Source organism: Styela clava, chromosome 5, assembly GCF_964204865.1.
Source record: "Styela clava chromosome 5, kaStyClav1.hap1.2, whole genome shotgun sequence".
Lineage (NCBI taxonomy): Eukaryota > Metazoa > Chordata > Ascidiacea > Stolidobranchia > Styelidae > Styela > Styela clava.
This window is the reverse complement of record NC_135254.1, coordinates 9,390,956-9,462,841: the sequence shown is the minus strand read 5'-3', so window position 1 is coordinate 9,462,841 and position 71,886 is coordinate 9,390,956. Positions and strand designations below refer to the sequence as shown.

Here is a 71,886-nt window from a genome sequence, read left to right as displayed (position 1 = left end):
TCTTACCTAAATTACGCTTTAACTGAGTCAAATTGACAATTTCTTATATTTTTTTTCTTCAATTGAGGGGAATTTCCCTACTTTCCGCACGGTGGATTTTTTTTAAATTTTAATATGTATTTTATATTTGTCCACCAAATACACCGTATTAATGAATTGGATGAGAAAATATTCTTTCTTGGATAAATTACGCTTTAACTGAGTTAAATAGACAATTTCTCAAATATTTTCATCAAATTGGGGGGAATTTCCCTACTTTCCGCACCGTGGATTTTTTTTATATTTTGATATGTATTTTATATCCGTCCACCAAATACACTGTATTAATGAATTGGATGAAAAAAAATTCCTTCTTACCTAAATTACGCTTTAATTGAGTTAAATTAACGATTTCTTATATTTTTTTCTTCAATTGGGGGGAATTTCCCTACTTTCCGCACGGTGGATTTTTTTTAAATTTTAATATGTATTTTATATTTGTCCACCAAATACACTGTATCAATGAATTGGATGAGAAAATATTCTTTCTTAAATGAATTGCGCTTTAACTGAAGTAAATAAACGATTTCTCAAATATTTTCATCAAATTGGGGAGAATTTCCCTACTTTCCGCAAGGTGGATTTTTTTTAAATTTTGATATGTATTTTATATTTGTCCACCAAATACACTGTATCAATGAATTGGAGGAGAAAATATTCTTTCTTGCATAAATTATGCTTTAACTGAGTTAAATTGACGATTTCTTATATTTTTTTCTCCAATTGGGGGGAATTTCCCTACTTTCCGCACGGTGTATTTTTTTTAAATTTTAATATGTATTTATATTTGTCCAACAAAAACACTGCATTAATGAATTGGATGAGAAAAAACTCCTTCTTACCTAAATTACGCTTTAACTGAGTCAAATCAACGATTTCTTATATTTTTTTCTTCAATTGAGGGAAATTTCCCTACTTTCCGCACGGTGGATTTTTTTTAAATTTTTATATATATTTTATATATATCCATCAAATACACTGTATTAATAAATTGGATGAGAAAAAATTATTTTTTGCATAAATGGGTTATTCCCTGCGCTCCCAAAAGCGTACAATCTAGATTCTAAATCTGAACCTATCCTGGTACACCTTTTATATTCAGGTTGTGCGTCATCTTTGTGTCCATATTTCGAGAGTACCGAATTTCCCTACTTTCCGCATGGTGGATTTTTTTTAAATTTTAATATGTATTTTATATCTGTCCACCAAATACATTGTATTAATGAATTGGATGAGAAAATATTCTTTCTTGCATAAATTATGCTTTAACTGAGTTGGATAGACGATTTCTTAAATATTTTCATTAAATTGAGGGGACTTTCCCTACTTTCCGCACGGTGGATTTTTTTTAAATTTTGATATCTATTTTATATTTGTCCACCAAACACATTGCATTAATGAATTGGATGAGAAAAAATTCCTTCTTACCTAAATTACGCTTAAACTGAGTTAAATTGGAGATTTCCTATATTTTTTTCTTAAACAGGGGGGAATTTTTCTACTTTCCGCACGGTGGATTTTTTTTAAATTTCAATATGTATTTTATATTTGTCCACCAAATACACTGTATTAATGAATTGGATGAGAAAATATTATTTCCTGCATAAATTACGCTTTAACTGAGTTATATTGACAATTTCTTAAAAATTTTCCTTTAATTGGGGGGTATTTCCCAACTTTCCGCATAGTGGAATTGTTTTAAAATTTAATATATGTTTTATATATCTTCATCAAATTCACTGTATTAATGAATTGGATGAGAAAAAATTATTTCTTGCATAAATTACGCTTCAACTCAGTTAAATTTTAGATTTTGTCGATAAATGAGCTTCTGAGCAATAATTCATTTTATCGAGGAAAAAATGTGTTGTTTCAATCATTTTTGTTTTTTATTATGTTTCAGGTCTGTCGTCAGTTTCTAAAAGGGAGAATCGCCTAATTTTTTGCATCCATGTAGGCGCAATTAAGTGAATTCGCGACAACTGTCGTTGAACATGGCGGGTTCAAATTTGGAAAAATTGGTAACTGTCCGCTGTAAGTGGCCGCTAGCTTTACCTAGGTCTAAATATACACTGAAACAAATAGGCCAACTAAATTCATAGCTTTCTACAGTAAAGTAACTCCTAGAGGACCGGCACCGTAGGCCTATAGGGTAGGGTACGGTACAGGTACCGTAAAAGTCTGAAAGTGAAATTCAATCAATCAAAATTCATTTCGATTATGATTAGAAATACAGGTACGGTATACTGTAAAAAATATTACCGAAGTATGTCTTACTATTTGATTAGTACGGCAGCAATAAAGCATGCAATTATTCCTAATAAACCTCAAGTTTTATGCCATTGATTGTAAAAAAGTTCCACAAGTTCGTCTTGGATTGGAATCATCAGTTGCGAGAACTGCGCCGCATGTGTTGTCGCTCGTCTTCGGTTCATTTCAGTTGCACATTTCATACGAAAAGATTCGTTCACTGGTGATCCCTTGCTGACGACCCAGTCCTAACGTGTGGATCGCTTTGTTAAATTCAAGTCGTTTGTATTCTCGTTGCTTATTATTATGATTTGTTAAAAAAAAAAACTTTTCGATGTAACTAACTGACCAACTTATGTCCATTTTTAGTATCTAAATATGGAAGAAATTGCGAGAAAGCGTATTTTTATCTATTCTTTTGCATATTTCACTAAAAAAATTAGCGTTGTCCATCCGTATATTTCACATATTCGCCTCGTTGTTTTACGTCCGTAACTCAATTCACTCGTCCGCTTGCTGCAGCGACTTTTTCACCTTGATGATATTATTACCACAGAGAATGATAACATTACCAACATATAATTTTTCAAAACTTTTTGGTTCGAGATTCACAGACACAAGTCTGGTCAAGCTTTATTTTGCTAGAGCATAATCTAGCTTGATCAGGTAGGTGTAAGTTAGAATAAGCTTAAATGAAGTATAACCAAATATTTTCAGTTAACCCCATTTTATTGTCGACTTACTAACAGGAAACACAACACAGATTTATAAGAAATATAGAATTTATTACTCTTGATATATTAAGTATATATACAACAATAATTGTAAATTATTCTACAGTAATTTTATTTAGTTAACTTTCCAACATATATAATTCTGTTGATATGAAGAAATAAAGTATAAGAAAACAAATCTACAATTCCTACATGATACACCATTTTTTCACAAAATGTGGAGAATTCCGAATGATAATGTTCTACTTGTGAGAATATTGTTGTGTGTTCCAACTGAAGTCTGTAAATTTCGTCGATTAGGATTAGGGGTTAGGAAAACTTAAAAATAATAGAGTATGACCAAAACTGAAGGAAAATTAAATATGTTAGGCTAGCTGTAACTTGACACATAATCATCTGCACAAACGCCATCAAGTCACGTATGTTGAGTGTCAATATCTATGATTTCCAGCATGAATTGATTCATTTATAATATCAACTACTTTGTAATGATGATTTCAATATTAATTGGAACAAAATCATTCATGCCAAACAGCTCAATTTTTAAACATCAGACCGAGTCTTTCACCCAAAAACAGAAGTTTGTCAAGGTACACCCCGCCTTTTCCTTTTATCCTTTTCACTGAGTGAACGAGCCATATATTCTTCTTGTACTTTCTGAATTTCCATGTCATGAATAAACTGTTTATGTGAAGCTGACTGTGACTTCAATCTCTGTTTCAAATTTGAAATCTCATTTTCTTTCAATGTTATATCATCTTTTTGCCTTTGAATGATTTCTTCATTTTTCGTACATTTGTCGTATAAAAGATCACTTCTTTGAGTTTCTCTGTTGGCTCTGCCAGCAAAAATATATTTCAATGCTTAAATCCCCACAAACAAATAGCTAATTACATAAGAAGTTCAAAAACAAGTGCAATGAATTGTCCATTACCACAAGAGTTCAAAGCACCTTCCAGAATAAATATTCAAACATTGAAGGGCAATAAATATTGGCTATTGTGGCCATATGACATTAAGCTCCATTTTTATAACAACAGATATAAGTATGGTTTCACAAAAAAGAGTAAAAATTTGAATCATGTGCAAATTTTGAAATAAAAACAATCAAGCATAAATCTAATTAATGAAAGTGTTGTAAATATTGAATACCACCTTTTAATGTAAATCAAATATATTAAACATACTCTCATTTATAAAGCGTATATCCGAGTTTTAGCCAAATCAAGCTATGGCTAGGGATGGGCATTTCCAAATACCTCAAAATTTTGGAATCAAATTGGATATTTTTTCAAACCAAATCTTAAAAAATATACAAATGTATGTGTGTTTTTTTATTGTGATGGATCCTCCAGACACATAAATTACTGAAAACATAGAATTCATCACACAGTCAGATCACAGAGTGGTTTCACATAAAAGAAATCTGTTTCATCAACATCTCATTAGAAAGAAAACAGTTGTATGTCAGAAGTGAATTTTAAATATGGTTTCAACAAAAATTTTGAAAAATTTTTTTCAACCTTTGACGGCAAAAAAAAACAAGATGTCGGTGATTCAAAATTTTTTTCTGAATCGATTCGCATAATTTCCCTATCAATATCCAATAGAAATATTCAATTCGATATGCCCAGCCCTAGCTAAAAGTATTAACCCAGACATTCACTCAATGACATGCATATAATATCAACAACTCACTTTTGTTTGACAGATTTGATTAAATTCTCATGATCTGATTTTTCTCTCTCAAGATGTTTTGTAAGTATTTCAATTTCTCCTAATGCAAACCTCAACTTTTCTTGCTCTTTCTCCAGTAGTAACTTTGTTTTCCGATGTTCAAGTTGTTCATCCTCAAATTGCTTGATAGCCTGTAAGTTTAGAAAAACTGTGTACGAAAGACTTCATAACTAAAGAAAACTTTGAAATCAAACATTAGCTGGAACTAACAAGTCATACACATTGCCAAAATTTTAATCAATGCCACATAATTACATATACGGTACTACTTGAATCGTTTCAATGTGATGGCATGCTTACGATAAAATTCGAAGGACTGGGCTTCATAATAACCATGTGGAGGAGTTTGAAAAACGCATTCTTTTTTATAGCAATTAAATTAATTATGTGCTTACATGCTTGCCATCAAGAAGGATCAGAAAAAAATCATGAAATATTAGGATATCCTAATGCATTTTACACTGTACATCAGGGGCCTCGAACTAATTTACCTAGGGGCCACTGGACGCAGAGTCTGGGTGGGTCTGGGCCAAATCAGGTTTTCCCACAATAAAAGCTTAAAACATTCAAATCTTCTCAAATTTTTCCAAACACAAAACAAGTTAAAATGAACAAATTAAGACTACGATAAATAAAAAAAATAACTGAATATTAAAAATAAATAATTAGTGATTGGGACCTGAATTTTGGTGGTATTTAGGTAATCTACTATTTGATGCTACTCGCACTAATTTTACCTCGTCATAAGTTGTTTTCATAACATAGTTAAGTTTATGTCTCTCTTTTGTTTCTAACATTTGTTCTATTGCATTGTGTTGAAGTCCAATCACATCTTGCAATGTCGCTCTTACTAGATCATGAGTCGATGAACAACTTGCTGTCGATGAATCTGTTAATTCAGTCTTGCCAATTGAAGATGAGAATGATGATGAAAGAGTAGTATTTATATTCCCGGAAAATTTTAATGTATGATCTGATAATTCATCCATACTAATAGATCATGATATAACCATAGAAATAAAGAGAAAAAAGTGTAAATGGCAGTTCATTTTGTGCAGTAGCCAGAATCATATCCATTGACCCTGCATATTTTGATACTACGAGATCTCTCATGTCTCAATGTAAAACCTCACCATCTCAGGTTTTTGATGTTCAGAGTGATAGTGTCACAATATATAACATATTACAAAATAGGTAGAATATAAAAAAATAACTCAACCTTAGACATACTAGATTCGTTTCGTTCAAGTGGTGCTAATACATTATATGCACAACTAAGATAATCTTACTAATAAATGGTATAACAATTATGTTGTGCAAAAAAATTCAATTTTGCTTTAACAGAAGTAACTTTAAACTTTCTTCAAATAGATACAAGAAATACCAAATCAAAAAAATATCTAATGAACAAAAGCTCAAGGAAAAACTAGAATGTTTGGGATGTCTAATTAGATGCAGTAGTACAATTTCCAAGTTAATTTTCCCAAATTATAAGCAAGGATGACAAATGCAAGCTTATATCAGTAAATACACAGTAAAACCAGATATGTAATGTGCCTATCACATATTCCACACTTTCATGACATATTGAGCAGTTTAGGCAAAATCCAAATGAGGAACACTTCTTATTAGAGTACAAAATAAAGTATTGCATTCCAATATGATTGCTAAAATCATATCAGTCCAATGTTCCCTCTAAAAATGCCAGTTCGTCATTAATTTCCAGCACCATATCCAAATCTTTCTTCTGAATTGTTTTTCTTTTATTTCCTTGTGTTACTCTATAAACATCTCTCGATAATTGTTCGATAAAAAGTTCGGTTGCTTTGGCTATTAAGAAAACAGATTCTTGACTAGCAATGTTAACATCTTGATCTGCTTTTATCAAAGTTTTTATACGAGCAATAGGAAGTCTGCAAAGTTTTTCACTTTTTTCTCCGTCTTGATCTGTGTGATCATTTGTGTTCTCAATGTCATCATTGGATTCGTTGACTTCAACAGTTTCCTCACTCATCTTTTGTAACTACAGTACAGATAGTAATTATACCTAGACTATCAGACTATACGGTATGAAATTGAAACTGGAAAAACTCATCAATTTTATATTATAATACTATTGATGTGTAAAGTATAAGGCAGTAAAGTATTCATACAAACCATATATGGATAGGCTGAATAAAAATTCCATGAATACATGACGAATAAACCAGTCAAAAATACACTTCTCAATATATCGGTACATAATTCACTCTGTCACTAGTTGCATAGATACCGAATCAATTCCATAGTGACCATTCAATTCAGCAATTGCATCATACCAGCATAAAGACTTTAAAGCAATTTTTATGAACGAACTTGTCACTTCTCTATGAAAAATATCAACTCAATTAAATCTGTATGTTGACAGATTGTGCGGAGCTTAATGCAGTGATGCCATAACACCTAAATAGCCTACCGGTACTCGTACTGTTATATTGTGACATTGTACCAGTAGACTAGCCTAACTCACTTATTGATATATTTTGTTTTTTCTCAGACGATTTTGATATAAACCTAGTGCTATTAAATTCAAATTTATTTTGACATAAACTGAACTTTTATAATAATATAATAAGTTTATTTCGATCTTCCCTGAAAAAAAAATTCACGAAACAAACAACAAACACACAAAACATAAGGATGAACACACAGAACAATGGGGAAAATCGGGACGGGACAACAGGCAAAACCTTTAGTAAGGTTTAAAACAGCAGAAATGCATGTGCCTGTTCACCCATGCAACATGCAACTCAAATAATCGAACAGCAATTTCCGCGTTTGATCAAATATACAGAATATAGGCTATAATATATATTAAAAAATAACAAATAGAATAATATCAAAAAAATTACCAACAGTACATTATTAATATGTTAAATATGTTTTTCATGGTTGTTCCAAGGAAGAATTCATCACCGTTCATTTTTTCCATAATTCCCTTTTTTCATAATCATCATTTACCGTATAAGATTACAAATATTTTTAAGATGAAGGATGTAAAAAAAGTTTTTCCAATTATTATTTATCTAATAATTACATACACTTGTATAGACTTTTTTTTTTTTTTTGTATCATTTGTAGACATTTGTATCAAATATATCCATCCCCCTGACACCCAAAAGCTGAACAGTCTAAAAAACGTAAATTTGAAAATCTATACAGCACCGCGAACATCTACGCCGACCTTCGACCCCACTATGCCTTTTTTTCGGATACGATCTGATATTTTGTAGTTGGTATTCCTTCTTCTTGTTAGACACGAAATAAATCTGTGGATCGTTTTGGTATTGTGTTGTTAGAATTCTTCTTCTCTTGTTATGGAAAAAATCGCCTTTCTCCTCAATTACTGAACCTATCGCTTTAAAATTTACAGTGGTTGAAGATTGTTAGAAGCCTATTACCTTTATTCATTCCTGATTTTTGGACACGTCAGAGTACATAACGATCGTTTCAATATTATGTTGTTGTTGTCGTTGTTATTATTCTCTTTCGCCATGATGAAATCGCTTTTCTCTTCAAATACTGGACCAATTGCTTTGAAATTTTCAGTAGTTAAAGATTGATTTTTTGCCAGAAGGCTATTACTTTTACTTATTTCAAAAATTTCTGTGGACTTGGACTTCAAGAGATTCGTTTTTATGTGTCAGAATAAATAATAGCGACACCTTGTGACGTTTCCATATATTTGAGCACAGCTCTCTTGTTCTATAAATCCTATAAAATTAGATATCTTATCCAAAGTTTGGCTGTTCCATTTTATTCACGAGAACACGTTTTTATATTCCGCCAGCTTGACAGACTACGCCATGGCTGTTCTCGATTTTTATTTTACGAAGATACGAACTCGTGCTCCGCGAAAGTCGGGAGATTTTTGAGAAGGTGATGCCAGGCAACTAACGCACAGATTAGCAGGATAGGAATAACTGGAGGTTTGGTGTTGTGTACTTCTTACTCGTGTCCGGTTCATCTTTTACCTAATACGCTCAATTCCTGTTATCAAATCGCTCCAGTAACCGTTTACTCCCACATGGCACACTCTATGCAGTGGTGGGATTCAAATTTTTTGTCAGTCAGTTCCTTCACAAAAGTCATATAATTCAGCCGGTTCTGTTACAAACAGAACATTGACAATAAGCAGTAATGCTAACCGGTTCGCTGATCTCATAAAATTCCGTGAGACGGTTCTATAGAACCGATGCGAACCGGCTGAATCCCACAACTGACTCTATGGCATGAAATTGTCTTGTTAATACTAAGAGCATAAGTGAACAGAACTTTTATTGACTAAAATATTCAAGTTATACATCGTTATTTGCCTAACAATAAAAAACATCAAGAATGTACTGATGTCCGATGCTACATCCATAGAACAGCGACAATGATCTGTTCAACAAAGGTATAGTTTTCTTTGGAAGAGATAGTAGTGAAGCATGTTCCAAACCTCTTTTATATATAAACATTGGGATTAAAAATAATATGAGTAGGCTATAGCAGCCTGAGTTTCTATTTGTAGCAGAAGAAACGCCATCAAGATCCAGACATTCCAAATTACTACCATTGTTTGCTTTTACCCCAAAATCGAATAAACACGGATGAATGAATATCACTCATCGATACAACCGGGATATAAATTGTGAGGTGTTTCGAATTGTGAAGGGAAGTATAGCAATCGCCATCTTTGCTACTGGAATCATTCCCGTAGTAATCATCGTTACATTACGAATCACATCATAAAATTGGCACTTGACAGAGACTTTAGATTTATCGATCATCGCGCAACGATTTCTTACTTGGACTGTGCTTTCGCGCTAAAGTTGCCGGACCATTGAATAGCTTCTATAGAGTAGGGATCGTTACCAAAACAAAGATCGTACTGTACATGCAATATATCAAATATTATTCAATGGGGAGAACAATGCTATAAGTTTCAATTACTTTACTTGATTATAAATTTCCATACTGAAATCTTGTTTCCGAATTTATTGAAACAAATTTATCGTATGACTGTACACGTATCTAACCTTCAATTAAATTCAATTTTCAAAGTAGAAGTGTTTCGAAAAAATGTTTTGCCCAAACACTTAATCCCCAATCCGCCCGGAACATAAAATACTAAGTTTCGAATTCAAGAACTTAACTTAATTACAAAATATGACCGCTTGACCTTAAACATTGTTGACAATGTAATTGTATATATATACAACATATTATAAAGCGCTGCCATTACGGTAAGATTAGCTTGTTCAAACATTTGTTTAAATTGGCATCAAATTTGCAGTATCATTTTCTATATTTTTTAACAACTACTGGTAAATTGTGCGTTAAATTGTCGTTGTATTAAAAACAATTTACGATAGAAGAACTTGACGCGCACGTTTTGACAACTCAGACAATCTGGTTGCCAGAGTGGGATTAGAATCAAGCTGAAACCAGACCTTAATTTACAATGTGCTTCTCAAAGGATTTTCAAAATTCTGAAGTAGAATCAGAAATAGGAGAATCTCTAAACGTCCGGGTATCGAAATCGCCATTTTATATTTCATTCCTATTTTACCTTCTCACGTGTTCACAGCATCGACTATCCTCGTGACTTCGTGAATCATCATAATCAACAGTTTCGTTTTCATTGAAACAATATAACACCTAAATATGAAATCCTATATCATAAAATGCTGTAGAAAATTCTTAATATCGACCATTGGTGTGTTACCCGCATGTATGTGATTTGGATTCTGGAGTTCCGGTTACAGAACACTAATGTGTAAAAACATTATAATAAATCTGTATTATATTATTATGTTTTTAACACTAATAATAAATAATTATTCTTATACAATTTACTCTCTTTCTTTTATAATTGATATGCGTATTGCAATATATTAGTGAAGCGGTTTCCAAACTTTTTGTTCGTGCGGCGCCAAATTAGAAGGAAAACAACTCACGGCGCCTTAAAAGAAAAACATGACTGCCTTCAAATAAAACTAAATTTTGCGATCGTTAGCGTGTACTTTGGTGATTTAATATATTTATCTGGTATGGAAACAAGTAGATATCTTTCGTTGTGTGTAAAAAGTGGAATCTTCACTCCAAGTAAATTGAAGGTTGTAATCAACCCGAGTTTGAAGTTGACTAGATGATCTTGTCGATTCGCGACGGATGTGCTCTGCACATTTTTTCAAAAATTTCACAACTCTGCTTCCGTCTGTCTGGATTATCTCTATTGAGGGCATGGAATAAACATCAGCAACAGACTGTGGAAGCATGAGGTGAAAATGAAATCATGCTTGCAAAGTGAAAGCGTATGGTAACTATAGTAACCAGGCGTGAAAGAGAAGATTTTAAAACTGAGTGTACTGAACGTCAAATAGGATGCTATAGATTCCTATGTTAAGAGTTTAGTTGGAATCGATATCTGTGACGTGATTTGTTGCAATGACAAAATAATTTGCGTTTTTCTCAACTTTTTAGGATTAAATTTTGTGTTACTTTTTTAACACGCTGATATATGAAAGGATTTTAACATTATCATTGCCTGCGGCCGCATTCTTTTAATACTTGAATAATCTCATATAATCGTTCGATTAGCAGAAACGTTGCCGCCCAAAAATACAGCGAAGTTGTTTATACTTGTCATTTCATGATAAAATCGCCAGTCATTAAAGTACGCTTAACAGTGAATCTTCCGAAAATCAAGACCTGACCTAGTTTATTACTCAGCAATTAAAAGTAGGCAAGTATCAGAAATACTCAATTATGGAATTTATGATATATATTTGTGTTTTTCTTAACAGAAGCATATATACTTAGAGGAAAAAAAGAGAGATTTATCAAGATTTGAGCTTTCCGCCGAAATGTTCAAGATTACAACCTCAATGTCAATCCTTTTTTTTTATCAAGAGCAGAATTTGTGTAGTCAGAATTCAACATAAATTAATAGATGCTCCCGAAGTATGTGTACCAAGATGGCGCACAACCTGAACATAGTATGTGCACCAGGTTAGGTTTATCAGGTTGTGCGCCATATTTCTGGAACGCCAATTACTAATGCACAACTGCAATTTATTTCTACGCATAAGACTAGACTTCTTAGTATATATATTTTCATTTTTTTTTTATAAATTTTTTTCATAAACTGCTACATTAAGTTTAGTTGCAAAAAAATTGATTGTAGATCGAAGGGGTTGAATAATTCAAATTATTAGCAAATCGAATTATTCATTGACTGAGAAAATTCTTCGCGTTTGATCTATTTTAGTCAGAAGAAGCTCGTTTTCGTTAATTTTGGGACACGACATGGACAATGGATTGTATTCAGGGATGGCCATTTCCGAATACTAAACTAATCCGAATACATTCTAAAATAATGTTTTCGAATCTGGAATTCCGAATACATTCTAAAATCGAAAATAACACATTTTTGCTTAGTTTACTAAAACCCAGTAAATTAGGGAAATAAGCTTCAATAAAAATATCAGAATAAAGCCACAAACCAACAATATATGTACACAATGTAATTGATAGTTTATAGCTATCAATAAATCAATAAAAAATAATAGCAACTTGTGACACAGTCAGTTTATTATAATTATTCACTTTGTACAAATGACCATACGAAATGATAGCCAAAGAGTTGTCTGACGCTTTCTACCATTGGTACCAATACCATGATATTACGATAATAGTCAAGTCTATTGACAAAAATACTACTTGTATTCAGATAATTGTGTTTATTTTCTGAGAGTAATAAACTTTATTGGCAATACAGGCAACTGAAACAAGCAACAACAATAGAAAATCCATTATGCCTTTAAAAATTCTAATATTTAAGCACAGAGTATTCTACTACCTACCAGTATATTTGTATATTAATTTATGTGAACCATATTGTTATTATGTGTAACAAATTGTTGTGTTTGAAATTAGAAAAAAAATTAGTAGAGGATAGATGACCACCACTGCCAGCCGCGCAGCCAGGATTTTCGAAATCGGAAATTCCCATTGCCGCCTGTAACACCCACCGCGATTTCGCGCTCGCTAAAAGAGCCGTCTTTTCAGCGTATAGTGATCATTCTGTTACGTAAAATATTCAATCCATGACAACTACGAGATTTTAAAATATCTTTATATAATAATTTAATGTGTCCAACGTAACTCGCGGTTTCTTCTACTTACGTCAAAAAAAGAACATGCTATTCGGTCCACGGCGATCTGTGACCTAAACGTACGAGATAAACTGCCTGATGTATTTAATTTTAATACGTATTTTTGCAATCTTGCCAACTCGTTATCGCCGTTAGAAAAATCTCAAATAATGATATAAAATCCTGTTAAGTGTAGAGCATAATTCATTTCATACAATGAATATACAAGTTTAGCAGTAAATTAAAAATACATATTCTTCGCCGCGATTATGCCACCTGTTAAAAGAGTCGACTTTTACAACAAATAATATAACAACGAATATATATTTTTCTGTTGTGCAAAGTGATGAATTCGTGACCGATACGGGCATATTTAAAATGTCTTTCTTTATTAATTTAATTGTTTTCAATTTAACCTGCGGTTGCGTCGACAAAATAAAATCCTCATATACCATTGCAATCCGCGGTCATAAAAAAAAACGTGTGGTAAATTGCCCGAAAAAAAGTCTATATATCCTCTGTAACATCTTAGAGGGAAATTTATTTCATCAAAATAAAACTGATTGAATATACTTTCAAAATATTCGACGGCAATTTGAAGTAATGGATAATCAGGTATATCCCGCCCTCAGTTCGTGACGATATGTTTCTAAACGCCAACCAAACATAAGGTGTGCCAGAGGCACACAAAATTCTGCGATTTTCACTGCCTAGAAAAGCGTTTTTTAAATTTTCGCGGGACTCAATAAAACTTATATTGTTTACAGGTTTTATTTTCAGTATTTTAAATAGCCGCTTTTCAATCAAAAAGTTGCGTTGTCTTCTGAAACTCGCCGTCGATGAATGTATTTACCAGATTCACAATTCCGTGCACGTGCAAAAATAAAATAATTGTCATCGTTATCGTGGAACAAATTTGTAAAAAATTTCCGTTTCAGACAAAATAACACAAACGTAGAGGCATTTACGGCCTGAATAACACCTTACGCCGATGGGTGATGAAAACAATCACGCGCAAGTTTCTATCGGGAATGTTTTCATTCAACGGAAACGTCTTGAGAGCGGCGTCGAAAATGTGTGACGTCACACAAATATCCGATATTCTTATGAACGCTAATTCCGATATTGGAATAACGAGATATTCGAAAACTTTATTCGAATTGGCCATCCCTGATTGTATTGTTATTATATTGTTCTTGTTGGTATTGCTTGAGCTCCAATCAAGTAGGATATATCTAGGCGCCTTACTGTGCAAAATTCATGACATGCTTTTTATCATATTTTTATTTTGTATTTAGCTAAAATATATTTCATTCTCTTCCGTCTGTGGTACTTTCTGTAATAAAGAATGTCTGAAGAAAACGTTACTGATTGCAATTCAGAAAATATGGAGGCAGTGGTGATTGAAAACATAGCAGTGGTACCGGAAGAAGAAACAGACCCAAAGACATCGGGTTCTGTGATGAGTTTTCACAAAGTATCGTACACTGTAGAAGTGAAGAAACCTTGTGGATTTTGTCGTATGTCGGAAAAAATAGTGATTCTCAGCGACATTAGTGGCGTTATGCCCCCCGGTCTTAATGCAATTATGGGACCAACTGGGAGTGGTAAATCCTCTCTGCTTGATGTATTAGCAAACAGAAAAGACCCCGCTTGCTGCAGTGGCGTTGTGCTTTTAGATGGCCAACCAATACCGAAAAATTTTCGTTATCTGAGTGGTTATGTTGTTCAAAATGATCTTTTAGTTCCAACAGCATCTGTTAGAGAAACGTTATGGTTTTGCGCAAATCTTAGACTACCAACTTCGATTTCACAAGATGACAAACGAAATAGGATTGATAATTTATTGAAAAATTTGGGGTTGCTTGCTTGCGCTGATACCAAAGTAGGAAATGAAATCATTCGTGGTATTTCTGGAGGAGAAAAGAAAAGAACTTCTATCGGTATAGAGCTTCTATTGGAGCCAAAAATACTTTTCTTGGATGAGCCTACAACCGGGTTGGATTCGGCGACAGCATTGTCAGTCATGATTCTTCTCAAGCGGCTTGGAGAAGAAGGACATACAATCGTATGCTCTATTCATCAACCACGTTATAGCATTTATAAACTGTTTGATTCTCTAACTCTCCTTTCTGACGGAGAATTAGTTTATCACGGCGATGCTACTAACTCCATCCAATTTTTTGAAAATCTTGGATATATTTGTGAGACTCATGACAATCCGGCAGATTTCTTTCTTGACATTCTAAACGGTGATCACAAGAGGGCCATTACTTGTTCTTCCGCCGATGGAAAATCAGTAGAAGTAAATAAAGATATAACAAATATCCTGAAGACGGCTTATAAAGAGAATGAAAGCGCAGTGTCTTTGCAAGAAAAACTGAATAAAATAGAAGAGGCTGTCTACGTGGCGGAAAACAACCACGGTCAAATGTACGCTACAAGTTTCAGGCATCAAACAAAGATATTAATCAGACGTACCGCCAAGAACATGGTACGTCACCCGCAATCGCTACTAGCAAATACCGCGACCAACGTGGTAATAGGACTAGTAATAGGACTAATTTATTTTCAATTGGACAAGTCCCCAGTTATAGGAGTTCAAAATCGTTTAGGATCATAATTTTTTATCAGTGCCAACTTATTAATGCGATCTATGCTTGTTATTAACACATTCAGCAGAGACCAGGCCATATTTCGACACGAGCAAATTTCAGGGTACTACAGCGTTCCTCCTTATTTCATTTCAAAAATCATTGCGGATCTCATTCCACTTTGTACAATATCTCCCATAATATTGAGTGCCATATCCTATTGGATGGTTGGATTTAAAGCAGAACCCGGAGCATTTTTCACATTTCTACTGACTGTAATCCTGACCAGCTATGGTGCAGTTGCAACAGGAATATTTTATTTAGCGTCTTTGACACCAAATATTGGAAGTATTATGTTAATGTTAACATTCGTATTCAGCATCCTATTTTCTGGTGCTATGATAAATGTTGGGAGCGTGATGCCTTGGCTGTCTTGGTTACAGTATTTAAGTTTAGCTCGATATAGTCTTGTTGCATTGGCTGTCAACGAAATGCGAGGGCAAATATTTTCTTCTTGTACCAACTTCACGTCTCAGCCTTCTCCCCCGACAGGCTATTATGGTTCGGTAAACTACACCGGTAATATAAACGAGAACAAGACAATTTGCGTGTCTGTGGAGGGGGAAGAGTATCTTCACACCAGTCTTAACGTCGGAGAAAGTGCCCAAAATATTACGGATTGGGATATGTGGCAAAACCATGTTTCTATGTGCTGTATTATTGTCGGTTTACATATTCTAACTTACATTCAACTGGCACGTAGACGAACTTATTCTTAAAATGTCTGCATATTTTTTATTGCGTAACATAAAGTTTTCAGAATCTCACTATTCCGATTCACCTGAGTAAAGATTGTTCATTCATAACTAATAACTCTAACTTTTTCTCCTTGTACTTTCTGCGTCAGTCAGTTGTTGTTAGTCCTTGCTGTGAAAAAAATCGCTTTTCTCTTTAATTACCGGACAAATTGCTTTAAAATTTTCAGATTTCGATTTTTTGTGGGTAAAGATTGTTTTGGTCGCTAAAAGGATATTACTTTTATATATTTCCAAAGTTTCTGCGGGGTTCGTTTTTCACTTCGACGTTTTGTGTGGTGACGTCAACATAATAAAAATTACTTGTAGCGTTGCTTTGCTGGGTAATAGACAGTAATGTTTGTGTCCATTTGTGATTTGGTAATAATCAAAGACTGAGAAAGACAGTATGAAAACTTTTAAGACGGTTTTCTAATATAATATTGAAATACATTTTAAGCAAGAGAATGCAGTGCTTACACGTAACAGGGCTTACACGTAACAAATTGTACCAATTATCCACTAACAAAAGTTCAGTAGTAAGGTAAGTAGGCTATGGACCTTTTCTCGACATCAAAACATCCGTATTTTCAACCAATCACAAGCGAGCAGATGTAAACAAACATTCTCCGCTGAAAAGTCGCTCAGACAACTTTGGACGCGTTCCGCACAGGTTGCTGGCGGGCTTGGGCAGCCTTTTGCTTTTTTTCGCCTTTTGTTTTCTTCACGGGGCTGCGAGAATTAGAAAGCGGTAATACTGTATGTTACTTGTTGGCCCTGCACTTGGTAGTAACTGTGGTGTGTGATAAATATCATTATTTTGTTAGGTTGTTTTGCATTAATCACTGTCATATAAATTACAACTTGTTCATAATCACCTGATAACTTTAGAACCGAACCAAGTGGTTGGTATTTTCCCATCTGTCTATATAACAATGAGGTAGTGCTCAGTGAGCGCAATTCTTCCATATTATCAGGAGATGAAACCATGCAGCTCAATAAAATAACTCAGAAGTAAAATTATTGTGATACATTATGTCTGGGAATGGAATTGCGAAATGAATTTAATTCTAATATTTTGACTTTCCATTGCTTTCATGGTTTTTATTTGTTGTGCTTAAAAGCATATATCTGGTGTGTATTTTTATCCTATACAACACAATATCTGGAAAACTGTATATTTTGTAGTAATTTTCTTGGATTTACTTGCTTGTTCCTTCATCATATATTTTTTATAATCTGTTATATTCTATTTCTACACTGACTGAATAAACTATATTGTAAAACCCAGTGGCGGCGCGTGGTCATTTTGACAACCGGGGCAAGCTACTGCGGGACCAAGTCACCCCAATCTACGGGGACAGGATGAGCGCTGTAAGTTCTCCCATCATTTTATGAGTATAAAAACCATCGGTAACAACCAATCGGCAAAAGCGACAATTTTTAACGATAAGAAAGTGTCTTCAAAACCGGTCCAAGTCAAGGGATTAATAAATATAGACATAGTTTATTTTGAAACCTCTTTCAAAAGGAAAGGCAATATTTACCCAGATAAATACAATGACATATTAACAGAAACTTCGGGAAAGCAGACAAAACCTAAAATAAGGTTTAAAACGTTACTATGAAGAAAGGAAAGGTAATGCAAAGATAAGGACATGCGTCGCTCACTCATAGATATATATGCTGCTAGACTTCTACTGCTTGAACATATATGCAACACGCCGCGGTTTCTTGGAAGCAAAATGCTCAATAACGCGCTGATTAAAGTCTTGCATCCCAGAAATAACGTCTCTGTAAATGGATAAAACAGCCAAAGAATTTAATCTATCTTGCTTCATTGTGTTTCTGAGATACGTTTTAATACGCTTCAGCGTGCTGAATGTTCGCTCTGCGTCGGCGGAAGACATAGGCGTCGTCAAAATGATGTCCAGAAATTTTGCAGACGCCTCAAAGGTAGTTACTAGAGTGTTATCTATGAGGAACCCATAGAGCGCGCAAGTTGATGTGATGTTCAAAAAAGTTTGATTGGTGTATATACATCGCAATTCATTTTCCCACGTTTATCATGGGGTAAAATTTGGAGACAGTAGCCAACAAATGGATGGGAAATTGACGTGCAAATTTTGAAAAATTTTTGGGGTTCATCAAAGAGAACGCGGCAAGGTGTTCAGTGCGCAGACGATCGTCTATTTGATTCACCAGAATGTCACAGCATTCCTTTGCAGACAAAATCAAACGCTGCGTTGTTTGCCCGCGGCGTAAAGAAGCACTCCATGTGTCGTCGTATTTTATTGTTTCCCGGATACGAGATACAGCATAGCAGAAGTCTGAAATACACGACTGCACAGACGCTCCATCCATTAGCCTTGACTGCAATGCGCCGTATAATACATCCACGTGATAGAATATTGTGGAGGAAAAAGCGAGAAAAAATGAAAACTCACCATCTTCTAGCAGACGCTTTAGACCTGCCGCCTCCCTCACAGAGCGTTCGTCCCAAACCGGAGAGCTCTGAATGCCATTGAAACACTCAATGAGCTCAGACCTAATTTCGGACACGCCCTGCACCACGCGTGATTGGAAGTTCCAACGTGTTGGTGCACAAGCTGGGAGACGGCGGCTACATATCTGGCGAAGGAGGTCAGAGCGCTTCGGCGAAACGGAAAAAAATGAAGAAAACCACGAAACATTTGCAAAAAATATACGGACGAGAGGGGTATCAAGACACATATTTTTAATAACGAGGTTAAATTGGTGTGCATAACAATGTAAAAAATGCGCATGAGGAAAATCTTATTTTATATAAACTTGAACACCATGTTTCGACCCACTCATGACTGCCGCGCCGTCATAAGTTTGAGCTATCAGTTTTGACTTCGCGTTGTAAGGCTGTAACACTTCTTTCAGTACAGCCGATATCCCGCAAGCCGTGCGATCAACGATTGGTACAAAACTGTGAAATCTCTCGGTAGGTTTACCATCTTTCACAAACCGAAAAATCACAGCCAGTTGGGAAACGCACGTGATGTCAGTTGTCTCGTCAGACTGAATCGAAAGGAACTGGCAATTCTCAATTTCCAGAGCCAAATGTTGTAAATAAATTTTATACCCTGAGTCGAGCAAATCATTTTGGATATCCTTAGATGTCCCTTTCGACGAAACAGTTGCGGCATCAAGATGATCTCTCAATACTGTATCTAGGGATGCGGTGTATTCCACCATATCCAAAAATACCCATCTATTAGAAGAGCCAGCCCGTTCACCGTACCCACGGAGGGACAGCTCGTGACAACCAATGAACTTCAAAACATCTATCAATCGACCGAGAACATGGCGGTTTTTCTCGACGTTTTGGTTGTGCCGACGAATAGAAACCGCGCGTCTTTCATCCAACTGTGCTGCAATAATAACATTTCCGAATGTTCGGTATTTTACTGCATTGTCCAGATGCTCCATAGAAGATTGATGATCCCTGGCACGCTCGGAAAGATGTTTAAGATCTCTAAAACCAAATTTACACCAACGTGAGTCACGGGCGGTAGCAAAAAGTAGGCAATAAAAACAAAAAAGTGCATTTTTGTCCTCGCTGTAACACAACCATTCGTGTTTTTTATACCAAGTTTCTGCGCAGAATGTACGCCGACGCTTTCCTCCGTCATGGGATTGTTCCAGTGAACAATTTTTTGGTTGATAAGGCCCAAGACGTTGTACCTCTAATTTTTGTTCCAGCGGCAGCTGCGAAAACGGAGTGCGAAGTAGTGCATCAACCTTATTCATTATGAGGTTTAAGGCTAAGAAATGCCGAAGCCGGAAAGAAGTGAGGAGCTCAAAAGGAATGTGGAAAATCGAAAGCAAATGGACTAAAGGTCTCTAACTGATTCAAATAGCGAAACAAGCGACAAAAACGAAGGCGAGGAAACTATCAACTCTTCAAGCAACCAACGAACGAGAAGGAATGCGTGAATATGTCAACACGTTGTTGTAAGAAACGTCGGCATTGTGTCGTCATAATTTCGGGGCTAGCCCCGATGATTTAGTAAAAGAAACAGAAAACAAACGAGACAAACGCGGCGAGTGGAAGATAAAAGAGAGAATACGATATACAATGAGCAACTGGGGCAAAATCGGCGTCGCCCCGTCGACGTTCGGCGAAGGCTTTGCGAGCGAAAAATGAACCATGTCGGGAGAATATGGCTAGTGTAGACAGTCTGTGCAACCGATATTGAGGTATTTTTCGAATATTTTTTATTATACCGAAAAAACAACCGGGGCATTGCCCCGGTTGGCCCTATTGACGCGCCGCCACTAAAAACCTATCAGATACCCGACTGTTTTTGGTTAAACCTGTATGATTGGAACTCTGGCTCGATCTAACTTTGTGGGCTTAGCACCAACTACAGACGACAAAACTGTTGGATCTATTTTGTTTCATCCGTATAGGTTTTTACCAATGTCGGGAAAGGCCTGTACACGCTTGGCTCAGCAGAAAATCTTTTATTTCCATCAATTTCATCTGTTGGATAGTCTTGGTTAGTCCAACGATATGGCAACAAGCACCAGTAGTTCTGATGAATATGTAACAATTTTTAAACCATGTTTATCACTATAACATTATTCGTCCTGTAATTTTATGTGGTATGTAATCAATCATAATACCTCAATAAACCTGTTGAATCTAATCTTTCAATAGTATATTTGCACCCATCTTACTGAGCTAATAAATCTGTGTTTCTATGATACGACATAAACTTAAGTGCCTAGCATGTACAAATTGCATCAGAGACTTGGTGACTATCCAGCGACACCACTATTTGAAGATGATGTGGTGGCAGAGACTCCTGAACTTATCTATAGCACTTGGCTTTGAAATCTAGCGTTGAACCAAGATTGACGACTGAACCATCATAAATGAATCTGAAAAAAATATTCATCTGTTCATAATTACAGATTGCTGTAGTTTGTGCAATGTTTCCAAGAATGTATTCAAAAGACTTTTTAAACTGCCCCTGCATTTCATTTGCTTCTATACTAAACCCACCAATTCAGTCCCAACTTGGACGCTACCGTACCTATTAGCCTATGAACCATGGGATGCGGTCCCGTTAGTCACGCACGTCTCCCAGTCCTCTGTCATCTTCAACCATATAAGTTTAAATACCACCTTTCAAAGTTTCGTATCTCTCTCCAGCTCGGGCAAAGAAAAGAAGAACCAAGTCATAGAAAAGCCATCTCTGAGTGATTCCATTTTTGTATGTTAAATGGGCTTTTGGAACTAAGTTAGGTACGATAACGGCAATGTGAAGGCGGAATACCGTTAATAATAGATCACTTGACAATATGTTATAACTTTAGAAGCACGAATATACCGCCATCGCCAGTGAAATGCTATTCGAAGGCATTTGAAACGAGCAACGTACCACTCTATCGCCCTACACAAGCCTGAATATTTGCAATGTTTGTCTAATAGCGAGCAAAATCAAAACAATAAAAGTCGGGGAAAGGTCCATAGGTAGGCTGCACAGCAAAACAGTAACGAGAACATGCTAATCGGTACTGTTCGTGTATTATGTTGAATTAAAGCCAAAGCGGGACTTTTGCCAGACCGGTCGGGACTCCGGGACAAGAAGTTGAAAAGTGAGACTGTCCCGCCTAAAACGGGACGTATGGTAAGCCTGAATGACAATGACCTCTACTCCGAGTGAACTTCAATGCGCCTGACGTCACTGAAATTGAAATCAGTATTCACTGACGATAAATATTGATCCGGATGTAACCGTTCAAGTTCGGCGTCCCCATTTTACACGTACTATCGCACAAAGTGGCAAATTTCTGATTAAGATATACAGATACCGAAATGAAGTTCGAAATATTTGAACTATCTCATTTGCATTTTGCATGATGTCAAAAAATGCGAACCACAACATTTGTCCCTGTTTTTATACTGCCCGGTTGTGTTGTGAAACTTTATTATGTTACCGTAGGTTTGCACTGTTTCGTAATGTTAAAACTTGGCGAGAAATATTTAGACCACAAGCATATTTGTCATCGTGTTTTTGGCCTCGTGTTCGATATGCTGACGTCATATTTACATATATCTAATGTATAATGGCATGTTCATTTTCGGCAACGTCATCAAAACAATAACTAAGTTGTTGTTATGAAGTTCAAAATAGCCAAAGTCCGGTAGCGCAAAGTATTGCGAATGCTGTATTTTATGGAACATAAGGAACACTTTCAATAAATTGGTTTTAAAGCATAAAGCACTATTAGATCAATATATACATTAGTCGTAACGACTTATTATAAGGCAAAGGGTCGATTTTTAAGAAAAATAAAATGATTTTAAGAGCGCCTCATACGGTAAGATTATCTTATGAATATTCTTATAAACATAAATATTCAGTATTTGAATAAAAGAGAAGCCGCTACAGACAAGAATTTGAATGTTTATAAATAACTTTAAATGACATTTTTGTCCATATGTTAGAGCAGAGGTGTGTAACCTTCTAATACAGGAAGGCCGCATCTTTATTTACCATAGGTTCTTTTAGTAGCTGCAGATACAAAAATGTTGCTTATTGATCTTATGACAAGCGTTGTTCGCTTTGACCGAATTGAAAAAAAATTAAAACGCGTTTCGCGGGCCCTACATCATTCAAAATTAGCACTTCTCCGCGGGCCGCATAATTGTTTCTTGTAGGCCGCAGGTTGCACACCCCTGTGTTAGATTAGAGTTATAGCATCGATCTCTTATTTTCGGAAATGTTCAGACAACATATGGTTATAATTTTTAGTTCACTTCATGCATTCTGATCAATGCAATTTTGAAAATCATTTCAAAGTAGCATCCCTCAATCCTAATTGATTGCACTTCGTTCAATGTGTATTAGGAATTTTGTACTTCGATTTACATAAGCATCAGAAATGTTTTATAGAAAGTGGAAATTCTTATTTGTCATGATTATGTTATAATAATGTACACTTCTCATATCTGTTACGAATCCTGTTACACAAAATTATTTGAAATTTAATTGGCGTATCAATAGAGGGTATCATATTACTAACCGTTATTTAAAAAAAAAACTCAACTCACAAATCCTCGGCTCAAAAATATAGCTTGCAGTGTTTATTATTTGCTTGAATAAATACGAAATTTTTATAATTTTGTATCAACTATATATTTTCGTTTTTTTTCAGTGAAATGAACCTTCGAATAATGTTTAAAATAGCAATTCAAAGCAGTATTTTTATGTTTCTTTTCTTTATATTTCAATAAAACTGTCTTTCTCTGACCTCTGAAGTATTACGAAATCACCAATAGACACAAACATTACAGTTTATAACACAGCAAAGCAGAACGTTAGTAAACATAGATTAACGCGAGGCTCTCCAAAACACAGGGATAACAAGCACGCAGGCAGATAAAAACAAGGAACAATTATGCGAGAAAACTATCATAATTACAAATCAAGTCCACGTGAAAAACAACCGGTGCCTTGAAAATGTCGTGTCATACTTGCCCCGTTTGTTCCAGGTGTCCTACTCGTTCTACTTGTCTCACTTACTCTACTTGTTCAAAGGCTGTGAAAACTGGCGTATGGATAAACTACACCTGATTGAATTAAAGTGTTGTAATTGCTATTTATAAAAAATATTTCTAAATTCAAAAATTTGAATGGCGAAACGCCGCTATTTTAAAATGCCGATATTCCGATATAATTTTATTATCATCTGGATTGGGACAGACATTTTTGAGACACCCAAAAACAACAGGCTGTGACGCAAACATACAATACCCTCGCCTAAGGAAAAAATGAACAGTGGCATTAAATTGCCGCAATTGTTTACAATAAACCATCAGTTATCATTATAAATTTCGTCTATATGGAAAAATAGCCTTTTAGCGACCACAACAATCTCTGACTCTTTAAAATCGAAATCTGAAAATTTCAAAGCAATAATTGGTCCAGTAGTTAAAAAAAAAACAAATTTTTTTTCAGGGAGAGGAAAGCCGATAAGACGGCTTAATCATATGGCGAACCACGCCCTCTCGACCGATGACCAGTCCATGTCGGGTATGTGATTAGGTATCCAGTTATTTGTTTTTGGAAGCAAGGATTTGATGGAGTAGGAAGAGCGGTTACGTGAACCACCCCACGAAGGCGAGGAGTCCAGCAATCCTCTCGCACATAGCCATCCCGCATGGGATTCTAGCCTGCGAAACCACGCAGGGTAATCAGAGGTGCGGTGGCGTATTCCTAACGCTTAGCACGATGCGCCACTTCGCCGAGCATAGGTCCATTTCGTGTCCAATAAGCAACTATGAAATTTCCGAATTTCAAATAGAGACAAATAGAAAATGGGCAACGCGATTGGATTCGATTCACATACTGACTTTCGGCTTATTGATGGTGGATATTAAATATATGTTATGTACAATATTGATGTGTATTCTGCGTGATGGGACTACTCTAAAACCTCGTTTCATAGTTGGGTGTCTTATCTATTAAAAAATAATGTATTGCCCAACAAGCAGGTGGCGCACACATTCCACTCGTAAAGAACTCGGGTGTGGACTGTGGTATATTCAAAAAGGCATATAACAAGAGTAAAAAAATTTCAATTTTACAAATCATCAGAATCGTAAATGTCGACGAAGGCGATTACTGCAAAAACCATACTGCAATCTGCAATGTAGCGATTGCTGAAATAAACGACTTCTCGGCTTCATTTATAATTTCAATTTCAGACATTTTACTTTCAATATATATTTATATATTATATATGTATTCGGAAGTCAATTATATTTTTTCCAATCCGTAAAAAAATCAATCGAACACAAATTACGCTGTACAATAAATTGAATCGAGACAATAGGTTTTATATTAAAAATAGTAAAATTTGATTATTACCGGTAATAGACGGGCAGCTGTCGCCTACCTGTAGTCCTGTACCCGTAGGCTACGGTACCTCCTGTATCAGTACATGGTACCGTATATAAATATATTTAAGCATTGGGACAATATTTCAGTTATAAATTGAAAATAAATTCACATAAGTTTATTGACTACTAAGCAGATACGCGGGATATAGTTTTTTGTTTGAGGAACTGGCTGAAATGTCGAGGGGAAAACTGACGCAGAAAGTACGAAAAATAAATGTATATCAACTAATATAATCTTGACTCAGGTGAGGCGAAATAGTAAGATTCTGATAACTTTGTGGTAAACAATAGAAAATATGCAGACATTTTAAGAATAAGTTCGTCTACGTGCTAGTTGAATGTAAGTTAGAATATGTAAACCGACAATAATACAGCACATAGAAACATGGTTTTGCCACATATCCCAATTCGTAATATTTTGTGCACTTTTTCCGACGTTAAGACTGGTGTGAAGATACTCTTCCCCTTTCACAGACACACAAATTGTCTTGTTCTCGTTTATATTACCGGTGTAGTTTACCGAACCATAATAGCCTGTCGGGGGAGAAGGCTGAGACGTAGAGTTGGTACAAGAAGAAAATACTTGCCCTCGCATTTCGTTGACAGCCAATGCAACAAGACTATATCGAGCTAAACTTAAATACTGTAACCAAGACAGCCAAGGCATCACGCTCCTAGCGTTCACCAGCGCACCAGAAAACAGGATACTGCATACGAATGTTAACATTAACATAATGCTTCCAATATTTGGTGTCAAAGACGCTGAGTAAAATATCCCTGTTGCAACTGCACCATAGCTGGTCAGAATTACAGTCAGTAGAAATGTGAAAAATGCTCCGGGTTCTGCTTTAAACCCAACCATCCAATAGGATATGGCACTCAATATTATGGGAGATATTGTACAAAGTGGAATGAGATCCGCAATGATTTTTGAAACAAAATAAGAAGGAACGCTGTAGTACCCTGAAATCTGCTCATGTCGAAATATGGGCTGGTCTCTGCAGAATGTCTTAACAACAAGCATAAATCGCATCAATAAGATTGCAATGATGAATAAGAATGCTCCCAAGCGATTTTGAACTCCTATGTCTGTGGACTTGTCTAATTGATAATAAATTAGTCCTATTACCAGTCCTATTACCACGTTACTCGCGGCATTCGCTAGTAGCGATTGCGGATGACGTACCATGTTCTTGGCAGTACGTCTAATTAATATTTTTGTTTGATGTCTAAAACTTGTGGCGTACATTTGACTGTGGCTGTTTTCCGCCTCGTAGACAGCCCCTTCAATTTTATTCGCTTTTTCTTGCAAAGATACTGCGCTTTCATTCTCTTTATAAGCCGTCTTCAGGATTTTTCTTAACTCTTTATTTACTGACACTGGTTTCCCATCGGCGAAAGAACAAGTAATGGCCCTCTTGTGATCACCGTTTAGAATGTCAAGAAAGAAATCTGCCGGATTGTCATGAGTCTCGCAAATATATCCAAGATTTTCAAAAAATTGAATGGAGTTAGTAGCATTGTCGTGGTAAACTAATTCTCCGTCTGAAAGGAGAGTCAGAGAATCAAACAGTTTATAAATGCTATAACGTGGTTGATGAATGGAGCATACGATTGTATGTCCTTGTTCTCCAAGCCGCTTGAGAAGAATCATGACTGACAATGCTGTCGCCGAATCCAACCCGGTTGTAGGTTCATCCAAGAAAAGTATTTTGGGCTCCAATAGAAGCTCTATACCGATAGAAGTTCTTTTCTTTTCTCCTCCAGAAATACCACGAATGATTTCATTTCCTACTTTGGTATCAGCGCAAGCAAGCAACCCCAAATCTTTCAATATATTTTCAATCCTATTTCGTTTGTCATCTTGTGAAATCGAAGTTGGTAGTCTAAGATTTGCGCAAAACCATAACGTTTCTCTAACAGATGCTGTTGGGACTAAAAGGTCGTTTTGAACAACATAACCACTCACATAACGAAAATTTTTCGGTATTGGTTGGCCATCTAAAAGCACAACGCCACTGCAGCAAGCGGGGTCTTTTCTGTTTGCTAATACATCAAGCAGAGAGGATTTACCACTCCCAGTTGGTCCCATAATTGCATTAAGACCGGGGGGCATAACGCCACTAATGTCGCTCAGAATCACTATTTTATCCGACCTACGGCAAAATCCACAAGGTTTGTTTACTTCTACAGTGTATGATACGTTGTGAAAACTCATTACAGAACCCGATGTCTTTTGGTCTGTTTCTTCTGCCGATACCACGGCTATGTTTTCAATCACCACTGCCTCCATATTTTCTGATTTGCAATCAGTACCGTTTCTTTCAGACATTCTTAATTCCCAAAAGTAAGCTACCTATATTTTAGCTAACTATAAAATGAAAATATGATATACTTGATTTAAAGCTCGATCAGTACTAAGCTAATAATAAACAAGAGAGCTACGCCCAAATATGTGGACACGTATGTTCGCAGTACAGTACGGTTCACCGTACCGTCAGATCAGAGTCTACACATATATTCACACCAAGCGAAGCAGTACAGTAGGACACAAAATGGCGTCCGATGTCCGCAGAACGTTTAATGACGTCATAGCAAACAAAAACAAATCTCACAGAGCTAACAGAAATATTTAAAATGAATAAAAGCAATAGCCTTCTGGGGAAATTTTTATCTTTAATCACTGAAAATTTCAAAGCAATTGGTCCAGTATTCGAAGAGAAAAGCGGTTCTTTAATATTTCCACTAGGTGTGTTATTCCGTGTCAAACAACAAGAACAACATACTATTGAAACGATCGTTATGTCCACTACGTGTCCAACAACAAAAACTAACTTCTACTTCTAAATAAAATAGATCATACGCGAATAAAGAATTTTTCCAGCCCTCAATTTGCTAATAATTTGGGCTATTCAACCTCTCCGATCTACAATTAATTTTCTTTCTGCAACTCAACTTAATGTAAGCAATTTACACATTGAGGAAATGATATGGTGCATTCTTATCGAAGTCTTCTCAAGCGTAAGAATAGATTACAGTTATACATTAGTAATTTATTTCTGAATTCAGACTCACAATATGTCTGTAAGAAATGTGCATGCATTTTATGGAACCCTAATTAAGTCCTTCACTTTAAGCACCGTTAAGTTAGTCATGCTTTATGATTTACATTGCCCATCTTTACTGTGACGTAATAAGTCACTTCTTTCCCCGCGCTTTAAGGCCTTCCAGAATTTTCCTTTTTTCCATTTAAGCTATTTACCTAAATCAACAAGCGTTGTAGGTGTCGCTGCCTGAAGACCTCTTGAGGTCCCTCGCGACTCCTGTCACACAATTTAAGTTAGTTTCCACGTGTATTTGTAATATTTTTTCATATATCGTACCATGTTTAAATTGTGTTGACGAATAAATGATGATTGATTTCCTTGCCACGAGGTAGACGCCCATTGGCCATTGCGCTTTGCGTGTAAGGGAGGATGCTGTGCGATTATATATTTTATTAATGATAGGTTTTTCTATATTTGGGGTTGAACTTATGCTATACGTTACATCAGTGGTTCTCAAACTTTTTTGCTCGCGGCACACTAAGCAAATAAGAAAACTCTCGCGGCACACCTTTGAAAAATTTGAGCTATACTTGGGCAAATTATTCTACAAATGTTAATGCGATGTGTGTGCCTGTTTTGAAAAACGAGGGTCCGTCGCTCCCATTTTTGCTTTTGATTACAGCCAGAGCAGAAAATACGGGTTAATAGAGCCATGTAGATGCAAATGGATAGATTATTTTGGCTTTTGCACCGCTGATTGAATAGAATTTGTAAGCAGATAGTCAAAACTCGACCAAACTGTCTTTCCTGTTAGCCTAACTCAGGGGTCTGCAAATTTCGTACTCGCTTGACAGATCGTCATTTGAACGACTTACCGCGGGCAACCAAGTTGTCATAACCACATCATTTTTCATATTGAGAATAAGTAAATAAAAACAATATATTGTTGGATAATATATTAATTGTGGCGATTGTTCGTAAGCGGGAGAAATATGTATATTCGGCCCGCAGGTACACAAATTTTGCCGACCACTGGCCTAACTCAACGCTCACGTGAACATAGTGGAAGGTGGATATCATTTTTACAAAAAACATTATGACATCACAATGCAAGTATACTGAAACAATACCCCTTACTACAACGACTAGGCAAATGCAATAATATTATCAGTCTAATTAATTATGGATTATCAAATCTCATAAGTTGCATGCATGTCTATGTGTAATACAAACAGCTGATTTTCTAAAATTCCAAATAGCTCCGCGGCACACTTGAGAATCTCTCACGGCACACTTGTGTGCCGCGGCACACAGTTTGAGAAACACTGAGTTACATAATTGTTATCAGGTAGGAAATTATGCTCAGAATAATATTAGGTTTATTCATATATTAGCCGAATAGCTTTTGAGGATTGCTGTATTTTTTGCGTCCTTATATTGATCATTGTATTATTTTGTATTCTAGCATACGTATGGCTGTTCTTTGAGTCCCTGTCAAAAACAGTCAATTCATCACTGACACTAATACTGTAATAGACTGTTATCACTGACGTCAACATTAGATGTGTTTGAACAAGATAATAAAGTTTTCTCCAACACAAGTCTACGGGATTGTTGGTGTACAGGTTGCAGTGTTGGTCAGTTGGTGCATAGATTGGAGACATTACATGGGGAACCAGGGACAGGACGCGTCTCCAGGTACCCTGTAACTTGGATTCGCAGTGGAAGACATTAGGTACCGTACCCTACGCGTAAATATCCCACCAGTGGCGTAGCATCCACCCCCGCAACCCCCGGCACAGCGCAAAGGGGCCCAAGCGGTTAGAATTTAGAAATTTAAGCCACAAACTAAAAGCTGCAGTGCAAAACAAGTAATGCACATCTTATAACGTTGATGTTAGTTCTGCTCAAATCGTTTTGTTACGTAACAATGCCAGGAAATCGTCGATTTTCGGCGGCTTGTGGTTTGATCGCACCGGCAAAATTACGAAGGCTGTCAAAATGATGTCGAAAGCAAAACCTCTCAGTGGCGCACAGAAACGCAGAAAAAGTGCAGAAGAGGAAGAACGTATGAAAAAATAAAGTAATCGAAATAAACCATTGCGTTTTGGCTTATGTTCGTGGAATGCACGTGATTCGTGGAATGCACGTAGAAAATCTTTATTCTTAATATATATAATCATTAATCTTATCGGTGTCCGAGTTTGAAGTTCTTTGTCTACGTTCTTTTGTTATGACTTTTCCTAAGAATAGCCTGTAGAATAAATGACCTCTACTCCGAATAAACTTTAATGCGCCTGACGTCACCGAAATTGGAATTAATTTTCACTGACGATAACTATTGATCCGGATGTAACCGTCCAAGTTGAGCGACCCTCGCTTTCACACGTACAATCGCACAAACTAGCAAATTTTTAAATTAAGATATACAGATACCGGAAGAAAGTTGAAAATATTTGAACTATCCCATTCCCATTGGTATCGTGTCAAAAAATGTCAACCACAACATTTATCGATGTTTTTATACTGCCCGGTTGGGTTGTGAAATTTTATTATATTACCGTAGGTTTGCCCTTTTTGTAATGTTAAAACTTGGCGAGAAATATTTAGACCACAATCATATTTGTTGTCGTGTTTTTGGCCTCGTGTTCGATATATTGACGTCATATTTACATATGAGTAATGGAAAATGGATGTATTATGGCATTATAAGTTCATTTTCCGCAACGTCATCAAAACAATAACCGAGAATATCGGTCGGAGATCGAAGACTTATCGATCATAGATCGGTAATTAGTTAATAACTCGCTAATTATACGACATAATTAACCCAAAATCTATAGGCTTCTGGTCCGAGGTAAGATGCATGCACATGCAAAATTTGGAGCAGATTCAATCACGCGTTCGTGAGATATCGCGTTCATCTAACAGACACACACACAGACGCACAGACAGACAGACATACATACATACAGACAAATACCTATCAATATACTTACCGATCTTAAGATCGATAAGTAATAAGTTGTTATTATGAAGTTCAAAATAGCCAAAGTCCGGTAGCGCAAAGTAATGCGCATGCCGTATTTTATGGAACATAAGGCGCACCTTCAATAAATTGCTTAAATTGGGTCACTATCAGATCAATATATCAGCACTATCAGATCAATATATACATTAGGCCAGGGTCGGTAAACCTTTTAGCCGAAGGGCCACACGTGGCTCACTAATAATTGCGCGGGCCACTTATCATGGTAGTTATGTTCTAGTTTTGCTACACTGACCACCTAACATGGTAGTTAGGTTCTAGTTTTGCTACACTGACCACTTAACATGGTAGTTAGGTTCTAGTTTTGCTACATTGACCACTTAACATGGTAGTTAGGTTCTAGTTTTGCAACACTGACCACTTAACATGATGGTTATGTTCTAGTTTTGCTACACTGACCACAGGTTAATGAAAAAACAAACAGTACCCCCACAACAAACTTTCACAATTATTAGAACAATAAAACTGTTGTTTCCCAACCATTGATGGGGCGCCATCATTGGTTATTCCTGAAAGTTTCGCCAAAGACAAGCCAAGACGCTTGATCATTTTTATCACAGTTTTTAACAAATCAATGCCTCTAGTCGTACTCTTAACAGGGACACTGGCTGCGAGCTCCACGGTAATTTCAAATCATCATTAACTCCCCGCAAGAAGATCGCCAAGTCGCCGACTGAGCAATAAATTTGATGTCAGTGCTTTCATCAGGCGCCAAGGAATACAATGAAAATTTTCCCGCTTTTGCAATTGAAGTTTCCGCAATAGAGTTCCCAAGCTCTTTAAACGGCTAGTTATGGTCTGTCCTGACAGGCTATTTTTGCAAACACCTCTTTTATTTCCACGTCGTAAAACATTGGCAACCCGAACAATACATAATATACAATTCTTAACGAATTTTCTATCTGAGAATGCTTTCGTTTGTTTTGCGATAACATCATATAGATAGTAAAAGAACAAGCGTGTAAACGACTATGGGATGTTTATATATCGATATCTCCTCTCAGTTGGTTTCGATTCAAAATGGCACTCATGGCTTGTTTGGAAGGGCGTGCAGAGCGCATTTCAGGGAAATAAACAATTCGTTTGCATCACATCTTTGTATACTACCGTGTCTCCCCTAAAATAATACCTACCCTGAAAATAAGACCTAGCCTGAATTTTAAATATGATTTTAATATAAGCCCTCCCCTTAAAATAAAACCTAGACAATAACGCGAATTTTTTTTTTGTGCCAGTCGATAGCAAGAAATCTCTCTTACATGTTTTAAATGATTGATAATCCATGTTTCGCAGTTATTTTGAATAAAAACGTGTTATTTATACGTTAATAGATATCGGTTTTCACATTTTGTACATTTGAAAAATCTTGTAATTCTCTGCTTTGTAATTTTGATTTTGATAACTTAAAATATAAGACATCGCCCGAAAATAAGCCCTAGTGTTATTTTCGGGGAAACACGGTACATCACTCGAAAAATAGTTTTACTCAATTTTTTATTCAATTCTGAAAATTCAGCGCAAGCCACTCGAAATGTTTCCGAGGGCCACTTATGGCCCACGGGTTGGACGACCCTGAATCAGGCGCAACGACTCATAGGGCAAAGGGTCTATTTTTGAGGAAAAAATTGATTTTAGGAGCGCTTCATACGATAAATTTATCTTATGAATATTCTTATAAACATAAATATTCAGTACTTGAATAAAAAACAAGTCGCTACAAGACAAGAATTTGAATATTTATAAATAACTCTGACTTTTTTGTTCATATGTTAGAGCAGGGGGGTGTAACCCTTTAATACAGAAAGACCAAATACAAACAACTAGGTGAAACCGCGGGCCGCATCTTTATTTACCATAGGATTTTCTAGTAGTTGGAGACACAAAAGTTATGCTTATTGATCTTATGACATGCATAGTTCGCTTTGCCTAAGTTGAAAAAATTAAAAACGCGTTTCGCGGGCCCCACATCATTCAAAATTGGCATTTCTCCGCGGGCCATTGTTTCTTGTAGGCCGCATTTTGCCCGCGGGCCGCAGGTTGCACACCCTGTGTTAGAGCATTGATCTCTTTTTTCGAAAATGCTCAGACAACATATGAGTATAAATTATAATTTTTAGCCATTTTATTTGTTCACTTTATGCATTCTGATCATTAAAACAATCCTGAGTATACCACACCAGAGCTGTTTATGAGTGGAATGTGTGCGCCTCCTGCTTGTTATGCAATAGAGAGCAACAACGAACTAGGAAATTTTAGAATAGTGTCATCACGCAGAATTCGCATCAACATATAATTCATATCCACGTCCAAATTGTTTTGAAATTATTCAGACTTCGATTTTTATTGGTGAAAGATTGTTGTTGTCGCTAAAAAGCTATTACTTTTACGTCTTTCCAAAACTTTTGTAGGCTCCATTTTGATTTTCGTGTCCATATATTTAAGCATTTCTCAGTTTTTCTAATGGTGTGACTGAAAATGGCAAATTTCGTCGAAGATACAAAGACCGGAATGAGACACACTTCAAGCTTTCAAAACTGGCACCGTTCAAGTAATTCGACATATGGCGAGAACTGGAGGCCGCCGAATAGATGAACTTTATAATGGTAACTTATGGTTTATTGTAAACAATTGAGGTAATTTAATACCACTGTTCATTTCTTACTTAGGGGATGGTATTGTGTATTTGCGTTATAGACTTTTATTCTTCAAGTAGACATGATTTGTAATTATGATGTCCAAATAGGGGTGTCTCGAAAATGTCGTGTCTCACTTGCCCCACGTGTCTCAAGTGGGGCACGTGCCACGACAAGTGAAAGAGGTGGGAAACGCGGGACACGATATTTTCGGGACACCGTCCAAATAGTTCCTCGCATAATTGTTCTTTGTTTTTACCTGCCTGCATGCTTGTTATCGATCCCTGTGTTTTGGAGAGCCTCGCGTTAGATAGATAGAAGTTTATTCATCATCCATTCATTTGCCAAAAAATCAAACAAAAAAACACAAATAACAACATTCAATAAGTGAGAGAAGTATAATCGACTGACAACGGAATTGATAGGAGATTGGAAGGACCATTTGGTCACTAAATCAAAACAACTTTCCTGGCATAAAGAATGTTGACAGATTACATTTTACATTATACCAATTATAAAACATTTCAACTTGTTGTAACTAATAATCATGCAACAAGAGTAATGTGACACATATGAGACGAAATTCGAAACAGAAGCGACAAGAAAAAGCGATTAATTTTATATCACACAAAATAAAAACGTACAAGTTGAAAAGTTATGAATCAGTACTTATTCAGAAAAGACTGGAAAGAATTCTTGGAAAAAACATTAAAACTGGAAATTTCTTTTATGCTTTCGTTTATATCGTTCCAAATTCTCACACCCTGGTACTTTATGGAATTTGGGGTACGCGAGGATGAAAATCGCTGTACAAATAATCCTCCATTTCCAGATGAACGAGTACACCATATGTATGTGCATTTTTGTTGGAACAAAATATTATTGTATTACGCGAGGGGCAATGCTATTTACCGCTTGATACATGAGCCTTCCCATTTCCTAAAAATATAGATCTTTTATTCTAAAAATACAAAGGATTTTGTAGTAACTATTCCTATTTGCCCAGCGTGTCACCCCACAGATGGCTCGAATTGCTTTATTCTGGATTAGCTGTAATTTGTTAAGACTGGTTTTGTCACAACAACCCCAAGTTACGATACCATGCAGAATACAAGAATGAAATAATGAATGGTAAATGATTTTCATAGCATGCAATGTCAAATAGTTTGAACATAATCCCAGTCACTCTTGATAACTTGCTATATAGATATTCTGTATGAGCATGCCACTTAAATTTATTGTCAATAAATATCCCAAGATATTTCATGCATGACACTTCATTTAGCATTTCATGACCAAAAGATAAACAGAAAGCTTTATTTTTTTGAATGGGAAAGCATATAGATCGATTTAGAATAATTTACAGTCAATTTATTTACTAACGTCTTGCTTTGCTGTGTTATAAACAGTGATGTTTGTGTCTAATGGTGATTTGGTAATAATCTGGGTTAGAGAAAGACAGTAAAAATTTACCAAACTTTCAAAGCGGTTTTCTAATATAATATTGAAAAACATATTGATAAAGAGAATGCAATGGCTATTTTGACCATCGGTCTGTTTGGCAAAGAATGATCAATTCCATTTTTAATAAGTTTTAAGTAAAAGAAAAGAGAACATGAAAATAATGCATTGAATTGCTATTTCAAGAATTAATCGAAGGTTCACATTGAAAAAAATATATATATATATAATGTTTCCCCGAATTTATAAAATGTATTCATTCACGCAAAAACACTACAAACTATATTTTTGAGCCAAAGATTTATTGAGTTGCATAAGTTAAGTTTTGATGAATAGCCGTTGGTAGGATGATACCTCAGTGGTGGAGTTCAAATATTTTGTCAGCCGGCTTCATAATAACAACTTAGTTTTTGTGTTGATGACGTTGCGGAAAATGAACATGTCATTAATCCATAATACATCCATTTTTCCTATACGTAGATGTAAATATAACGTCAACATATCGAACACGAGGCCAAAAACCGGCGGAATCCCACCACTGGATACCCCCTACATTAACACGCCAAGTAAATTTCAAATAAATTTTTGTAACGGGATTCGTTACAGATATGGGAAGTGTACATTGTAAGATAATAATGACAAATAAGAATTTCCTTTTTCTATAAAACATTGCTAATGCTTATGTAAATCGAAGTACAAAATTCTTAATACACATTTTAAGAAGTACAATCAATTAGAAATAAGGTATGCTACTTTAAAATGAAAATTTTCAAATTTGCATAAGGATCGTTTTTATCGATTAGAATGCATAAAGTGAACAAAATAAAAAGGCTAAAAATAATAACATGTTCTCTGAGCATTCCCGAAAATAGGAGATCAATGCACTAACATATTGGCAAAGTCAATGTTATTTATAAATATTCAAAATATTCTCTTGTAGCGAATTCTTCTCTATTCAAGTACTGAATATTCATGTTTAAAAGAATACTCATAAGATGAACAGAGGCACACTTAAAATCGATCCTGTGCATTATAAGTAGGAATTTGTTCAAAAAGAATTGTTTTAAAACAGGCTGTTTATTAGAATTGATAAAAAACAAAATCCTCATTATAAGTCGGTGCGCATAATGTATATATGGATCTGGTAGTGCTTTATGCTTTAACGCCAATTTAAGCAATTTATTGACGGTGCGCCTTATGTTCCATAAAATACGGCATGCGTAATACTTTTCGCTACCGGACTTTGGCTATTTTGAACTTCATAATAACAACTTAGTTATTGTTTTGATGACGTTGCGGAAATGAGCATAAAATGCTATAATACATTCATTCTCCATTACGTATATGTGAATATGACGTCAACATATCGAACACGAGGCCGAAAACACGACAGCAAATATGATTTTGATCTAAATATTTATCGCCGAGTTTTAACATTACGAAACAGTGCAAACCGACGGTAATATCATGGTTAACTGAATTCAGTTAACCATGGTAATATAATAAAATTTCACAACACAACCGGACAGCGATAAATGTTGTGGTTCGCATTTTTTGACATCATGCCAATGAGATGTTTTAATATTTCTTCCTTTCGGTATCTGTATAATATGCGGTATACCTTGAGATTATCTCGAAGCTTGATACGAAATGTCCTTGTTCTTATATACCTGGCATGCTGTATCTGGGCACAAGGTGTTTGTGCGATTGCACGTTTAAAAGCCAGGACGCCCAACTTGAACGGTTACATCCGGATCAATATTTATTGTCAGTGAATACTGATTTCAGTGAGGACATGACGTCTGGCACTTTAAAGTTTATTCGTAGAGGTAATCGTGATTCTATATGCTATCAGTAGGAAACGTCATGGCAAAAGGACAGTGACAGATAACTTTAGACTGAGACATGAATGATATAAATGGTTATAAGGAGAAATATTTACTGCGTACAGTAGCGTCTATAAATCTATAGTTTTGGTGTTTAATATCGGATATTCAACCAACAGTGTCCGTTCCTTGGAGGGGATTAGAGTTAGAAAATTCAATCGTATGACCAAGGTACACGCGAATTGCTTATGACTGTCGTGATTTGGCTTGAATTCAAAATTACTTCTACAGGAATTTATGTTGTTAAGTCAAGCCTGACATACATGGTGTGTGTAACTTAATTGTTTTATAAACAGGCAATAGACTATGCAACTGTGAAAGTTTAATAAAAAAATGCATTAATTATTCTCAGATGGAACTAATGTGTATATGCTTTATTAAGTCTTATTCCCAAGAGTCCACGTTCGACATATACACAGCATTTAAAATAAGAAACAATAAAACATTTTTAATAAATGCAATACGTAAAATATACAATCATATTTAAGTTATGTTTAGCAGAATTCTGTTTTCGCGGCGCATTTGACAACTCGCGGCACCCTTTATGAATCGCTGCATTACACTATCTCAAATTTTGCCCTTTTATTTTTTGGTGTTCCGCGAGGCGAGAAAAAAGCGTTAGTGTTCCGTGTCCAAAAAAGTTTGGGAAACGCTGGTCTTGACTAGAATACATTGCGCTCAAGTCAAGCCTGACATACGACAATGCTGTATTTATTAAAATGTGATTCATTACTACTTCGATTCGAACAGTATAAATATAGGTGCAAATTTATCCACGCGACGATGTTAGTTTCAAGGCTTGTGTAAATCAACTGTTCAATGTACAGGTAATAGACTATGCAACCGTGGAAGTTTAATAAAGAAATGCATTAATTATTCTCAGATAGAACTAATGTGTATATGCTTTATTAAGTCTTATTTCCAAGAGTCCACGTTCGACATATACACATCATTTAAAATAAGAAACAATAAAACATTTATAATAAATGCAATACGTAAAATATACAATCATATTTAAGTTATGTTTAGCACAATTCTGTTTTCGCGGCGCATTTGACAACTTGCGGCACCCTTTATGAATCGCTGCATTACACTATCTCTAAATTTTACCCTTTTATTTTTTGGTGTTCCGCGAGGCGAGAAAAAAGCGTTAGTGTTCCGTGTCCAAAAAAGTTTGGGAAACGCTGGTAGACTAGAATACATTGCGTTCAAGTCAAGCCTGACATACAAAAATGCTGTATTTATTAAAATGTAAATCATTACTACTTCGAACAGTATAAATATGGGTGCAAAATTATCCACGCGACGGTGTTAGTTTCAAGGGTGTGTAAATCAACTGTTCAATGTACAGACAATAGACTATGCAACTTTGGAAGTTTAATAAAAAAATTCATTAATTATTCTCAGATGGAACTAATGTGTATATGCTTTATAAGCCTTATTTGGATAAAAGGCCAAGGATCCACGAGCGACGGCTACACCGTAGCGCCCGAGGTTATTGTTTTGTTTTGATCTGTGGCCACAAAAACCTAGGAAGTGTTAAATAATTATTATCTATGACCAGTCTTTAACGCGCATCAGTTTTTTGCAAAACAGGAGAAACTAACGTTTTTTCCGTTTGGCGGATAAAGGTTAAGTACAGATAGATATCGTATAAGATAATCCCAGGACACACAGATTCAATGGCGGAGGCGACAATATTATTGTTTTACATAACTTGAATGTTGTTGCATGTTTTTGCGATTTTGCAGCCCAGTTTCTCCGGTATGCAGAAAATTGAGGTTTCTCTTTTGTAGAAATTTGTAAGTAAATAACACAACTAACTCGACTGATGAGACAAGAGTGCTGATAGAACGCGTCGTAATTAGTGGTTGATTAATTATTATATTTGGACGATCGACTTTTAGATTGTCGTCGTTTTTCCAAAGCGTAAACAACGAATGCTGATGTGAAGGTGGAACCTTTTAGGGTAGAAGCGGTTAGCAGATCTCCGAATAAGGTTGTCTGGTGAATTTCAAGTACCTTTCCTAATGGATTAATAAATAATAGACAGAACTTTCAATATTGATGTTCGATTGTAGATCCATGGCGCCAGGTCGCTGATTCGCCTATGACTATTGAAACACTACGCTCAAATGTATGCTATAGCCTGATAACCTTCTATAACTGGGGTGAATGTAGCATCTCGCAGAGTAACGGGAAAGATTCAGCGGTAATCTGAAAGTAGGGTAGTAAGTTATCAAAACATGGCACAGGATCCCAAAACGCTTTTAAATCACTGGCGATTCAGATCTTGGAGCTTACCTCGGAGCTTGAATCAAATAATCCTGTTTGACTCAAATCTTCTTTTTTGAAAATTAAAGTCGCGTAATTGCTGATTTGCTGTAGAGATTTTTGATGAATAAAATTGTACAAAGTTCTCGTACGTAACTCTTGAATAGTCAATACAACCAACAATAAACATTCCGTACTTTTTTAATCTATCTAGCTTTGTTCTATAATAATAAATATGTCTGAGATAATATCAGTACCCGAAGAGCCAAGTAATGGGTCGGATGTTGTGATTGAAAATATTAGTGTGGTATCTTCAGCTCCACGCAACGAAGATAAAACCCAAATTCAAGGCTCAGTTATGAGTTTTCATCATATCAAGTATACCGTTGATTTGCGCAAATCTTGCTGTGGTCCTTGTCGTGATGTTGAAAAGAAGGCAATTCTTGACGATGTCAGTGGCATTATGCGGCCTGGTCTGAATGCTATCATGGGTTCTACTGGAAGTGGAAAATCGTCTTTATTGGATGTTTTGGCTAATAGAAAAGATCCCGCCTGGTGTGAAGGAAACGTTCTCATAGATGGACAACCCATACCCAGAAATTTCCGAAATTACAGTGGTTACGTAACTCAAAATGACTTGATGGTTGCGACTATTTCGGTTCGAGAATCTCTATGGTTCAGCGCAAATTTGAGAATGCCGACAACAGTCTCCCGAGTGGAGAAGGAAGAAAAAATTGAGAAAATAATAGAAGATCTTGGTTTGAGTTCTTGTGCTGACACAAAGATTGGCAATGATATCATACGTGGCATCTCTGGAGGAGAGAAAAAAAGAACTTCTATTGCTCTAGAGCTCATTTTGGAACCTAAAATACTTTTCTTGGATGAACCAACCACTGGCCTGGACGCTGCAACCGCTTGGTCAGTCATGATGCTTCTCAAGAAACTCGGTCGACAAGGACACACAATCGTGTGCTCTATTCACCAACCACGCTACAGTATCTACAAGCTACTCGATACTCTCACACTACTGTCCAAAGGAAACCTTGTTTATCACGGCCCCAATGAAGACGCGCTAGCATTTTTTGAGTGCCTTGGATATATTTGTGAAATGCATGACAATCCGGCTGACTTTTTTCTCGATGTTTTAAACGGACATCACGCTAAATCCACGTCTAGTGCTGAAAACTCCGACACAAAAGAAAAGGATTTGACAGTAGAGTTAAAGAAGGCATACCAAAAACGAGAAAAGGCACAGGGACAACAGGAAGAGCTGGACAAAATCGAGGAATCATCTGCAACTGTCAAAGTAGTTTCGGGTCGCATGTATTCTACCGGCACTTTCCATCAGTTCGGCGTTTTACTGAAACGAACAGGGCAGAATATGGTACGCAATCCACAATCACTTATTGGAAACATGGTTGTTAATGTGCTGATTGGACTAGCTTTTGGATTGTTGTATTATCAGGTTGACGACAGTCCCGACAAAGGGGTACAAAATCGTTTAGGAGTTCTGTTCTTTATTTCCACAAATCTTCTTTTTGGTGCTACATTGGTTATTGATAACTTCATCAAGGAGAGGGAAATTTTCATCCACGAACACGTTTCCGGATACTACAGTGTCTTTGCTTATTTTATAGCAAAAGTTCTTGCTGATCTAATTCCGTTGAGAACCATATCCCCGATCATATTTTGCTCGATAACATATTGGATGGTTGGATTTAAAGCAGACCCGGGAACATTTTTTGTATTTTTATTGACGGTGGTATTGGCAGGGTATTCTGCAGTTGGCATCGGCCTTTTTTACTCGTCAACCTTTCAGCCCCCCGTGGGCCAGTTAGTTATGGTACTTACATTTATTTTCACCATCATCTTTTCTGGACTTCTAATCAACGTTGATAGTGTGATGCCTTGGTTATCGTGGCTGAAGTATCTCAGCGTAGCACGTTACAGTCTAGTAGCATTGAGCATAAATGAAATGCGAGGCCGCGTTTTTACCTCCTGCAACAACATAACATCACTTGAAATGTCTAGTTCATTTGGTTCGGTTCCTTACAGCAATATGACCAAGTACGACAACGGTACTGTGTGTGTGACAGTCAAAGGAGAAGAATTCCTTCATACGAGTTTAGCAATTGGAACCAGTGCCGCAGATATTACAGATTGGGATATGTGGCAAAATCACGTAGCTTTGTCCTGTTTTGTTGTGGGTCTGTTCTGCTTAACCTACATTCAACTAACTCGAGTAAAAACCTACTCATAATTCCGATTAAGAAATAATATCTAGTCCTACCACTAGATGCCAAGATTTGATAATGGAAGTTCCTTATAAACCGTTATATTTTGTTTCATGCCTTGTATCATACACGTTGTTCATTATTGGCTTCCATTTTTTGACAAATACAATTACTTTATGCTGATTTTCTTTTTAGTGAGCGAAGGATGCAATATTTGATTAGAGCAGGGGTTAGTAGTAGGCCTACCGTGTTTCCCCGTAAACAAGACGGGTTTTATTTCAATTTTCTTTCGAAAATAACACTAGGGTTTATTTTGGAGGGATGTCATTTCTTTTCATTTATCATCAACAAAACTATAAAGTAGAGAATTACGAATTTTTTAAATATAAAAAAAAGAAAACCGATTTCCATTTAATTATAAATAACACATTTCATTTGATAAAACTGCTAAACATGGATTATTCAATAATGATCAATCATTTAAAACTTGTAGGAGAGATTTCTTGCTATCGACCGGGTCAAAAAATTTCTCGCTTTCGATTAGGTCTTATTTTAGGGGGTGTCAGGTGTTGTTCTTGGGAAACACGGTGAATAGTAACTCGTCAACAGAACCACTTCCTGTGGTGCACCACTTCAAGTGGTAGTTCTACAAATAATCACAGCTGCAACTTTAGATAAACTGTTGAAGAATCACAATCAAATTTCGCGTGTGTCACTTTTTTAAAATCTCTTATTTGCGGTGGTTATTTTCATACTGCAATGAGCAACGTGGAATCTTTAATGTTTAGCTTCGATTCTCTCATAATTTTAGGAAAGGTCATGCATTGATGGATCGTGCGTTTAAAAAACTAACAGGAAATAGAAAATTTATTTTGCTCCGTTGTGGCGATGTCGAAAGTTCTTCTTTTATTTTCTCTCACTCTCAATACCTCGGCGATTGCTATAAAGAAATGAAGTAAGAATAAAAATCAGACACGTCGCAGTATTTCATAGTATAAATATGGGTACTCCCTTAGTGTGTGTACCAGGTTAGGGTTATGCCATAATTTTATTCCGATTTTTTTTCCTTTAGTTCTATTACGAGTTCGGGTACTGTATGTGTTAGCCAAGTGAATATAACCTCTGCTGTCAGTCCCTTTATACAACTTGATGTAAAGTAGGCGAACAAAATTAGTTGCCCTCATGCACATACTTCTGGAGCGCCCAAATTTATATTGATTTGACATCCTAACAAAAGTGGAAGAAAATTAAAGTGACTCCAAAAAACAGAATAGGAAAATCGAAATTTATCACATGCTCTTACAATTAATATGACAACTTTGAATCGTAACGTGTCTCGCGTAGGGAGGATCTACTACTTTATAGTCTAAATCTCACTACTGAACAGTTCACGACGCTTACCGTAAAACAGGAATCCGGCTACAGTCACGGCTACTTGTGTATATATTTTGTCTTGAACACACATGAACGTTGTCATTGCGTATTGAAGTCCCATTCCTCCCATCATCCAGACGTTGAATACGCTTAAAGCTATACTTTTACTCCTTGGAAAATGGATGGTGTACGCAGCTGTAAGTTTAATTGTTGACATTAACTCGTTGAACGGGTAAAGAACTTCTTAGAAGGCCCTATCTATCAAATGTGGAAAGATATCGGTATTTAGAGATCATGCCAGGGTTAGGGTGTGACCTGATATACAGGGGTTTTTCTTGGGGGTCGGACCCCCTCCCCGCCATTATTGAAATGTAAAAAAAAAATAAAAGCATTCTTCTGTATCATACATTGCAATTTTTCGTAGATTGAAATTTCCGGCTACGACCCTGCTGCTATATCAGGGGTGCGCAACTTTTAATACAGGATGGTTAGGAAGAAATAACTGGGTGAAACCGCGGGCCTCAACTTTATACAACATAGTCTATCCAGTAGTTGCAAGCTCAAAAATTTTGGTTATTGATCTTGTGACATGCGTTGTTTGGACAACCTAGCTGTTATTAAGGCATTGTAATTGCATAGATAATAAATTGGACTCAGGTATTGGCTTCTCAGTGCAAATGGATTGGAATTACTTGCAAGTATCAAATTAAATTGAAAACTCGTTTCTCGGACCGCACATCATTCAAAATTGGCATTTCTACGCGGGCCGCACAATTTTTCCTTGAGGGTCACATGTTACACACCCCTGTGCTATATCAATACTAGGAAATCACGTTGTTCTGACAATCGAACGGACCTCTCCATGCTTATTCTGTAAGTGTGAGATAATTTCGATTCCGTATTAACAGCATTTTTATAGAAGAATATATATATACCTATAATGTTCTGACGAAATAGTCCATTTACAATCCCGATTCCAATAAACATAGCGAATACTGTTCCGAGTGTCTCATTGTGAGGAACCCAAAAGTAACAAATTGCATAGACTGCGAGTTCAAGTAACGTTGAAAGGCAATACATGAGATGTCGCCCAATATATAAAATCAGTTTTCCATAGGCCAAAGCAGATATCATTCCAGCTACACCAAATGTTGCTGCAAACGCACCGGTCTGTGAATGTAACATAATTCATTTCTGGAAACGAGAATCGGGCTTTGTTTGGTGAAGAGTGCAAACATAAAATAATAATACATGCAGAATAACAACATAATACTGGAATATGAAATAAACTGGAAAAAAGTTCATGTTGAAAAAATTATTCAATCCTTAACAACCACAAATTTGTCGTAATAGTAAATCGCATTTACCCACTGCACAGTATTCTAATACACCGATCTCTAACAATGGTTGTTATCTTTACATTAAAAATATAGTTACAAGCCAATAAGTGAGTTGGAAATGTTATTTTGTGGGTATTCCCGAAGTATGTGGAAGTATGGCGGACACCGGAACGTAGTATGTGTACCAGGTTAGGCCATAATTTTATTCCCATTTTCCTTATTTTAGTTATATTACGAGGGGACTAACCAATTGACTCCCGTAGTATTTGTACCTGAAATTATGGCCTAACCCTAACCTGGTACACATACTAAGGTCCGGAGTCCGCCATCTTGGTTCACATACTTCCGGTAGGCCATTTTGTGAGGTGGTATATTATTTTATAAATAATAATACTTACACATTGCACCCCAGCCACGCACGAAGCGTATGCTCTAGTGAGGTCTGCGAACACGAAACCCAACATCATACCGTGATGAAGGGTCGAGACACTGAGTAATAATGAACGTGGTGTCATGAATAGAAGAAGTGTCAACTTCAAGGTTTTTCTGTATCTATTTGACGTTTTCTGTAAACCAAGTAAAACAAATATAAAATTTTATTATATCCGAGAAGAAAATCAGCGTAGAAAATGAGGCGCTCCAGAAGTGTGTGGTATGTGTATCAATATGGAGGTGACTAATTAAGTTGTGTAAAGGGACGGAAGCCTATGGGGGAGGGGTATATTTACCTGGCTAACACAGACAGTCCCCGAACTCGTAATAGAATCAAAATAACGAAAATCGGAATAAAATTATTGCCTAACCTCAACCTGGTACACATACTACGGGAGTACCAAATACTTAAATTGTCAAAAGCGCCATATACTTTGATACTACACGCACACATTTAACAAAGGGAATATATTTTCGAAAACTTGATGCAAAATCAAATATTGTCTTCGCCAGAGTGGGGATCGCGATACTGACTTTATTTGTGTGCAGCAACAAGAATAAGTTAATGTGAAGAAATGATCCTACATATTGCGTATAGATATATTCGTAACCATCCATTTATACAATACATGTAAAAATAGTTCTTTTCCAGTGCCCGAGTCGAATATTAACTTGATATTTACTCTTTATTGCGAAACTTGTACTGTGCTTCGTATACTTCATTTGAAACTTTAAGGGAAAAAAAAGAAAATTTACTGAAATTTGATTTCTGCAAGTAGTAAAATATACCTCTGATTCCGTTTTAAATTCTCTTTGTTTTAGTTCCACGTATTCCATGTCTCCTTTTTCTAATAAGTTATTTTGTTGACACAACGCCATGTTGTCATTTGCATCGATACTGGTCGATATAGTATATTTTTCCCTATCTCCCAGCATTTCGTCACTCGGATTTGCATTTTTGTTTGGTAAACCGACATAAAATGAATCGGGAAGTAGGCTGGACTTGATCTTTGCCGACAGGAGAAACACCATGTCTTTGGAATCCTTACAATTGAAAGAGTTGTGGTCAAGAACGACTTCTTTCTCGACCATTGTTTTTATGTTTGCAAGTTTTTCACTGAAAGGTCCTACACCAGGATAAATGACCCAATGAGTAATAATAGCAAATACTGCTAGAAGTGCAGCAACTGATATAAATATATACAGACTGGCTTTGTTAGGAGGAATGTATTGATCGATATTGTCTTGAACAACGGCTAACTCTTGACAATCGTTTGCTCCGCAATGCTGATAATACTTGTCGGTGTCTGCAGTAATGTTTGCTGAAGTAAAATTATCTTTGATGTTTGCATAGACTTTGTCTTGAGATTGGCGTGACGTACTGTATAAAATTGCATAGGAAAGTCCGTTTCCAATGATCTGTATGAAACGAATTCAATAATATTGACTTCAAGAGGGGAAAAGAAAGATGTGACCATGATCCATATTCTATAGGATTTGGACACATCTTTTGTTTTTCTTAAGGATCTATCTAATCCTTGTCATGAAAAGTAGTTAATACACAATATTCCTTATTGCATGTGTTTGGCAGAAATGATGGTATGGGCGCAAAATTGCAGACAAAAAAGAGTCAACAATTCACGCCTATTACATAAAAATTATTTAATATTTAATTTAGGATTTAGGACTTTCTCTGAAGAACTCCTCAATGAAAAAAATCTAAATGAAACTTAGTGTTATAATGCGTTCAATTAATACTGTGAACCAAAAATCTAGGCAGCGGTAATATGGCGTAAAATATTATTTGATATATCTTGATGGGTTGATATTTGTATACACTCGACTATTTAGGAAATCGAGGGGCGGTCATCAAGAAGAGATAAATTCGTGTAGGGGATCAAAAACAGATTAACATACACAACAAGTCCATCGACCTTGTAGTAAAACAACTATATTGTGGATAATTTCATTTTTCGAGTCCTGCGGAGCTCAATATCTGAACAAAAAATTTCTGCATTTTTCTCCGTATCTGACACACCTTGATATTCGCCACAATTCTTTTAGCAATTAAAGTGACATATTCTACAATAATAATATTATTCTGGTTCACGAGGATTTCCCTTACCTGTACCAATTCATTGAGACAATAAAAACGACTTTGAAATTGATCAAAATAGTAGTTATATTGTCTTGATTTACTGTATTCTGCACAGTGATGAGCAAGTCTGATAATCAACATAGTGTAAGAAGGAACAAACAAAGCACGACCTATGCCACATATAATCCCACCAGGAACCAAAACGTACAATTCTGTAGAAAATTAAAAATATACATTTGGAAGATTCTTGTCAATTATGTGCGTATAAATTTTCAACGCGTTTGAATTACGTGGATTGGAGTTAATTTTTTCGATTTAATGGATTGCACGGATGACATTCGATCACATAATACTCCCCCTTAGTCTATTAGCTAGCTCATTATGTTTTTTGTTTTTTAGTGTTCATTATGTAGAACGTGCCTGAAACCAACCACGGCTGCTTTTTCGATTGCGAGCGGTCAAAACAAACACGGACCTTGAGATGTTCGAAAAGCAAAATCCGCGCAAAATAGAAATACGCTGAAAATAGGAAAATAAGCTTAGTGTGTTAATTATTACTGTTTGTCGACTAATTTGCATTTATAATTCGTGACTGCATTTGAATCAGGACATGTCTCTTACGAAAATAGCACAAGCAATAAATATATATATATAACAGCAGCATCGCAGAGCCGCGGTAGATAAATATTGAGCGAAATACGTGTTCGTGTAGTCTCAGAATTGCATCAGAACTCGAATATGCGCTACAAGACATTGGAAAATAGAACGTGCATGGAGCCTACAAGTTCACAACACAATGAGGTGAGATAGCTATTATACTTTTTTGTAAATATATCAAAAAACGATATATATATATATATATACATCGAATTACGATTTTTTTCGAAGGTTAAGAAAAGCGAGACTTCGGATTCGAACGCCAAAAAAAAATAAAATCGATAACAAAAAGTTTGGCGTATGTAAGCCTTCCATAATAGACTTTGAAGAACGCTTATTAAACCTAAATACGTCCTGAGTTTCCGAATAAAATTTTGTCATTTTTTAACAGCCTTAATCACTTTGACGAAAACTCATTAAGTTTAGCCAAAGGTTTTAGTACGCTAGGAAGTAATGTTCTCTAAGTATGTTCCAAATGCCCTAGATCAGACATGGGCAAAGTACGGCCCGCGGGCCAAATCCGGCTTGTTGAGTAATTCAATCTGGCCCGCCTGATGCTGCCACGACCAAACTGAAATTTAATTTTGATGTTTCAGCTAAAATTGCTCAAGGAATATGTGTGAGATTGCGGTTAAATTTAGTTTTGGCACGAGGCTTATTGTTTTCCACCTTTGCTTTGTAACACTGTAAATATTGTTCATAAAATGTAACTTTTTACGTCATACATACATGGTCTCCCAGTCTAAGTGGGCAAAATTTGGCCCCTGGTTCAAAAACCTTCTCCACCCTGGGTGCTGATTTTGTGGTTCACACTGCAACAGTGGCGATAAATCTAAAAGTAATTTATTTACATTCTAGGAGGCTACGGATACTCGAATAGAACGGAATGAAACAATTCCTGGCTGTATATTATTCGCTCTGTTTTTTGCTTCTGTGAAAACTGAGACATACAAACGATATTTGAAATCTATTGAAGGCTGTTTCACCGGGACGTCCGCCGTCCTAGCGATGATCTCTGTCGTGGACAACTGTGAATTCATCAATGAAAGACCTACATTTTACGAGGTACGATATACATCAAAAGAAGTCTCATGATAGCTGGTCGCAATTTCGACATTCACCATAAGAATACTTCAAATTGTCGTTAACCCCCAATTTAATACCTCGTCTGAGCGACTAATTTAGATTTTGCATATTTCCAATCCAAATAATGCTCTACACGAGAAACTGCTTTACTTTAAAAACTTTTATTTTTCGTTTCGGGCTGTTATAGTTACCTATTTTTACAAAATCAAATTTCAGTTTTTGTTACATGAATTTTTTTTGTACAGGCTCTTGAACTACTGAACAGTTTTCTGCAATCTCACTTGATTGAGGATGTAAAAGGCAGGTGGAAAAAGAGAAAATTTCGTTTTTTGCCAAAAAAGTTTTACAGGTTATATATTTTAAATTAAATGCTTTGACTGGAAAAATGAGCAAATAAAAAAAAACGTTGCTGTAAAGCTTCTCGCTTATAATTAAGTATACATTGATACCTTGATATTCGAACCACTCGATACTCGAACGATAAGTCGACCAAAAACTTCTAATTAAAAATGCTGCAGTACTCGAACGAAATTTGGTGCTCGCGCACCCGAGCTCGCTTGCGAGTGAGATGACGTTAACCCAACCGCGCATCTCGGCTGCCTCTTGAACATTAAACGAGAGAGCGATTCCGCAAATATACAGGCTTGTCCATGGGACATATTTTTCTGTCCCATTATCATCTCATAGCAATTATGCCTGTGCCATCCCATCCAATGGGATTCCCATTAGAATAAAATTCAATAAAAATTGTTAAATTTAGGCTTAGCGTCTAATAAATAGGACTACATGAACGAAGAGACATGAAAAACAACAAAATTTACGGACTTTGTTAACTTTATATTCATACGTATTATACATGCGCCCATCAGCCCCTCCACGAAGTATACTGTAAATGCTGAATATATTCTGCTCTTTATAACTAACAAGAGAGCTATGCTCAAATATATGGACACGAAGTCCATAACGAAATGTTTTACCATTATTTCCCCGAAAATCATACGGTTTCCGTGTCCCATGGTAAATACAAATGTGTGGTATCCCATCCCATGGGACGTTTCCCATGGGAATCCCATTCTCATGGACAAGCCTGCAAATATATGAACACGAAGACCAAAACGAGATAATACAGGTATGCAATATGTCACAGTAGAATACCAGTACTGCAATCTTCACGACTATCGCGGAAGCGGAACCACCACAAGGTGTACAATTTTTGATGACGTCATCGCACACAATAAACGAATCCCATAGAACCCACAGAAATTTGCTCAGACGTATAGTAACTTATACAAAACTTTTTATATTTTCTCGTTATTATGTTTAATCGGTACTCCCGAAGTATGTGAACCAAGATGGCGGACACCGGAACGTGGTATGTGTACCAGGTTAGGGTTGGGCCATAGTTTTTTTTGCAAGTTTTCTTATCTTAGTTCTATTAGGAGTTAGGGGACTAGCCAAGTGACTCCTGTAGTATATGTACTTGAAATTATGGCCTAGCCCTAACCTGGTACACATACTACGTTCCGGTGTCCGCCATCTTGGTTCACATACTTCGGGGGTACTGTTTAATCTTAATCATATACGCATTTATATAATCTTTGTTCTTTAGGTTTTGTAAATATTTTGAAATGCGTAAGAACGAATTAAAATAATTACCATTGTTTCTTATGGCAAAAATAAAATTCGGTACTCGAACAAATCGGTAGTCGAACCCCATTCTGGAACAGATTAAGGTCGACTACCAGGGTATCGCTGTACATATATAGACTCAAATTGGTTGAAATTGATACTTCTGTGAACTCTCGATGCTATTCCAAATTCCACGACTTCCTTACTTTTCGAGATATTGGCTGAAATTTTTATTCATACAAATATGGCTGAGAGTATAATAAACCCTCAGTATCTCCATGCTAGCTTGACACAACATCTTTAATGTTTCAGATTTCCGATGCCCAATTCGACTCAGAGACGAAAGTCAGAATGGTTTCGCAGTTTACTTCGGGATCGATATTGATATAATTATTTTATGATCATTCATAGACGGAAGCGTGATCAAATGGAGCATAATTAATTGATGGTATCCGAACAAAGCAGCGAACATTTTCAAATTTTATACTAAACATTGGACGACATTGTGTTATTGTATGTGTCACCTCATATTGCTGTCTATTTACTAATTAACGAAGTATCCTTCAACTTTAATTAAAACATGGCCTCTCGACTTGCGAGAAGATAGCTTCGTTGAAATTTATATAAGGATGTTATGTCAAAGACTTGTCAGAAAATGTTATACATATCTTGTTTGCAACAAAGTTTTAACTAGTGTTGCGTAGAAACCCCTAAAAGCAGAGTTGCAAGTCAAGTCACGGGTCATTCGAGCCTAGTTCAATCGACTCAAACTTTGTAGTTTGAGTCGATACTTCCGAGTTGAAAATAACAGATTTCCTAAACGACATTTAACTTACGAGTAGCAGGTAAATACAAGTCATCATTGTCGCTATGAGATGAAATTCTTCATCTCAAGTTAATCCTATGTTATTCCACAAATCAAACTAGGATTTTGTCATGTTTTCGACAACACTTATTGCTACAACAAGATAGTGATTTTTCTATTTTTTGAATAAAACAATAATCGACGCTCTATATTGTATCTCGCCGGATTCCTTCTCTTTTCCACAGATTCGAACGAAATTTTTAGGCCATGAGATTTAGGTAGTTAGCCGAGTATGAGTTCCAAATGAGTCATTTAGCTCAGATGCCTCGATTCGGGCGATTGCCTCAAATGTTTTGGAAAATGGATAGAAACTGAACGAACGTAATTTTGAATGTATATTCTAAACATTGATAGAATCATTCAGTATGTGTCTGTACGATAAAAATTATTCATAAACTTATTATCCATAATCTTATTTTGTTATCGCATACTCACATTTTTACACCGATTCTGAGGTCCCAATTTTAGTCTGAACATGGTATACAAAGCGTCTTGAGGCAAATAATTACTAAAATTATACGCGATGACTCGAAATTCGGGTACTCCCGTAATATGTGTACCAGGTTAGGGTACGGCCATAATGTCAGATATAAATACTACGCGAGTCACTTGGCTAGTCCCCGAACTCGTAATAGAACTAAAATAAGGAAAATTGGAGGTAAAACTCCCGTAGTATTTGTACCTTAAATTATGGCCTAACCTGGTATACATACTACGCTCCGGTGTCCGCCATCTTGGTTCGCATACTACAGGAGTTCCGAGCGGGCATCACTAACTTGTACAAATGGAAGCACCGTTTAAAATATTTGATCAATTAATTCATTTGTCCCACGTACCTGGGTAAAAATTTGACAGGCAATATATCAGGTAGCATGCTTCTGATAAAATGAGACTTGCTGTGGGACCAATCGTGTGGAGTAGAGTTGGACAAACAAATAGGCAAAAAAATATCGACGTCAAGAAGCCGGCTGTCACGGATATAGAACCTAAAAATAAAAGCATAAAACATTAGCACTAGAATATAGGATAGGATTTACATATTTATCCTGGGGGAGAAGAAAGCCGATAAGACGGCTTAACCATATGGCAAACCACGGCCTCTCGACCGATTACCAGTCCGGTATGGGATTAGTTAGTTATTTGTTTTCGGGAGCATGGATTTGATGGTGGAGAAAGTCGTAGCCGACCAGCGGTTACATGAACCACCCTAGGCGAGAATCCCAGCAATCCTCTCGCACATAACTATCCGCGCATTCCGCGTTTTCAACAAAGGTGTCCATTTTTGCAATAAGATTTTGTTTTTCTCGTAGTTTTTCATTTGCAGCAAAATGTTGATCGGCCACAAGAATTTTTGGGCAACGAAAATGGGCATCGAAAGAAAAAAGGTTGAGAACCACTGATTAGAGCGTTAGAATAGTTAGTTGATCTTACCTACTTGATTTTTGATGTTAATACTTGTTTGCAACATCTGTACAGAAAGTACGGATGATAAACCAAGAACAAGTCCGAAGGTTTGCCAATAAAACAACATTTTAATCTTTCGACGAGCTTTTTTAAAAACCTTTTCTCTGCTCTTATTATTGTTCTCATCTTTGGCAATACTTCCTACATCTTGATCACTGCAGCAGCTGTCTTGAGGCATGGTCTACTTGGAAAGAACTAACTAGGAATGGTTATATATATATATGGCTAGAAGTTGGACTGATATGAACAAAACAAAATACAGGGATTGACATGAAAAAGCTGCTAAATTCTTGGAAATTGGAACAATAAAATTATTATGCATATTTACGTGACAATTGTGAATTTCTGTGTCAGTTTATTTTGATTGTTAATTTTTTGTGAAAAATTCCCAAAATAATCTCGATTGTTTTTCAATTTTTTTTGTCAAGCTTACATCATTATGATGTCATAAAACGTATCGTGAACTGTTCTTGAGAAAATACGTTAGTTTTGGTGTTTTTTGAAAGAACCGAAAGCTGAGTAGCCTACTAGTGAGAGAGAGAGTTTATTTCATTTTTTCAAACCAAGTAAACAATAAATGCATACCTATATAAATATCAAATGTACTGAAGCGCCGAAAGTAGAATATAGATATAGCATATGGAAACCTATTGAACAACGGCTTTTATTGGTTTACAAAGGTAAAATATTACTAGGTATAAAAATTACGTAGTTGTAAATCAGTTTCAAGCTTTGTCGCACAGTAATTTACTAGCAAAGGTGTCTAATATCAAACTATACAGCAGAGACTGTTTTAAAATGATAACACGAAATTTCATCCGAAAATCTTTGCATATTTTGTAGAAAGCCCGCCACTAATGCCAAAATGTGAGATTGAGATTTTCGCGGGGGCTTTCTGCAACCCTAAACTAGATTTATCTCTCAATAATATCGCAACAACCCACATAATTTTAAACTTTTACTATAAACTTAACTATCTTTGTGAAACTTCTCTGCTTTTTTTAATATCTGATATTGAAATTTTGCATCTCTGCAACGTGCAGTCATTCACGTTCATTTGTTCGCTGTTAAACTTCCTCATACTCAAGTCTGTTCGTATTTTCGAGCGCATCAAAGCGTGACATCACAGAAATACAAGATCGAATGCTGATATACAATTAACGAACAGAATCTAATTTGCACTTATGGCCATCTGGTTTATCTATATATATCGTCGATTATAAAATTGGGCGGCGAGTTTATTCAATGCAATATCAAAAATACGTAAAGAATACGGGGTTCCACTTCGGTATGCAATCTCAGTGATTTTAATATTAACCAAAGCATGAATTCTATGAGAATGTCTTTATGAGGTGAGATCATCGCTCGGTACTCCTGAAGAATGCGCCCCAATATGTCGCACAACCTGAACCCTAACCGGGTACACAACCTGAGTTCAGGTTGTGCGCCCTCTTAGTGCGCATACTGCAGGAGGTTCCACTGCTCATAGAATTCAGTTCCTCAGTCTGCTATCGTTGAGTTTGGCTTAGGTTAATACTAAGATCACTGAGATCACACAACCGCTGACATCGCATACCAAATGGGCACAGTTCAGGTTTCTATATAACCATGAAAACATCTATACCAGTGTTTCCCAAACTCGTTACCTCCAAACAGCAGCGTACCCAAGTCGATGGGGGTTGCAAGTCGGGAACCCCTTCTTTGATAAGTAAAAATAATCATTTTTCTGTATTAAACAGCAATTTTCCGTAGCCATTAACGCTTCTTAAACCCTGAAGACTCTTGAAATACCACGTTTTCCGGACTCGCTAGCTGTTACGGTCTAACTCTAACTTGTCAATTACAAATTTCGGAACCCCCCCTCTTTTAAAAATAGGTACCAATTGTTGATAGTGATGACGAACCAAAGTAGCTTTATGACGCTGAGATCGCAAAGTGGCACCGAACATAGTCAGGCCTTGGTCACGTTTGGATTTAACACTTGTGCCCATCCATAACACACACGCGCTATCATATTAATATTTCCGAAAATTCAGTTATTACTGAAAGTCTTTTATCAGTCTGCAAATACAGTTCACTGCCTATTATTGTGCAATTACTTTCGTTATCAGAGACAAAGTTGTTTCGCAATTCGTATGTATGTACTTACGAGACATACCAAGGCAATTGAGACAGCCAGCATACCCATAAAGAGATAAGTTCGTTTACTTAGCAAATGGGGCATTGGTAGCATAATTAATAATTGAAAGTATCGGTTGTGTTATGAATCCTTATATAAAAAATCCGTTAGCTCAATACGTTACATACACCATAAACGCGAGCATCGTTTCCCACCGCACGCACCCCTTTTACTATTGTGCATTTTGTTTAACATTTAAGATCACAGGGAAGGCAATTAAAATATATGATAATATATAATAAAGATTGCAATCTATAATTTTATGTCTGTATACAAATGGGAATATCTTTAAGACGAAGGCAAAACAATAACTTCGAATATTGCCACATGTACATCCGTGATTTTACCTAGAAATGTACAGATACCACTTTTGTCGCGATACCGATCCGATACCAGATAAAATCGCCGATAATACAAAAAGGCCGATACTACCGATACCGATATAAGTAATTATTACTTAATTAGGTGTGCTGTGTAGGGTAGATGGGTTAAAACGATGGTCTTTGAACGTTGTTCATAGTACACATTATTTCAGATCGAATAAAAGAGATATATCACATAATATGAAATTGATGTTTGGTATTCAGATGCTTTAACTGATTAAGATTCATTGTACAGTGGTGCAATAATCTCGGTGTTCAATTAGAAAAATCATAAGCTGGGATGTCCAATTCGAATTTAATGTTAATATCGCGACCTTCGAATATCGTTATTCGTGTTTAAAAGAATATCGTCGCCGTCTTACGTTCCAATTTAAGGCATTTTACAAATATTTTATTTTGAGGTTAATCGTAATCGTCGTTGCAATAAATGAAAGAAAGCAATCAGCACCGACAAGAAGCAGGCCTACCTATGAAAACCGTCGAGGATGTTTTTTTACTTTACTATTTAATAATATTTTACAATTGCTATCATATATTTTGAGACAGTCTATAGACGGTCAAGGCAAAATATCTATAAAGAAATTGTGTAGTTAAACAAAATTAAAACTAATACCTGCGTAGAGGGATAATTGTGTCGGAATTTAGTTTATCGATGTCGACGGACTGAATGACAGTTGTACTTGACGACATACAGTTAGCCGTGCCAAAAGTGCATGTGTCGTTAATAAGGACTCCAATTCCACTGTATAATTTCAAACTGGGCGCCTAGTTGCTTTTTGTTATGTGCTGTGTTGATATATTTCTCCATAATTATTATGTAATATTAAAAATGTCTATATAAAAATTTGACAGCGAAAATAGCCAATTTAGTTGAGCTAGTTTGGCTGATAAATAGCTAAAAACAGGTGAATTCTATTCCTTCGCGGGGGTGGGGACATGTATGGCTCATAGCTCACGATCTCTCCAGACAAAAAATAAATTAAAAGGTAGTATTCCAACTTATCTTTTAAAACATTCTGGACCATATCAAAAAGGTAAATATATCGAGAATATCGGCCCTAATCTAACCGATACCGACACATGGCCAATATTGCCGATACCGATACACCAGTACATCTCTAATTTTACCTTGCTAAAGTCGCTTAGAAAATTGCCAGCGTCTTCTATATTTATGACGTAACAATACTGTGCGAGAAAATACGAAGTATTCAAAAATCGGACGTCCTGAAGTATGCGCACCAAGATGGCGCACAACCTGAACTCAGGTTGTGTACCAGGTTCAGGTTATGCAACATCTTGGTGCGCATACTCCAGGAGCACCCAAAAACCAATCCAGTTTGAAGAATTTCTTCAGAGATATTAAAAATTTACTGTCTGGTTCAACATTAAGCTCAGTGGACCAGTCCTTAGAACTTCGCACTCTGACCGCTAACGTCCATAGGTACATTTCGTGTCCAATAAATCGTATCTGATTTTGATGTATATTATTATTAAATGATTTATTGTCAGTTGTACAGAAGGAATCACAGAGGAAATCACAAATGACAAAACAACATATCGCGACGAAATACCCGACTACACGAGTCTCATACGGCTGGACTATGCGTAATGTGCCCAATCTCCGATGTTCTAAGGCAGAATTCCCAAGCTTTTTGAGCCGCGAACCCCTGTTTGTGATTCTTATTTGTTACGGACCCCCATCATCCTATGTTGTATCAGTTTATGTGCCTAACCAATGAAGAAGGATAATAGTTTATTTAGATTTAGAACACAACAACACAAACGACATTATTGGGACGGATCAATTTGTGACAAGCAAACTCGTAGTTTCTATATACTTTGCTTTAACATCTCCTTTGACGAAATAAAACTTATGAAAGTCTGAATCAATACATACTAAAGTTAAACATTGGTATGCTATAAGCTAACGGCAATTCGATAAAATTATATTAAATAAAATTTCCACCCGTGGATATCCGGTCCGTTGGTACCAATTAAACACATGGAACTAATTTAATTGTGTAAAACTAGTATAGTCTCACACAATCAACTTACTGGGTTTCACGCCTCTTTCTTGCAACAACGGGGCTCAAAAGACCATGGCAAAGTAGCCCAAGTTCTCGAATGGTGATAACTCAATAACGCTTACAGTCAATTATTACCGACGGTATAGCTCTGTGACGGAGGTATCGCAGACGCTGAAAGCAAGTATCATCTACAGTTACACCTACTTTTTCACTCCCATTGTTAAGAACATAACAATTAAGATTTGCGATTGTGTGAACTTTTGACTTTATCTCGTTTACGAACGTCTATGTAACAGTGGATATACGTTTAAATGTATGTTTTACAGACTCTTAATATCGCTGCGGACCCCCTGTGTAGTCATCACGGACCCCCAGCGGTCCGCGGACCCCAGTTCGGGAAACTCTGTTTTAAGGTCAATTGCAATAACCACTAAGCTGTCTAAAAGTGATTTTATTACATTTGAACATTTGAAAAACACTACCCTAACATAATTGTATAAATATCTTAATAGAACAGCAGGCGTAGTTTAAAGTTTCGGGTAGATCTCGAAGAAAATTACACACAACACAATTTAGATCAAAGAGTCTTCCCGTCTATAAGCGCAGCTGCAGGTTAGCCGTTACACTTTTCCACCACCAGTTTCAGAGCTATGTTATATTGAAATTAAATCTCTACTCGCTCGGGTGCTCCTGAAGTATGCGCACCAAGATGTCGCATAACCTGAACCCTAACCTGGTACACAACCTGAATTCAGAATGTGCGCCATCTTGGTGCGCATACTTCATGAGGTCCCTCTTCCGTGAGTAAGGTTGTAATTTTCCGCTTATTATAATATTTCTAACGTAAAAGAGGCCAGCAGTTTTAAGATACCAGTTTGTTTATTTACTGTTATCAAGCGCTTGTCGTCAATTAACAGAGTATATATGTAGATTTCGACGATTTCACAAAGATTTTGACCCTCGGCTAACTTTTAAAAAGCAGAAAACTTGATTTCTGTGCCAATGTCAGAATGTTCAAATTCATTGTAGGGGAAAGTGGGGCACGTTGGGACATGGGGCACAGTGGAAAATCAGCTCTCACACTGATACTATATCCGCAATCCTGTCCGCGGTTCGATGTTTCAATCCGCCCTTTGGTGAGTTACAACGTCCCCGCGAACGGACAACGGAAGGGTAGTGCGGCGCAAGCTATGAAGTGAAATTGGTTTTGGAAGGTTGAAACTAAAATTTCACCGTTCCAGTTTTTTCTTTTTTCTACATTGGACTTTCCAACATGACAAACCACCGTCTGATATTATTCAGCTTTAGTCCACTGTAGAATATTCATAACGTTGGCGAGTGGATGTGCCTTCCAGATTTCGCTGTGGGATAGTCTGAAAATATTTGTTGCCTATGAGGAACAATGGACCGGGGCACAGTGGGACTTGCCCTACAGTGCACAATTCGACATTGTTTGATACAATAAGTGCTTAGAGACCTAGATATGCGGTATATTAAGTGTAATATTATGGTTTCTTTTGACCCATGGCCCAATGTGGAATATATTCGAGAATCAATAATATTTCCAGATTTAGATTCGAGGGAAGAAATAATCAAATTTGTTTGCGAAACTTTTTGTCTGATATCTGAACTATTTCAGTTGAACATTGATTTTAAAAATATTAAAGCTTCAAATTTGAAGTCTCCCTGTTCTTTAGACGATTATGCTGATTAATTGCTTATTTTTAAGGGCATACTTCGTTGAATTTTGACGGACTGACCCATGGGGCCCCAGGGTCTGTCCGAATGTGCCCCACAAGTGGGGTACAGTGGGACACTTGACAGACGTTTTTCAAAGCATTTTAGTAGTAAGATGTGTGTCGCAAGAAAATTTCCTATTCGCTGAATGTAAACTACATTTACCCCTCTATGCATTAGTCCCGCCAACTTAAGGGAATATGCAGAATTAAAGGCTCAAAATATGCAAAAGAAAAAAAGTGTCCCAACCTTCCCCACTTTCCCCTACCTCTCACGTCTCAACTGTAAACAATAACCCATCCTTTCTGAGCCTCAATTCCCTTCGTATATTTTACTTTGCGTCAATAGATGTGGACGGTGTTTAGCAGTCATAGCGGAAATAGTGTCGTAATAGGTATTGATGATAATACGCCGAGCACTCACAATGACGGAATACCACTTGCACGAGTAATCTCATAAAATTACATCATTTTCCGCTAAAATGACGCATGTTGATATCATGAACTCGATTAAAACAGTAGCTCTCATCGGCTAGCTACAGGAAATTCATTATGGTGTTTGATGTTCGTGCATTATAAGCACAGCTACTTACGGAAAACGAGTGAGGCACACTATAAATATATTGAAAATGAAAAATTTTCCAAAAATGAATATCCAATTCCAGTGTCCTCAAACTGTCATCTATTTACTTAATCCTCGGATCATAGATTTTCAAACACAATCTTCGGTCTTCCTTAACACTTTTAAAAATCACTTTTAGCCAATCGCATTGCCGTATTTTACGGACCACCGTATCGTAATTAAGGATGCCAAGTATGACTACTTACAAGTATTCGATTCTTATCCGATTCCTAAATTTTCGATTCCGATTCTCGATTCCGAATCTCGATTCCTCGACATATCTTACCGAGAAAACATACCCACCTAAGCAATACCATATATGAAATCAAACAAGAGAACGATGTTCAAATATATGGACAAAAAGAAGGTCGAAACTAAGTAGTATGGGTATCCAATCTGTCACAGAAGACAAAATCGCACAAAAAAAACGAACCGACAGAGATTTTAAAAGCGATATATATATAGTGAAGTTTGCGGCATATCAGTGAAGCAGTTTATGCATATATGTGACGGAATGGCCACAAAACGTTACACATTGTTTGCAATCAAAGTCTTAACCTCGAGAATCGAGTACAATACATCGGAATCGATTCTAGTCGATTCCGCGAAGAATCGATTATGTAATCGAATCCGGACTCGATTCCGCCATCCCTAATCGTAATGCGCATTGTCAATAAATTGCTCAAATTGTTTTTTTTTTCTTAAATGAGGCGCATCGGGCTATAAGACGCAGCGATTATAAAACAATATCGGTATATACTGGTTTTGAGTGTGGGCAATAAAGCAGAACTTGATGCAAGATGCAAGATTCAAAGTTGGCTTACACACCCAACCCTCCATAGCGTTAACAACTTTTAAAAACATGCTTTCCAACAATGATACCTTTAACAAGCATAACCTTTTGAAATGAAGTGATAGATTCAAATACTAGCGAATAGAATTTTGCTTTTTGGGAACGAAATGGACTTATTGTTCGTTTCACTAAATTCTTGTTGTTGAAAAATCTTTTTATCAAACTCAGTGTTTTCCGGTCTTAGCAACGGTGCCGACACGACCTATGCGTTCATATATTTGTGCATTTCTCTTTTGTTTACGTTAAAATAGTCAATGACAATTGACAAAGACATTTATTACTTATTCAATCAAAGTACTAATTTCGCTTGATAAAATAGGATTTACATATTTATTCTGGATAAAGAAAAGGACGACAAGACGGCTTAATCATATGGCGAACCACGGCATCACGCCCGGTTTGCCGCACCGCTTTGACCTCGATATATTTTCTAATTGAGACCATGTTTTGATTTCGAATTGCGCCTAAGTGTAGCTACCTCACGATGTAAATATATATGCTCCAAGTCAGTGGTTCCCAAGAAACCCAAATTGAAAAACAAATTTTAAAGGTCGACAACCAAAAAACGGACATTGCTGATACTTTGAGACGTCAGAAAACGAACTTTTACAGCAAATTCGCCACACCAACGTTCATTTGACTGATCACTCATGAAACATGCTAACCGATTATAAATATGTTATCAAGGTACGGAAATTAACATATATATATATATATATATTCCTAATGACATCAATGAAATATGGTCACTGGATAGGGTGACCATATTTCCAAACCCTAAAAGGAGGACACATTGTTCGGTAGAACCGTAGATATAGAACCGCATTTCATCTGTGTATGAGATATACATTATAATATATCTATTAAATTCCCTAGAATTAAATATAAACGTGACAATAGACGAAATGACGACAATGAAATAACGCATTTTTGTTGTATTAAAAAAATATGCAGGACAATCGATTGATTTTCTCTTAGACCATGAGTATTTGGCAGTTCCTTTAATCGTCGTCAACATTGCTGGTTTTTTTTTTAATATCGTAAAACTGGGTATATTGGCGTAATTTTCTGTCCAAATCCAAATTTTCATAAATTGCGATATACGAGGTGAAATGGCGTAAAACCTAATTGTGAAACAAAACGATTTTACGTAGTAAACGAGTAAGCATAAGAAGTGTGCATTTAATTAGAGTAAACCCGTCTGCATGCTATCACCAGAGTCATTCTCTGCTATCACATCGCAATGCATTGCTTGCCATGTGTATAATGATAATTACAAGTCTCTACTGACTTTGGAATATTTAATCCCGTGAAAAAAGGAGGACATTTTAGAGCGTCCTCGGAGGACACAAATTTTTTAACGAAAAAGGAGGACACATCCTCCAATAGAAGGAGCTCCTATCACTGGAGGTCTATGGGGTCACTGGAAATATGATCAAACAAGGAAGTAGATCTTCTGGGGTCAAAGTTTGATAAATAGGAGCACTTTCACAAAGCTAGGGTCGCAGAAATATGTAATCACATACCGGTATCCTACTTTTTGTATGTTCCTATGGACTATCAGACTATGGTTGGTATCATTGGGAATCTGACATTGTTCCAAATGTGTTTTACTGTACCGGTACTGCTGTGGGCATTGCAGCATTGTCAGAATGTGAGCAAACCTGTCATGTCAGCCTGCAGATTATTGTAAGAATGCTTGAAATTAATGGTTTTTATTATTCATTCTTTCTGTCTTTACCAAACATCTTTCATCCTTTCCAGGTAGTAGTCTATTGTAATTTTTTTCTTGTGGGTGATTTCTTGTTCTGTTAGAGTGTTAGTAAAATTAATGATGACACCTGATGAGTGCAGGGAAAATTTGATTTCTTGCAAAAGGCGGTTAACAGATGCTTTAGCAATTCAAGGAAATGAGAAAATGTGAGTGTTTTACTCATCTAATTTTCCTTGATATAGACTAAGTCAGCAAGTGGTGATGAATTAATTGTCCTATCCTATCTAGTTACTGGGCGAACATGAAAGCCTGGTTCAAGCAACAGATATCAAAAGAAGAATTTGACATTGAAGCTCGTCAGATGCTGACAAAGGAGACAACTCATTTACATAATGAATTCTTACTAGCTGTGTTAACAAAGTGTCATGCTGTGGGATCAGTTACAGGTTTAGTAATTCTAGTCAAAACAAGATTTATTACTTGGAAATACCTGGCTCTGTTGATTATTTATCAATATTATGTTATGCTTCTAAGGTGTTAAAGACACATCAACAACTCTGTCAACAAAAGCTAAGAAAAACAAAAGAAAAATGCAAGCTATCAAAAGAAAGTTTGATGTAAGTGTTTCTATAATAACTTGCGTATTTAGGTTATTACAGAACAAAAACAACATATGGAGAATTGAAACTGTTTCGATTATTAACATAGGCTACTGGGAATTCATTGGTGTTTATTTTTCGGCAGAATTTAATAGTAAAAAATCTGACTGCAATTTATGTGAAAATTATTCTTAGGATACACCTGCTAAAATGTTTTTTTCAAATAGTATATCTTGACATTGACAACATTGATTAAAATGATTGATTATCGATATGAGTCTCAAAAGTTTCTAGAAAAATTGTTTGTAGTTCTTCGGCAACAAAGTAAATCTACTTCTATTACATGTCCTAATAGCTTTTACTTCATAGGAATATATGGTGCCACTTTGGCATGAGTTCAATCGCAAAGACATTCTTAGAATTCAGTTCCTAACTCTATTTAAACCACTGGGATCACACCATCGCTAAGGTCTCATACCAAATATATTTTATTCAGAATCGTTTTGTACAAGCTGTTCCAGCCAGCCTACCGCCAGCAAGAAATATCCAGAAGGAAAATAAACAGATGTTAAGTCGTAACAAATCGATGTCAAAACAAAAAGAAATTCCAAAGCAAATTGTGTTTTGCTCAAGGTCTTTAGAAATACCTGGAATGTTGGAAATGAATGGTCGAGTTGCTGTCATAACTTGGGAAAAAGGCCTTGATGATTTTTCCGATGAAGTTTCCCAACTTGTGATAAACGCTATTTATGTAAGATTGGTAATTAATTTCAGTTAGAATTTAGATATTCCCGTAGTATGTGAACCAAGATGGCGGACACCGAACATATTATGTGTACCAGGTTAGTGTTAGGCCATAATTTCATGTCTGAATTCTACGGGAGTCACTTGGCTAGTCCTCGAACTCGTACGGGAACTAAAATAAGGAAAGGTGGAATAAAATTATGGCCAAACCCTAACCTGGTACACATACTACGAGAGCGTCAGAATTTATGCCTTAACGATAGGAAACCATCTCATTTTTGTTTTACCAACATAATATAGCATAATTTCACTAATATTTCTTGGTTTGAGAATTAAGCAATCCTTTCATCCATCTTTCTACCTCTATTAAGCGATGTTATATTAATGATTCGTGCAGTACTCACTGCCAAAAACAGTAGTTTCCCAACTCCAATATTTCAAATTAGATATTTGAACCTTAGGTGTCGCTGCTCAATAACCAGCTTTGGTTCCTTGCAAATGTCCTTCCCCAGTAAAACTGTTGTTATCATTTTCCTCCTTTTATTTTCTGTGTTCATTTGTTTTTTTTTATTTACTCTTTGGAAAAAACTTGACTTTTCTACTTTTAGACTATTTTGAAAAATATAATAGCAGATATTTGTTCAAGAAGATCGGCTTACAAGGTACGAAGTACTGATTTCAGACATCATATCGGTTGTACACCTGAAAACCCATATCTTCTTCAAGATGCACCTATACCTTCACTGTTTGGATCTCGAAAATATAATAGGTATACTGAATGTTAATGTAAAGAAAGCCGGCGGAGAAGTGCTAGTTTTGAATGACCCGCGAAACTAGTTTTTAAATTAGTTATCTGGTTAAATTAGTTATCTGGTATGTGCGAGTAATTCTAATACCTCTGTGTAGCAAAGCCTATACCTTGGTGCAATTTTTTCATTTATGCCAATAACGTTACAATGCCCTAACAGTCTACTTAATGAGATCAATAACCAAAAATTTTGTACGTGCAACTACAAGAAAGCCTATGTTGAATAAAGGTGCGGCCCGCGGTTTTACCCTCCTGTATAAAAGGTTGCCCACCCCTTATGTGAAGTATTCATTGTTATAAAATTTCAGTTCTTCATTGTCAAGTAAACCAACATATGACGAAGCTGAACAGATGGCAATTGAATGTATAGGAAGATCAGAGCAATCATCAGCTCCATCAGTTCAGGCTGCTAACATGTATGACTTGCTTTATTCGCTGCAGGTACAAGTTTAATGGCTTCACTTATTATCAGTTTTCGTATCCTAATAAAGCACAGTGTATCTCGTACTCCCGTAATACGTGTACCAGGTTAGGCCATAATTTTATTCCGATTTTTCTAACTTTAGTTCTATTACGAGTTCGGTGACTGTCTGTGTTAGCTAAGTGAATATAACCCCTGTTCATAGGTTTCAGTCCCTTCACACAACTTGATGTAAAATAGGCGAACACAATTAGCTGCCTCCATATTGGTACACATACTTCTAGAGCGCTGTGTACCTTTTGAGGTTTCCCACACTTAGAGTATAAAATTTGAATTATCCCTGAACTTCTAATCTACACTACTAACTTTAACTGCATTCTCAGATTGTATTCACATAATCACCCTATTCAGTGGAGGATTTACTGGGAACGGTTGCAATGGTCGGAAATATTAATTTAGACGAAAAGTTGCTTATACTAGTCTAGTCCACAGCAGAGGTCACCAAGATTGCTTTTATTTCATTCTGAAAAATAATTTCAAGTATAGGAAGAATAGGTGAAACAGTGGGCTTGTGCAATTATAATATATATATTGTGACTGTTTTTTCATATTTTAGCAAAACAAGCGTCTTATACCATCTCATTCTGTATATGGATTATGCATGGAAAGATTACTCTCAAGTTTATGGCACCCTGACCATGATGAAATAGAACAAGACCACAACTTCAATAAGCTCGTAAGCACTTCTGAGCAGATGGAAAACCATGTATGAGAGAAAACAATAGACACATGTAAAATGTAAGTTGTCAGCAAGAATTTATAAAGTTGATAATAAATAAATAGGTAATGAAAGGTTGCAACGAACTCCCCGCCTCTTAATTCGTGCACCTAATCTTGGGTATTTGACAGAGATAGTAATAGCAATGTTTTTTTGCAATTGTCATACCGAAAAGGCCACCATTTCCACGAATATCAAACCTCCTATAACTCAAAAGTAAGAAGGCCTATTGTTATCAACTCTTCAATATTACTTCCACGCTTCAGGTACTGCTCCTCGGTAGAGTGTGAACATTGGCGATATGAGGTGAAATTATGGAGACTGAACTGGAAGATCTCTGGCTGCTTCTGGAATTTCTTCCAAACTGTCTATTTTGGGGTGAAGCCACACAGTCCACTGATTGGTTTTTTTTTTCACTGAAAACACGGCGTATTGAAGATTCCATCTGAACATTGACAATATATTGCATATGCATTATGTTGATATTTGTTATAAAGACGATATAAACAAAGCTTACTTTGACTGTTCATCCCGTCTGGTGGACATTGTGTAGATTATTCCACGACGAGTGTTTCCACTAACCGGAATTTCCATCTGAATAAAATATAATAAATATTATGGGCTGTTTATTCGATAATTTTAAAAGATGAACTCAATTCTTCAAATAGCCACCTTGACTTCTGTTGGATTTCGCTCTACTTTCTTCAAGTTGATTTTTTTGACTTTAATAGGTGCACCTCCAAGAAGCTGCACACATCTTATTTCATTCCGTGCTAGATCCACAGATGCTTTACAATATTCCTCCTCCTTTATATTCCCTGAACAATAGCGATAATCGAGCTGTTGATTTTTATAGCAATCCGCGAAAAGTTCAGAATAAGATTTCTTACAAATGCAAAACTGGTGCTAAACTTACTCTGTGCAAGGTATTGGAGATAATTCACCCCAATAGTGCCCACAACAGCTACTCCTAAAGCCGTTCTGAGATATCCTCTCATTGACATTGCTCAAGTAACTTTATTGGTCTTTTTAATTTAAAGTCAGCAAAATGATTCCATAATGTACTAGAATTGAATAAAACGAAAAGTAATGGCGTAAAATTAAAAACAACTTGCAATAATATAAGTAGCCTAAAACGAAAAGTAATGGCGTAAAATTAAAAACAACTTGCAATAATATAAGTAGCCTAGATGCTTTGGTGAAGTTTTTTTTCGAGGTTGACAAGAATGATTCCATAATGTACTACAATTAAACAAACTTAAAATTATATCACGTAAAGTTTTCTCTGTGAATACTAGAAAGATGTGTAGCAGGTTAGGGTTAGGCAATAATTGAAGGTACAAATACTACGAGAGTCACTAGCCAATAAGGAAAATTGGAATAAAATTATGGCCTAACCTGGTCTCGAGTGCTAACAAAAACATTCTTCTCTCTTTAATATATAGACTAGTCTTGGTTATTTTTAGTGAAGAAATACCATTGCAGTTTGATTCGCACATATTGAATTACTAGGTAAATTTTGGCTACTAAGAACAAACATTAAGAAGACATTTGCTTTCGGCATACCAGTTTAATAAACCAACAAAAATAGTATTACAATTCTAAATATAATTGTTCAGAGATGCGCAATATCACAAACAGAAAAGATGAATAAACTAATTTGAGACTAGATTAGGACAGACAGGTTGTAATAGAATACAAAAAGAATAATTTATATTAACACACGCTGGTCAAGAGAATAGGTCCATGCTGAAAATTCCCCTTTAACTGGATTCAAGTCTTATAATATTTTGTCAAGTAAATGTTATCCAGCTAGTATCTCTAATTTGTGACTTCAGTTAAATCAATTTCAAACAGCTCTTGGAAAATTCTTAAATCTACCAGACTGGTGTTGTAATTCAGGAGACAAAAATGTGCATTTGATATATAAACTCAAAAAAGGGTCCGCCATTCTTAAGTCTGTATATCGAGATTGGGCAAATATGGACATTTTCGGCCGATGTATGGGGACAAAACCAAATGGTATTGAAAATTTACTTACTGCTGTCTAACACATAAATCAGCCATGTGAACTTCAGCATTGTTTCGCCGTTATCTAACCTAATACTTAGCTTTTAAGAATAGAGCAGTCCTGACATGGATACATCCTAAACTGTATGGTATATAAATAAAAGTGTAATGAGCATACCATATTCAACAGAACAAGCTACCACCAAAATAACAATCGGCAATGAAGGTGGAAAACAATTGAAATCAGTAAAATTATCTGGCTTACTTTGATGGATTTACCATGTATGCATTCTCTATGATGTGTATTTCAGCATGCACTCTCATATTGGATAGTTGTGAAAAACACCTGCCACATCCTTCACATCGAAACGGTTTTTCACCATAATGTAAACTATTGATGTGGGTTTTCAAGTAGCTTTTACGGCTGAATCGTTTTTCACATATTGGGCAAGGGTAAGGTTTGCCATTGACATGCAGAGCCATATGCCCATCTAGAAGACTTTTTCTGCAAAATTTCTTTTCACAGTGCGTGCATGAAAAAGTTTTTTCCTCGTGCGTCAATTTATGCTGTCTAAACTGGTTTTGAGTTCCATATTTTTTCCCACAAACTTCACAAGTATATGGTCTTTCTTCTGTGTGCTTAATAATCATATGATCTTTCAACTGACCTAGATTAAAATATGATTTTCCACACATAGTACAAGAATGTTGCCTGTCTCCAGTATGTTGTCTCAGGTGGCGTTTCAGTAAAGATCTTTGCTTGAATTGTTTGTCACAAAATGCACAGACAAATCCTTTCTTGTCAACTATTTTTTTTTCAGGTTTTTCTGCAGAGTGTGTTTTCATATGCCGCTCCAACCTATATTTGAATGGAAATTGTTTACCGCATAATGTACATGAAAGAGGTTCTTTCCTTTTTACTTTGTATGTTTTTGGCCTTTTACACTTTCTAGTCCTAATAATGTCAGCTGTGGAATCATTATCTGGTAATTCCAAAGAGTTGGATCCGCTGGCATCTGCAGATGCCATTGCAAGTATACTATATCTATGGAAAACATTAACAAATTGAAGGAAAAATTAAAAATTGATGAGAATATTCGTTTCATATACCATACAAGCACTTTACTGTCGTTTTTAATAAAAGAGAAATAAACTTATTGAAAAGTCGAAATTAAAAATATGTGTTATAAGAATGTTTGTTTAAACAAATCAGAATCATTCCCTCCAATAATAAATTTGTACAAAAATTGATTATAATTGCGAAGTTTACCACACATTTTATGTCCGCAGATTGCAGCAGTATTTTAGAGCAGTAATTTATGTATTTTTTAACATAGGAAGAAAGAAATAGCTTTGCAGTTAGATCCACACTTATAGAATTGCCAGAAGACATTCTGCGCACCAGTTTCATAAACTAACAAAAATAGTATCACAAATATAGATATAATGGTTCAGAGATGTGCAATATCACGAACAGAGAAAATAAATGAACTAACTCAATACTAGATTATTACAAACATGTTGTTGTAATAGAATACAAAAAGAACAATTTATTTTAAAACACACACGTCAAGGGAATAGGTCTATGCTAGCAATGCTCCTCTAACTGCATACAGGGGAATGGACAGCTAGTAACTGCAACTTATAACTTCAGTTATGCAGACTGATGTTATAATTCAGGAGACAACGATACGCATGTGATAGATAAACTCAAAAATAAGTCCGCCATTTTTTTAAGTCTGTATATTAATATAATTTAGGTAAATATATAAATTTGTAACCCATGTATGGGGGACAAAACCCAATGTTACTGAAAATTTACTTAGTGCTATCTAACACATGAATCAGCCTTCATTATTTTGCAGTTTGCTGCTTTTTTCAATTGATTAACAAGTCTCTTCTTTTGCAAAACTAAGAGTTAGCTTTTTAGAATAGAGCAGCCCTGACATATACCTTATAAACTGTATAGTATGGAAATAAAGGTGTAAACAGCAGACCCTACCCTATTCAGGAGAATAAACTGGCACCAAAATAATAATCGGACGTGATGGCGGTGGAAAATGATCAATGGAACCATTGATATGATCTGGGTTGGTGGATTTACTCTGAGTAGCTGGATTTACCGTTTGTGCTTTTTCTATGATGTGTATTTCAGCATGCACTTTCATATTAGATAGTTGTGAAAAACATCTGCCACATTCATCACATCGGAACGGCTTTTCACCATAATGTAAACTATTGATGTGAGTTTTCAAGTAGTTTTTACAGCTAAATCGTTTCTCACATATTGGGCAAGGGTAGGGTTTGCCATCAACATGCAAAGACATATGCCCATCTAAACGACTTTTTCTGCAAAATTTCTTCTCACAGTGCGCACAAGAAAAAGCTTCTTTCTCGTGTGTCCATTTACCGGTATGTCTTCTTAACTGATTTTTAGTTCCATATTTTTTTCCACATACTTCACAAGAATATGGTCTTTCTTCTGTGTGCTTAACAATCATATGATCTTTCAACTGACCTAAATTAAAAAATGATTTTCCACACATAGTACAAGAATGTTGCCTGTCTCCAGTATGTTTTCTCAGGTGGCGTTTCAGTAAAGCTCTTTGCTTGAATTGTTTGTCACAAAATGCGCAGATAAATCCTTTCGTGTCACCTATTTCTCCAGGTTTCTGTGCAGTGTGTGTTTTCACATGCCGCTCCAACCTATATTTGAATGGAAATTGTTTACCGCATAATGGACATGGGAGAGGTTCTTTCCTTTTTACTTTTGATGTTTTTGGCCTTTTACAATTTTTAGTCTCAATAGTGTCCGATGTGGAATCCTTATTTGGTAATTCCAAAGAGTTGGATTCGTTGACATCTGCAGATGCCATTACAACTGCACTATATCTGTAAAAATATTAACAAATTGAGAGAAAAAGTAAAAATCAATGCGATTAATCTTTTCATATACAAGTACTTTACTGTCTAACTGTCGTTTTTAATAAAAAAGAGAATAAGTTGGAAATTGATTAAAATAAACTTGGTTCAAATTCCTTCCTTCTAACAACAATATTGGGCGCTCTCGTAGTATGTGCACCAGGATGGCGGACACGAACATAGTATGTGTAGGTATCGTACCAGTTTAGGGTTAGGATATAATTTTATTCTAATTTTCCTTAATTTAGTTCTAGGCTATTACGAGTTCGGGGACTAGCTAAGTGACTCCTGTAGTATTTGTACCTGAAATTATGGTCTAATCCAGTGGTTCCAAACTTTTTCAAAATTCCATGACGGACCCCTTTCAATTTTTTTGATGATATGCGGCCCTATGCGCTTAAATAAAATATTAAAAGATCACAACAAAAAAATAAATGCGCCGTACGGTATAGTGTTCACCCGTGTTTATCACAATAAACTAACATCACAATTTTAAAAGACATTTTGAAATCAATATTAAAGAGCAATATATGCATACCATTAAGGCGTTACCGTGTGTCAAAGGCTAAATTTGAAAGCTAAAAACTAAACGAAGTGCCTCTCTGACTACGCTCTACTCAAGGTCAGTCAGTAGTTTATTATTCACCAAAATGAGAATGCACTTACTGCTGTACTGTGAACATAAATTTAAAAAAGTTTAAAATGATATTTCCCGGTGAAGGGTGGCGCGAAAAACCAATGTTGGTTAACGCTACCTACCGTTCACTACAAAAGCGTAAAACAGCATTTAGAAGCGGACTGGCATACTTTATAAACTACGGTACCTACTGTAACTCCATCCTATACCAACAGACGTGCAACGCAGCGTCAGCTACACCTCGGCGTTCCTATAGTGGCAGCAATTGAACTTTCTCTGTGATGTCATAGATCCGCAGCTTTGTGACATCACAATGGGACAACATGATCGAAACAAAAAGCAATGACATTAAACAACATGATAGGCAACTCTGACGTCACTCCATAAGACTACAGGCAAAACATTGTATTTCATGATACGCTCCAATGCACATATTTCTCGTCGCCTTTCGCGTACGTTTTCCGCTCGCTTTTGCTACTCGGCGTCTTTTTTACGTGTAGTACCTGCCTTTTTGCGTCTGTAACGAAACAAAATAATCTCTATATCTAAGAAGTTTTGCTTACTTGGAAAGCTGGAATAACAGGCAAGCTGTAAAGAGCAATTCTGGACATCATAGACTTTTTTTTTATCAGAGAAGATTACAAACGCG

The 71,886-nt window shown here is 36.1% G+C and overlaps 7 protein-coding genes and 3 pseudogenes across 7 annotated transcripts; 4 read left to right on the top strand and 6 right to left on the bottom strand.

Moving 5' to 3' along the window:
- Nucleotides 1–2,991: 2,991 nt before the first annotated feature.
- Nucleotides 2,992–5,749, bottom strand: LOC120344999 (spermatogenesis-associated protein 24-like). The gene is made up of 3 exons (XM_039414358.2): nucleotides 5,498–5,749; nucleotides 4,722–4,891; nucleotides 2,992–3,861 (listed from the first exon to the last, which is right to left on the bottom strand). The coding sequence occupies exons 1-3, from the start codon at nucleotides 5,747–5,749 to the stop codon at nucleotides 3,609–3,611; spliced, it is 675 nt and encodes a 224-aa protein (XP_039270292.2). The 3' UTR covers nucleotides 2,992–3,608.
- Nucleotide 5,750: 1 nt separating this feature from the next.
- Nucleotides 5,751–7,189, bottom strand: LOC120345000 (DNA polymerase epsilon subunit 4-like). The gene has a single exon (XM_039414359.2). The coding sequence runs from the start codon at nucleotides 6,772–6,774 to the stop codon at nucleotides 6,439–6,441; it is 336 nt and encodes a 111-aa protein (XP_039270293.1). The 5' UTR covers nucleotides 6,775–7,189; the 3' UTR covers nucleotides 5,751–6,438.
- A 7,100-nt stretch (nucleotides 7,190–14,289) lies between these two features.
- On the top strand, nucleotides 14,290–16,324 carry LOC120343833 (broad substrate specificity ATP-binding cassette transporter ABCG2 pseudogene; annotated as a pseudogene).
- An 8,818-nt stretch (nucleotides 16,325–25,142) lies between these two features.
- LOC120344600 (broad substrate specificity ATP-binding cassette transporter ABCG2 pseudogene) lies at nucleotides 25,143–27,631 on the bottom strand (annotated as a pseudogene).
- A 12,207-nt stretch (nucleotides 27,632–39,838) lies between these two features.
- Nucleotides 39,839–42,042, top strand: LOC120344828 (broad substrate specificity ATP-binding cassette transporter ABCG2 pseudogene; annotated as a pseudogene).
- On the bottom strand, nucleotides 41,811–53,037 carry LOC120344829 (protein unc-93 homolog A-like). The gene is made up of 8 exons (XM_039414141.2): nucleotides 52,772–53,037; nucleotides 52,177–52,326; nucleotides 47,131–47,315; nucleotides 45,795–46,424; nucleotides 44,972–45,139; nucleotides 44,169–44,403; nucleotides 43,261–43,428; nucleotides 41,811–42,799 (listed from the first exon to the last, which is right to left on the bottom strand). Exons 1-8 carry the CDS (start codon nucleotides 52,980–52,982, stop codon nucleotides 42,708–42,710), a joined length of 1,839 nt encoding a protein of 612 aa, XP_039270075.2. The 5' UTR covers nucleotides 52,983–53,037; the 3' UTR covers nucleotides 41,811–42,707.
- Nucleotides 47,692–51,415, top strand: LOC120344830 (DEP domain-containing protein 1B-like). Its single transcript, XM_039414142.2, has 4 exons — nucleotides 47,692–47,904; nucleotides 48,619–48,825; nucleotides 49,092–49,195; nucleotides 50,788–51,415. Exons 1-4 carry the CDS (start codon nucleotides 47,842–47,844, stop codon nucleotides 50,858–50,860), a joined length of 447 nt encoding a protein of 148 aa, XP_039270076.2. The 5' UTR covers nucleotides 47,692–47,841; the 3' UTR covers nucleotides 50,861–51,415.
- A 9,308-nt stretch (nucleotides 53,038–62,345) lies between the features above and the next one.
- Nucleotides 62,346–66,118, top strand: LOC120343834 (transcriptional adapter 1-like). The gene is made up of 8 exons (XM_078112532.1): nucleotides 62,346–62,524; nucleotides 62,607–62,764; nucleotides 62,853–62,935; nucleotides 63,414–63,668; nucleotides 64,270–64,430; nucleotides 64,778–64,910; nucleotides 65,507–65,688; nucleotides 65,935–66,118. The coding sequence occupies exons 1-7, from the start codon at nucleotides 62,436–62,438 to the stop codon at nucleotides 65,660–65,662; spliced, it is 1,035 nt and encodes a 344-aa protein (XP_077968658.1). The 5' UTR covers nucleotides 62,346–62,435; the 3' UTR covers nucleotides 65,663–65,688; nucleotides 65,935–66,118.
- On the bottom strand, nucleotides 65,688–66,724 carry LOC120344151 (uncharacterized). The gene is made up of 4 exons (XM_039413244.2): nucleotides 66,585–66,724; nucleotides 66,341–66,486; nucleotides 66,186–66,262; nucleotides 65,688–66,113 (listed from the first exon to the last, which is right to left on the bottom strand). Exons 1-4 carry the CDS (start codon nucleotides 66,670–66,672, stop codon nucleotides 65,981–65,983), a joined length of 444 nt encoding a protein of 147 aa, XP_039269178.2. The 5' UTR covers nucleotides 66,673–66,724; the 3' UTR covers nucleotides 65,688–65,980.
- Nucleotides 66,725–66,732: 8 nt separating this feature from the next.
- LOC120344150 (uncharacterized) lies at nucleotides 66,733–68,708 on the bottom strand. The gene has a single exon (XM_039413243.2). It carries the CDS (start codon nucleotides 68,705–68,707, stop codon nucleotides 67,940–67,942), a length of 768 nt encoding a protein of 255 aa, XP_039269177.2. The 5' UTR covers nucleotide 68,708; the 3' UTR covers nucleotides 66,733–67,939.
- Between the last annotated feature and the right edge of the window lie 3,178 nt (nucleotides 68,709–71,886).

Excerpts from the sequence above, each read along its gene's own strand:
- LOC120344999 (XM_039414358.2), bottom strand. The coding sequence starts at position 5,749 with ATGGATGAATTATCAGATCATACATTAAAATTTTCCGGGAATATAAAT. Across the intron at positions 4,892-5,497 it reads TGAAAACAACTTATGACGAG|GCTATCAAGCAATTTGAGGA; the intron begins GTAAAATTAGTG and ends CTAAACTTACAG. Across the intron at positions 3,862-4,721 it reads ATCAAATCTGTCAAACAAAA|AGCCAACAGAGAAACTCAAA; the intron begins GTGAGTTGTTGA and ends TTTTGCTGGCAG.
- LOC120345000 (XM_039414359.2), bottom strand. The coding sequence starts at position 6,774 with ATGAGTGAGGAAACTGTTGAAGTCAACGAATCCAATGATGACATTGAG.
- LOC120344830 (XM_039414142.2), top strand. The coding sequence starts at position 47,842 with ATGCGCTACAAGACATTGGAAAATAGAACGTGCATGGAGCCTACAAGT. Across the intron at positions 47,905-48,618 it reads CAAGTTCACAACACAATGAG|GAGGCTACGGATACTCGAAT; the intron begins GTGAGATAGCTA and ends TTTACATTCTAG. Across the intron at positions 49,196-50,787 it reads TTGCCAAAAAAGTTTTACAG|ATTTCCGATGCCCAATTCGA; the intron begins GTTATATATTTT and ends TTAATGTTTCAG.
- LOC120344829 (XM_039414141.2), bottom strand. The coding sequence starts at position 52,982 with ATGCCTCAAGACAGCTGCTGCAGTGATCAAGATGTAGGAAGTATTGCC. Across the intron at positions 52,327-52,771 it reads TAACATCAAAAATCAAGTAG|GTTCTATATCCGTGACAGCC; the intron begins GTAAGATCAACT and ends TTTTATTTTTAG. Across the intron at positions 45,140-45,794 it reads AATTTAAAACGGAATCAGAG|AAAACGTCAAATAGATACAG; the intron begins GTATATTTTACT and ends CTTGGTTTACAG.
- LOC120343834 (XM_078112532.1), top strand. The coding sequence starts at position 62,436 with ATGATGACACCTGATGAGTGCAGGGAAAATTTGATTTCTTGCAAAAGG. Across the intron at positions 63,669-64,269 it reads TTGTGATAAACGCTATTTAT|ACTATTTTGAAAAATATAAT; the intron begins GTAAGATTGGTA and ends TTCTACTTTTAG. Across the intron at positions 64,911-65,506 it reads ACTTGCTTTATTCGCTGCAG|CAAAACAAGCGTCTTATACC; the intron begins GTACAAGTTTAA and ends TTCATATTTTAG.
- LOC120344151 (XM_039413244.2), bottom strand. The coding sequence starts at position 66,672 with ATGTCAATGAGAGGATATCTCAGAACGGCTTTAGGAGTAGCTGTTGTG. Across the intron at positions 66,263-66,340 it reads GAAATCCAACAGAAGTCAAG|ATGGAAATTCCGGTTAGTGG; the intron begins GTGGCTATTTGA and ends TATTTTATTCAG. Across the intron at positions 66,114-66,185 it reads AGACGGGATGAACAGTCAAA|ATGGAATCTTCAATACGCCG; the intron begins GTAAGCTTTGTT and ends GTCAATGTTCAG.
- LOC120344150 (XM_039413243.2), bottom strand. The coding sequence starts at position 68,707 with ATGGCATCTGCAGATGCCAGCGGATCCAACTCTTTGGAATTACCAGAT.